Genomic DNA, 72,089 nt, shown 5'->3' with positions numbered 1-72,089 from the left:
ACTCAGCTCCAGACTGCAAGGTTCGTTTCTCATTTACTATTGCATAGTATATCTAGTGTACACTTATGTATAACATTACACGTGAATGCACACTTGGCACAACAGTATGAACCCTTATGTTACCAACCCCTGTTATGTGAGTTGTTAATGTGACACTACCGTTCGACTATTGTGATTTTGATCATGTAAAACCTTTCGTTGATATTTGAATGTGGGGAACCTTTTAGCGCAAGTTAATAGGCACTGAGGTAAGCATGCAAATCGCCTTATTATTATGGGTGCACACATAATAATAACGTGAGGTGCATGTGAGTCCCAGTGAGGCTTAACGAGTGTGAAAAGGGTTCCTCTCGGCTAATTGGTGTTATGTTAGAACTCAGTAGTCTATAGAGGTCATAGATATACTTGACTCCTACTTGAACTTGCATTTTAAATTCTTCCTCTTCTTGTATAGAAACATGAGCGGACGAGGCCATGGACGTGGCCACATTGCTATGACGCAGGCCGAATTGACCAACTTGATCAACACTCGGGTGGCTGAAGCCCTAGCGGCTTACCGGGCTAGTACGATATGTGCCAATTACTTTCTATCCTTGTATCGTATACTCAAATCTTACCTGTGCGTTGTACGTTCTTACGTTTAGGTCAACCTGCGAATCAAAACAATCCACCTGCTCCAACTTCTTCTACGTACAAGATGTTCATGGATTGTAAGCCACAGACCTTCAGTGGGACTGAAGGGGCCGTAGGACTCCTGCGATGGTTCGAGAAGGCAGAATCGGTATTTGCAATGTGTAACTGTCCTACTGGGGACATAGTGAAGTATGCTACGGGCACACTCGAGGATGGTGCCCTGACGTGGTGGAATTCCCAGGTTCAGATGTTGGGTCTTGAGATGGCGAATGCTACTACTTGGGATGATTTCAAGGAGTTGATGAGGGAGGAGTATTGTCCTCGTGATGAGGTTCAGAAACTGGAGAACGAGTACTACAATCTGAAAATGGAGGGATCTGAGATTGAAGCATTCACTAGGAGGTCTAATGATTTAGCAACTTTGTGCCCTAACATGTCTCGACCCCCACATCGGCGAATTGAGTTGTATCTCAAGGGCTTAGCACCAGCTGTTAAGGGGTACGTTACTGCTGCAAACCTAGACAATCTGCCCCGTATCGTTCATTTGGCACATAAGATTACTGACCAAGAGGTCGAACGTGGCAACTTGCCGCCACGTGTTTCTGCTACTACCTCAACTGCTACAGCTGCCACACCTGCTAGTGATCACAAGCAAAAATGGAACGATACTGACAAAACAACCAGTGCTAGCCAATCTCAGAAAAGGGCAGACAACAGCTTCCGCCGTAGTTTCAGCCAGTCGTCTTCTGTGAACCAGAATCAGAGCAACAATTCAAATCAGGGTTCTTACGCGGGAAAGCTACCAAAGTGTGATAAGTGTATGCTTCACCATCGTGGGCAATGCACCCGGGTATGTCATAGGTGCAACAAGGTGGGTCATATGGCCAAAGATTGTAGGGTCTGGCTCCCAAAGCAGCCGCAGCAGCAGCCACAGCAACAGGAGAGGCAACAGCCTCAACAGAATCGGGAAAATCAAAAGGGGTGCTTTCAGTGTGGTGATGAGGGTCATTTTAAGAGGGATTGCCCTCAGCTTAATCAGAATGCTGGCAACAACAACAATACTGGGAATAACAACAATCGGAACCATGGTGGGAACGGGGCAAGTGGAAGAGTATTTACTATTGGCGCTGGGGAAGCACGCAATGAAGGCTAATGCTGAGACCGGTACGTCTTCTTTGAACGATCTTTTTGCTTCTGTTTTATTCGACTTTGGTGCCGATTTGAGTTTTGTGTCTTTGGAGTTCAGTCGTCAGTTAGGATTGACTCCCACCCCTCTTGTAAAATAAGCATGTAGTAGAATTAGCTTATAGTAAAGCGATAGAAGTTTCTCATGTTCTTTTTGGTTGCAAACTTGATCCCATGGGTCAAGTGTTCGACATGACCTACTTTCTGATACTCTTGTAAGTTCTGACGTGGTCGTTGACATGGATTTGTTTATCCATGCATCAAGCGGAAATCCTCTGTAAAGAGGAAATAATGCGTATCCCTCTCCCCAGTGGGGAATTCTTATCAGATCAAGATTATCGTAGTGGTGCCATTGTTGGCATCGTCTCAATCATGAAAGCCCAGAAGTGTCTACAAAAGGGCTACCCTGCTATACTAGCTCTTGTCACCGATTCGCAACCTTAAGAAAGGAAGATCGAGTACCTTCCAGTTATTTATGAATTTTCTGACGTGTCTTCTGAAGAGTTACCTGGTTTACTTCCATATCGTTAGGTGGAATTTCAGATTGACCCTATGCAAATCCTGAATTCCTTCTGGCATACAGCAATCCCTTGGCTTCGCTGGACACTATCGCAGATTCATCGTGGGATTTTCGAAGATTGCGTAACTTCAACCTCCTTAGCACAGCGGGGAGCTGTGAATTCATGGGAAATAAAACAGGGGAACGTTTCTTCAGCTTTTGAAACTCAACCCTGCAACGCACTGAGCATCACTTCTATCCGAGGGTACTGATGATCTAGTGGTATACTATGATGGTTGGAATCAGAGTCCCAGTTACGCATCGATGCAACATGAGAAAGAGATGGCTCACGTGGTGGACTTACAGGAAAAACTGCACGAGTCACGACCTACGAGGGAAGCCGTAGTCTTTGAATTTAAGTTGAAGGCATTACTTGGACGGTACCAAATACACTACCTACAGCGATCACAAGGGCCTCCCGTATACCCTTGTTTCGAAGGAGGTAAACATGTAAGAACATCGCTGGATGGAGCTATTGGACGAATACGATCGTGAAACCTGGACGTACACGAGCTTTGCAGCCTGCTATCGACTCTAACATACCTGATCCGACCCGCCTTGCCCAAACTGAAGAACTGAAGGAAGAGAGCTCCCAAGATTAACCTATGCGGGGCATGAGGAAGCAACCTTTGGCAGGTCGGACGATATTTGCTACTTCATGGAACGAATGGGGATCTCACTATACATCAACATTAGGGAACTGATGCAGGCGAAGCACACGAATCTTGATATCCTAATCATCTGAGTTTTGATAGGACGTAATGAAACCCGAAGACCATGTACGAATGATCGGGCCTGGAGGCCCACAAAGCAACGCATGAAAACGATGTTTGACTTGTGGGAAGGTCAGGGTGGGATATTAGCAACCAGAAACACATATATGGAACTTACCACTCGAAACGGAACCATTATCACCTGGATGATCATTGATGGACTCAAGTTACCAGCACACTTTCATGCAATCAAGAAAACTGACGAGTCTTCACAGCTATGAATACTCCTCGGAGAGGGGGGGTTTTAGGTACAAGGTGCCAACCCCTGTTACCTCTGAATTTGATCGATGCATGAATTATGTCAGGCAATACACAACACCCTTGGCTCACCCTGGGAGGGTGTGGGATGCTTGGGAAGCATGGCGAGCTTAACTGACGTCATGATGGACCGTTCAACAGTCTGGGAGGAATCGGTAGCGTAACCTACCAACTTGAGTTACCCGACGAATCAGGTAACGTACGCGATGTCAATTATGTTTCGGATCTAAGGCAGTGGTTGTCTCATGAAACACCTACGATACCTTTACTGGAGGAATTTATCGAGCACATGGACCAGGAAGTCAAGGGTCGTTAACTTAGTCGAATTCCAATCATGAGTGTTCGTTGGAACTCAAGATGTGGACCGGAGTTCACGTGGGAGCATGAAGATCGGATGAAGTTTAAGTATCCTCAACTTTTTTTTTCCTGATGACAAGTCTAAATCTGGTAAAGCTGGTGAATTTCGGGACGAAATTCCTCTTCAAGTTGGGGATGATGTGGCACCTTGGCACCTGAGAAAAATCCGCAGCAGTCTTGATTTATCACTTCACTTCACTGTGCTTACTTGTCAAATTTCGTGACGAAATTTCTTTCAACTTGGGATGATGTGACAACCCAGACTTTCAAGTCAGTGTCCTTTTGTTCGTAACCTTAACTTCTCATTACTTCTCTTCAACGCTTCCTTTGGTATTAAACTTGTTAAACATTTTATTTTATGTTAAACATAAACAAAACTGGATTGGTTCGGCCTTGTTGCCACTATTTAAACACACGCACAAGACATCCAATTACAAATGTGATTTATGTGCAGCCCAAGTAAGGGTATGGATATTGGGCCGGTCACCCTAGGACCTTGTACGCATGCACCCTAAGCCCAACTTAGGGGATTTATATTCATGTACGTATACCTTAGTTTAGTTGTTTCTGTATCTTATAAACTTTATAGCAAAACCCTAGCAAAAAGTGGTGAACGACAACAAGGAGAGCATCTCGCTGATTCCCTTACTTGCATGATTGATCCTCTAGATCGTCTAAACTCGTTGTCGGGTTAGTGTCTATTCAACTATCTTATATGTATGCATGTGCTAGCGTATGGTTGTTGTGAGAATGCGATTTAATATATGGCCGATAAGGGTTGTTCCTATTAATCCTACTCAGTCGATTCCGTCTATGTGGATGATAATGATTGCATAATGATGTTAAGGCTTGAAACTACATGATTTTGGTATGTTTTTAACGTGCAATTAAGGATGTTAGGTGATGTTATAATCTTTGGTTCGATGTAGGTAACCTAGGGGTAGGTATCAACTAATTAAGCATATTGCTCTACATGTAAGCTATTACCTGTTTCATGATAATTGTGATGAGATGATGACCGATCTGATGTGCCATGCATATGGAATTGATGTAAGTGATTAATGTTATATTATGGTCCAATTGAAAGCAAGTTGATAGTAATCAATTGTCACCCATTATGTAAGAGAGGTCCACTTAAAATTCCTTGACTATTGAGCTCCATGTGAAGTCTTGATCTAATCAAATAAAGATGTCATTGATAATCATGTTGAGTATTATATAATGTTATGGTAGTTGGTGAATTTCATTGGAAATCGGATTGCACTAAATAGATAGTGAACAATGATGAGGATGTCAACTGCTTGCATATCGATTAGGTTTCTTGTTATATTCATATTATTAAATGCAATATTCGTTCCAGTTGTAACCAAGTTTCATGGTATATCATAATTATATGTATCATAATTATATGTTTCACATGTGGGTTCACTAAAAATGGTGACCCAATAGGAATTAAGCAAACAGTCCCAAACAAATATAATTTAGAACTCACACTTGGATAATGGGCCGGTTACATTGGTTTGGGTTATTTAAATCTGGTTGGGACATGTGTTGCTAACCGGGCTGTGAAGAAAATAAAAATAAAAATAAAGGATCCATTCAACTTCATACTGGGCCGCATGTTAAGAATGAAGTGCATGATATAAGCATAACAAGTTTGGGTCGAGAACTCCAGATCAGCCGCATAACCAGAGTGGGCTGTTGGGCTATTTGGGCCGGGCCACATCCTTGTGGGCCTGATTGGGATGCGCCGCAACGAGTAATGCCGGTATGGGCTTTGATGTGTATGTGGGTACTATACGTATGTGTGTGTTATGTTTTGGGCCGTTACTAGTCTATTTGGTAAATTAGAATTGGTATTTGAGCTATGTTATAGATAGATTCGGTGATCTAGTATAACTGTAATGTGTGGGCCGAAGCTTTAGTGGGCCGTACGTGCTAAGTGATTACGTGATGTTACTGGATTAATTGCTACGACTTGAACTAAATGGGTGTTACTTGAATATTAGAAATGTGCGATGTGTGATTAAGTAATATGTGAGTCAATCATATGCAAGGCATGTATTATGTATGCACATGAAACTAATTGCTATCTGTACCCATGTTAGGACGTGTTCTATCACTGTTAAACAAGTAAACTAATCTTACCGAGCAAAACTAAGGTGAGTTCATCTCTCTTGAGCATGCGTCCCGGTGGTTTGGGACAGTCAGTGGGTATCCCGGGGAGGGATAAGTCTTTTGGGTAGAAACGGGAATGTTGGATAATATACTCTTCCTATCACCTTTAAAGTCCCTCCGTGTTGTTTGGTTACCGGGGAGGTAACATGGTATTAGTTAGTAGCGCTACTTAGGTTTGGCAACCTCACCCCGTTCCTGGGAGGACGGGTGTTGAACTAATGACCTAGTCATGACCAATGCTTTGATAGGAGCATTGGAGAATGGGCAAAATAATCAGAAGCCGTCTTGTATTGGGGTATTATCAACATTGTTTTCAACATTACTTTCGGATTTAAATTCAATGGATTAACTAAACACTTGGTAATCAACGTTTTCTTAAAACTATGAACTCACCAGCGTTGTCTGATACACTTGTTGCATGCTCGCAGGTTGTTAGATTATATGGATTGGAACTTGCTGTCTGAAGTAGCTAGAGTGGTCATGGGTCGTGCTGATTGGATACGAATGATGGGTTTATTGGTTACGTACATTTAATTTGAAACAGTTAAACTATGATTTCTTTTATTTGCTTCCGCTGAACATGTTGGTTTTCATTTAAACTTATTGACGGTACTTTTCAGTAATAATTGATGATTTTATTTAACAACTTATGATTGGTTCAATATGATTAGTGGCTCGTTATTGGTTTGTCACACGCATAATAGGGTTTCCCATGGGTGGTATTTTGGGGGTGTGACAAGGCCGCTGGTACTTCCTATATACAAGTGCTTTTATCACATTACATGTCGTGGTGTTATCTATATCACTTGGATGAATGTTTTCAAAACGATGTCACACTACGAGGTTTACTTAAAGATATAAACCATACAATGTTTACTTTCAAAGACGATTTACTACTTGGTTTTACAAAGACAAATGTTTTCAGTCAAGATTCATGGCTGCAATGGTTTTGGTTTATTTAGATCATCTTGTAAAGATGATAAAACATATTGCAATATCAAACATTTTTTGATTTTAAGTTACATATTCGACAACTCACGTAGTTGGACGAGGTATTGCAATATGGATTCAAATCCATGAATTTGACATACAAAACCTATGTACTCACCGGCATTTTTATGCTGACTGTTTTCACATATGTTTTAGGTTCTTTGATGTGATGATTGTTGATTACTTGCTTCACATAGGATGGACGCGGGCTTTAGTGACTTAAAACTTGAAAGACAATTGTTGTAATTATTTGATTTATATCAAAACAATGAGTCAATTAACGAAATAAAACAAAACTTCAATTATTATGTGTTGTGAAACTATGATTTTGTTACGACACTCCCCGACGTTTCCGCCGCGGTTTGTTGTATTACGCGGTCGGGGTGTGACATTTTATATAATAAGTTATAATATTTTAAAAATTATGGTTTTACTTGGTGACATGTCTCATTATAACGCAACAATAGCGACACGGTTAACAACTTGCTACGCGCATTCAAACATCAATGCACTTCGCAAGATGTTTTGATACTTTGTGACATAAATCATTCCTTCGGTGACAAAATTTGATGGTTTCAATATAACAACACAGTTGCAATGTGTTTTAACACGTCACAAAATTAGTTCTACAACATCATTAAGTAGCGGCATAAGTAGTAGCAATTTGAAGATTTCAAGACACAAAATGAGGCATCTATTGACAACCAAGAACGTCATGCATAAGGCCGACAAACAAAAGACTTGTGAGCGTTGTATTGTGCGCCCATGTTCGTGGACGTTTGTGGCTCTGGAGTAACCTAATTATCTCTCTCTATTTGTCTACCTTTAGTGGTTTCCACTTTTTAGTAACTTTTCCAATAAAAAGATAAGCTATATATATATAGAGAGAGAGAAAGTATAACGTACTTCACGCCTTAACGTACATTAACGTACTTCACGAAATATATAACATGCGTAATTATTTTTTTGACCAAAATAACGTGCGTGATTTTGGATCCCATGCGTGATTATGTGGTCCCATGCGTGATTATGTGGTCCCGTGCGTGATTATATGTTTCATGCGTGATTATACCCCTGATCTAACGGTTACCATTGTCTCCTACGTGAAGTATGTAAGCCGTGAAGTATGTTATAATTATACTTTTATAAGATGATAAAAATTTGATTATAACGTACTATTCTCAACCAAAGAATATAGTCCTTACAAACAGAACTATAGAAGGCATATCACATCCACCTTTGAATATCTATCACATTCCAATGCTTTACAAAAAGAGGCAAATGTTTGTCCTTTCAAAGGAGTTGTTTTTCACTTCATGACTTTATGTCACGTTTGATTTTTCAAATAATTGTGTCTAAAAGCATTTCTTTTATGCAAGTTGGATATTTTTCAAAAAGGACTTGTGATAGAATTATGAAGGGGTTGCTACCATGAAAAATAACCGAGTTTTCTAAAAAAAATAAAACAATATGCGCCAAATAACCGAGTTTTCTAAAAAAAAATAAAACAATATGCAAGAAATAATTGGAGGTGATTACGAAGGGGTTGCTATCATGGAAAGTGTTTGTATCAATCAGCATAATTGTATATCAACTAGTTGGATGCCTCGCCCACGTTGCGAGACTCTAAGCCAAATATTTCTTAGTTTCATAATATGTACACATGTATTTTAGTTACTTGTACATACTACTTATAACACGATCTCAACAAAAAATACATTGAGTCAACCAATTAAACCAAAACACTACCATAGTTTTGCTAAAAGGAAAAGAAAGTAAAGCGATGACAAGCCTATAATTTTGAGTTGGGGGGCAAAATAGTAATTTTTCAGAAACAATGATCGAGTGTTAGATACCTGCTTAACACAAAAGTTAAATTGAATCAACCAAGTAAAATAAAAACTACTATAGTTTTGCCAAAAAAACCTAAAACGATGACAAGAATACAAATTTGAACTAAGGGCAAAATCGTAATTTTTAGCTGTGGACAAAGCATAATTTTGTTTTGAACAGAGGGCAAAAACGTAATTTTGAACTCAGAGCAAAATCGTAATTTTTGAAAAGGGGGTAAAACCATATTTTTGTACTGATAGCAAATTCGTAATTTTTTGAGATAGGAAAAAAAACTAAAACGATGGCAAAACTAAAAACTTTAAATGGGGCAAATTCGTAATTTTTTAAATGAGGGCAAAATCATAATTTTAAACTGGGTGCAAATTCGTAATTTTAAGCTTGGGGGCAAAACTTTAATTTTATTTTGAACAGAGGCAAAAGCATAATTTTGAAATGAAGGCAAAATCGTAATTTTTGGCTGGGGGCAAAAACAAAATTTTATTTTGAACTACAAAATTTTATTTTGAACTGAGGACAAAATCGTAATTTTGAACACATGGAGAAATCATAATTTTTTAAAAGGAGGCAAAATCATATTTTTTTTAACTAAGGGCAAATCATAATTTTAAGCTAGGGGAAAAACATAATTTTATTTTGAACTGGGGCAAGATCGTAATTTTAAACTGGGGATAAAAGCGTAAATTGGTTAGACCAACGGATATACGTACATCAAAATCACTAAACCACGTATACTATTGATGATCCTCAATTATAGTTATATATTAAGCATAAAAAAAAATTGGGGCAGCCGCCCTTTTTAACAAATAGGGTGGCAGAACTATTGCCTCCTATCTGTTTTGTATATGTAGGATAATTATTTTTCGTCTTATGAATTTACCTCGAGATAGTTGGTAAACGGGCAATAAGCTGCGCCGCTACCTTTTTTTGAATAGCAAAATTAAGTCTTTTAAAAACTACGTCAATTAAAAGAAGATCATATCAATAGATTTGTCAAGCGGAAAAGAAGACATTTTCATGAAACAAAGATACCCATCGAGCTAAAGCTACATCGAAGTTGTTGTCCTTGACATAAAGAGGGACGTCGACCCACCAAAGCCGTCCACTTCAACAATAGCAACAATACGGAAAGCCAAGTTTATATGTAATATGTGATAAAATTTATCATATCCATTGGTTGTGATTGTCTGATTGAGTTTTGGATATATAATGGATTACAGGATAAAGAGATTTATGTGGAATAGCAAACTAATCTAAACACTTTTTTACACTAAACAAAGTTTTTTCTGGATGTGAAATAGTATCCTTTATCTTGAACTTTTAGGCTTATCTTCAAATATACCTTTCAAGTGAATAGGGGGTGGACCAATACGAAGCTTGTCGTCGAAATGTTCAAACATAGGACACGGAAGGGTTTTAGTGAAGATGTAATCCCTGAGTAATCTCCGCCTAGGCCGAGTACTTTCCGAGTACTCTCAAATCCGACTAGGGAGCGCCTAGCGACTTTTGAGGCCATAGTTAATATCAATGTCTTTAGCCCGTCTATGAGAAACGAGATATTGGGTTATCTACTAGCAAGGCGTCAAGTTCTCGAAGAAGATGGGTGATCCAAACAATCTTAGCACCACCAAAGGCTCCGCCTAATGGATCGGAAATGAGTTGTAGTACAGTAGGGGTATGTAAGAACTAACTTGCTTGATAGAGATTTAGAATAGTGACTATCATATACTATAGGGCCCCAACAAGTGATCGATACAAGGTGTGATCAGGAAAAAGCAAACCAACATTGTTGCCAAGGGAGTAACCGCAGGTTTGAAATCGAGTAACTTTGCTCGAGTGAGAATGTCATGGGTGAACTCAACTTGACTTACAAATAGACCATTTTCAGTGTAAGCCAACTGATTAATAGTATATATAGCAACAAAATATTACATTATAGCGACAGCTATATGGGGATACAATAGATATCTACCCATAGATCACAATTAATTAAAGCTTGATCATTTAAGTTATTTTCATATTTAAATAAGATGGTAATTAATTTGTATCCTTTGGAAAGTTGACAAGAAGAAAAAAATACTTGGTTTTGGTAAAGGATAAGTAACCGATAAATGCCATAATCTATTTGCAAATAAAATGTCAAAAACGACATGATCTAATCGACTACGCCAAAGCTACAGTAGGAAGCAAGACACTGTAATGTGGAGGGAGCTACAAACACATGTGGACCATGTTTGACAATATAAAGTCCTATTCACATTGCATCTTGCCATGATTTAATCATGAACAATAAAGACATGCTAAAAAATAAAACATTAAAAGAGTGATACGAAATTAGCTTGCTTATAGAAAAAAAAAGGGTTCTATACGAGATGTCCTTAGAAATTGTAGATTTACCGATACGAGAAATGTGTAAAACATTATCATTGCCAAAAGTAATTTGTTCTCAAGGGATTCTATTGGCACACCGGGATATCTATCTGCACACTTAATTTGACAATTCAATACGGATCGTATAGAACTATACGATCCGTATTGGATAAAGTTAAGACATGGCAAACTGACAGGGTGCAGTGGATGTCTGGCGGCTGGCTTATACGCATCGTATAGGCCTATACGATGCGTATTAAGGCCTGATTTTTTGAGGTTTGAATTTTGGTGTGTTGTGTTTGGTTTTTGGTGTTTTGAGTTTGGTTATTGGTGTTTAGAGTTTGGTTATTGGTGTTTATTGTTGGTTATTTTTGTTTTAATGAGATTTAACATCTTAATTTTTTTAATCGTTACTTATCGTATTATAGTGTCTCGTGGCGTATCGTATCACATTTTTAACTTTTTAATATTTCATCCAATGACGTGTCATATGATATCGTATCATCCTTGTACCGTATCGTAGTTGTATAAACAACCTTTTACTAATACGCATCGTATAGGCCTATACGATGCGTATTAGTTCGGCACGTGAAGACAATATCAGCCTTTGACTGACCTTGAAAATTGAATTTACCCAAATACGCATCGTATAAGCCTATACGATGCGTATTGATGGTGTCGATTTAATTTTGAAAAGTCTGCCAATAATACAACCCTTACTTTAACCGGAAGTGACGTCATGTGAACATTAGAAACATACCAATATGAGAGCCATCATTCACATGACATTTGACATGAAAGACTTGAGTCAAGTTTACATGTCGGGAAGGGCAATAGCAAATAGTTTTTTTTTTTTAAAGGTGTGGATTAATCGTTAATGTCGGGAGGTCTAGCATACATTGTCTTAACCAAGTCTGCGCTAGAGAGCCCCCTCGCACAATAGATCCCCAATTTAAAACCCCCAAGGAGAAACCACTATCATCCAGACTCGAACCTGAGACCTGTAGGGGAAAACTCACTCGAACCCACCATAGGTCTGTGACCACCACTAGAGCACTAGTGATGGTTAATAGCAAATAGTTAAGTCACAAAAAGTCTTGAACATTCAGCCATATTCTTACACACATGAAATACATTTGAAGTTCCCTTAATGACATAAAGATTCTACACATGTGCCCCGGAATAATGGATGTAAGCAACCCCGAAAGCACAACATACTTGACAAGAGGATGTGAGGTCGAGGATCTCGGCATTTGCTTCTTTTTAGAGAGAAGCAATATAAAGATCCTTTGATATGCTTCATTTTTGTAGTAGTTCGATCCATTTTCCATTAGTGGTTTTGATGATGGTTCAATCGTCCATCGACTTAGCTTAGGAGATTTTGATAAGAGAGAGGGGGAATAACATGATTTCGTCATAAAAGATAATGAAATGGACAAGGTAATAGTGTTTGGGATTTGTATATATAATGAATTAAATGCTAAGAATATATACATCGAATACCAACTAATAACAAACTAATATAAAGTTCTAAACACTCTTACACTAAACAAAACTTATTTTATTAATCTGAATCATCGTTATTTATCTTTACACTGACCTTTAGGGTTATCTTTTTAATAATATACACCAAATGATGTACATTTCATTTTAAATTAGTTCTTGTTAACACCGTGGGGTGTGGGGCGGAGGAAGCCAAGCAACGCCGGTTCAACCACACCGGGCCAGCGTGGGTTGCGACGTTTCTCGCTGACGTGGCTATGAAGCCTGGCGTGGGGCGGGAGGGGGGGGGATGACGTGGATGGCTGGGACTGGTTGGACATATTTGACCCAAAAAAAGCCACGTCACCCTACACCCAAAAAAAAGCCACGTCCAGCCAAGCCACACCATGTGAAGCCCACCTCTCTTACATGTTAACCTAAACCCCCAACCTAAGCCCCCATACCCATAGTCTAAAGATAGAGATCTACCGTTCTAATCAACATTACATCATGTGACTTGTTGCAATAGTGACCAATGTTGGTGTAGATAAGGATAGTGACGGTGGTGCTACAAAGAATGATTATGTTTGATGAGTCAAAAGTATACAATGGTGAATTATTTTGTCAATGAGTTAAAAGCATAAAATAGTGACTAAAATATGTACTTCAAAACCCGGCCAATCATGATAACTTGTATGAAAGAATCTAAAAAGCAAGAGATGGGAACAAATGATGGTAAAGGGCACAACACCCACTAGATGAGTGAAGAAAAAAATAAAATAATCAAATCTTTTTTTTTCTTTTAAACTACAAATTTCTTTTTATTCCTGTCGTCCGGACTTGAACCTAAGATTTCCTTCTTCCAAAGTGTTTAAAGTTTTTATTTTTTTTTATTTTTTTATTTTTTTTATTTTTTTTTTTTGTGTGTCAAGAGACCACCACCCCATTGATAAATAATCAAATCGTCATCCAACAAATGTATACTTACTTGTAATCATATTGAAGGGGTATGGTCCTAAAAAGCCGCGCAGACCTTCTCCGGGTCGCGCGTGGAACCATACTCCTTAATCAACAAGATGCTCAATTCCAACCTCGCGCGGGTTAGTTCAGTAAGGACTGACCTCGCGCGAGGTCTAAACAAGAAAGAGCATTGATTTCGACACTTAGCATTCTGGATGAGTCTCCAACACCTATAATCTTGCGCGGGCCAATAACGTGCTTAGCAAAGGTCGCGCAAGATCTATAGCGCATAACCACTTCAGAAGGTACGAAGGTACAAGTGGCAGATGAAAAAAGCCAATCCGCATCCTCCAGGCTCTGCTCAATCGTGCTCCACGATCATCTGACGTGGAGGAGACAAAAAGTACGTAAGGACATCTACGTGGCACCAATCACAGGGCAGAGACACATGCCCCACGATCTCCACTTACCTGCTGAGGGCAGAGGGACAACGAGGCCGACAACAGTGACACATGGCTCCAATCATGGTGCGTCAGCACCGGAAAACTACTAGAAGTCACTAACGGTCGACACCAGTGAGACAAGGAGCATATCCGCTACGTTGTCGCCTTCCGGCCCAAGGCCCATCAGCCCACATCCTCTACACCTCTCCGGCTATAAGTAGAGACCTTAGTTCACAGGTTGATTTCTTCTATTCCCTCTACTCTCACTCTTAATACTTAATTATCTCCTCAAAGCAGTCGCTTATTCTCACGCCGGAGTCTGGTTAAGAGGGAAACCCCCATATTCCACTCTTAACGAGCTAACGGTGTTCTATTTTGCAGGATTAGCCGATCATTATGGAGCTCAGAAACCCAAAGAAGATTAACCCTTATGATAGAAACATAAACCAAACTAATCCACACCAAAATTAGTTCCGTGTTTCTTCATTGGCGCCCACCGGTTTTTTGCAAATCACTATCATCTTCTTTTTCTGAGTTGTCTTAACTTGTTTTTCCTTCGATCATGGCTGGTCAAGGAATCGTTCCTGATTTTGGCTTTGGAACAAAGTCTAACGCAGTGTTGGGGGAGGACAATCAAAACGTCCAAGTCCAACATGTATAAGAAATCGGTGAAATCGACGTAACCAACACCGGGGGACCCCGCGCGAGCATCACTTGCATCACCCAGACGGTAACCCCGGGAAACAATGGTGCTGGACCCTCAAATCCAGCTCAACCTCAGAACATTTCGGCGCTATTAGGGCTACCTGAAGGCGAAACTCCAGCCTCTTGGTACGCCAAACAAATTGCAACCATCAATGTCGCGTATCAATCTTTGAGCGCACAACAAGCAGTCTTACAAGCGGAGCCATCTTTGGTTACACCCACTGGTCCGAGTCAGGGGGCGTGCCATGTTAGGATCTGAGTTTGGATTGATTGTGATTTGTGTTTGAATTAAGATGGATTTATGAATGAGTTGTGCAGCGGAAATTAAATGGAAGCAAACTTTTCACAGTCAAACAAAAGAAATGCTTTCAATCATACATTTTCAACACATAATCAAATGATTAAATTTATTTTAAACTCTGATTACAATGCATGTATGATTCGAAAACTCCCCCTCAGCCCGAGCTCAGTATTTGTTCGTGCACGAAGAAGATGGTGAAAGAGCTAAACATAACAGTACAGAGCACTGTTCTATTTATAGGCACTAGCAAACTACTGAGCATCAAAGCTGACGTCACCATGAAAGTGACATCTAACCTCCTAACAAACTCTTAACAACTGACCTATACAAACACTGCTATACTAACTACTGATGTTACAGTTCATTACATAGAGTAAACATAAACAGCTGCTGCATCCTTCCACTGCTGTGAACCCAGCAGTACTTGTCATGATCAGCAGTGCCTGAAACAAGGCAGTAGATTGAGCAGCAGAGCTTTAGTTCTTCAAAAGTCTTTGACTTGATCAGCAGTTGTAGGTCAGCAGTTTGCATGATCAGCAGATAGGAGGTCAGCAGATGTTGAAACCACTTTCAAGGGGAGAGATTTGCATGCATAACATCTGCTTATTCTGGATCCTCTGCTCTGATCCAGTTTTGGCTTTTATTATCTGTTCCCTTGGCAGGGTTCAATCCCAACAATCTCCCCCTGGAACAAATAATGCCAAAACTCTCCATTATTAAAAGATCTTTATTGCCTCATTAGCAGTTCCCTTATTTGCCCTTTGAGTTGTAATTAAAAGGTTAAGGCATCTGTATCATCATCATCATCCCTGCTAAGTGGAAGATCAAGGAGATCCTACAAATCTTCAAGACTCAGGCCAAGAGCTTGTTCCCTTGTTAGTTTCTTCACTTCGCCACTAGACTTGAACATTGTCAGTACGTGGGTCTGTTTGTCAGTTTTCCACTTTAGTACTTTTGAGCCTGGTGGGTTTCTTGGGAGATTTTTATTTGATGAGGTATTTGGTGACGCTGGCCTATTCATGACTTGCTGAGCAGTGCTTGCAGATTGTTCCAGTTCAGATTTTTCTTTCATCATTAACATAATGCCCTCTTTTACAAGGTCATTTCCAGCAATTAGATCTTGAACTGTTTCAGCACTCAACTGGTTTTGACTCCTTCTTTTGTAGATGGCAGCACCAGCAGGAGCAGTGGTTCTTTTGACTTGCAGATTTGGTGGTCGTTTTGAGACCTCTGCTTTGGAGTAGTCAGGTTTTTGTGGAGCTGTTGGATCTTTCTTCCTAAGTTCCTCCAACCTTTTATAGGTGGCCCTGACCCTAGCTTCTCCCCACTTTGACACAAAATTCCTTGACCCATAATCAGCTGTGATAAGCTCCTCTTTCATTCTCTTCAACTCTAATGTTGTTTCAGCTTTAAACTGTTTGAATTTTTCAGGAGGAGTCTGCTGGACATTATCTTTGATCATCTCTTGGATCCTGGCTGCTTCATTTTCAAGCTTAGGAATGGTCCAGTTTTGTACATGTGTTTCTCCCCCTTGTATTTCTTGTAGGTCATGATATTTTCAATGTAGTCTTTTCTCAGGGTCTCATCTGCCCTTTCTGAAATTTTTTGACTAACATTTTTGGCAAATTGTTCCATTGATCTGACCTGTGTGAGAAGAAACTGATAGTTTTGCTGAAATTCCCTATCAAATTTCCCTTGTTTATTTTTGTTAGCAATATCCTTTGCTAGCTTGGCTTTGATTTCTAAATATTCTTCAATGTTGTTTGGCCTAGGATATCCTTTAACTGAAGGCAAGCTCCTTTTGGCAGGGTTATCCTCATAGTAGAAAGATTTGATTTCATCTCTAACTGCTATGAGTTCTAAAGGAAACACAACACCTGCAGGAGGTAATAGCTTTTGAATTTGAGTTGAAGAGAGAGGAATGGGTTTTGAAATTGTGACAAGTGCTTGGGATTTTGTAGATGTTGGTGGTGGTGATGGAGAATCATCATCTGGTATGATAATCCTTCTCCTTTTAATTTTAGGAGAGGCAGATGATGTTTTGGGTGGAACAGTAGAGGTGATTTGAGTGGCAATGGTTTATGACTGACTAACAGTTGTTGAAACAACTGGTGTCTCAACCACTGTTGTCATTACAACAGATGTTTTAACATCTGCTGTCTTCTGCTTTATGGCAGGAAGTAATGGTGGAGATGTTGTTTTTGGTGGTGATAAGGCAGTGGTAGTGGTGTGTGTTGAAGTGGTGTGTGTTGAAGTGCGAGCAGTTGTTGATACAACAGAGGTTTCAGCAACTGTTTGGGTGGAGGTTTGATGTTGGTGGCTTTTGGATGGTGGTTTTGAAATATGCTTAGGAAGACTGGATGGTGTGGATTTGGGTTTCCTTACTTTTCTAGTAAGATTTCTTTTTGGAACAGGATTTTGATCATCCTTTTCACCAGAACAACCCTGCGCATTCAGCTTCATGAAAGCTCTCTTCTCCTCATTCCACCTTGACAAATCCTTTGCCGCTCTATCCCTTTTTACACTTATGACACCATCATCTAGTGCATTCTGGGTAACATCAACCTTCTTGCTACCGTCTGGCAAGGGAATGTTTCTAAGCATTGCATCCTTTTTTGGATCAAGATATACCCCATTATCAATCCCTTTCTTTATCCACTCCTTAATTTTCTCCCCCTTTTTGGCATTATCTGAGGGGATTTCATCAATAAACAGAACTGTGGGAGGAGCAGTGCCAGTGGTTGCCAACAGATGTGTTTTTAGAGCCTTGATGTCTGCTTGTGTGGTTTTGAAACTAGACTCCATTGCTTCTCTGAGCTCTTGAACATGTTTTTCATGCTGCTGCTCAGCCATCTGTTGTTGTTGTTGGAGAAATGGTTGAAAAAGATTCCAGAGCTTATTTGTAACATCTGCTGGTGGTAGAGCAGGTGCTTGAGGTGGTAGAGCAGGTGCTTGAGGTGGAACAGCAGTGGATGGTACCATTTGAAGTGTTAACAACTGTTGCAGCATTTCTTTGATTTCTACAACAGATGTATCCAGTTTTTCAACTCTTTCCGTTAATTCATGGTACTTTAAACCATCACCCAATTTAATGGGATCATCTGATTTCCCACTATTAGTGGTTTTATCAGAGGTTGAGGTAGGGAGTGTACTCCAAACATCAACAACTGATGCCCCTTTTTCTTGGTACTGGGGTCTTCTTCCTTCAACACTTGATAATCTTTTGATGGAACCAGTGGTTAAAACAAACTTACTAGCAGATAACAGAGGTGTTATGGAAGGAATTGCCTCCAAGGAAGTCTTATTAATGTAACCACTGTCCAAGCGTAAACCTGTAGGTTCAACACTTGTAGTGGCTGCTTCACTTGGATTACCACCAAGAGTTACTTGTAACTCACGGGGTGTAACCTCCTCAGGTTGTGTTGGTGGGTTAGCAATGATTGATGCATCAGGCCCAGTCTGTTGTTGAGTTATATTCTCATGAACAAGTGATTCAGAAGGACTGGTTTGTGCCAGGTTCAGATCAATTGCATCCAACAGTAGTTTGGTATTTGGTGGAATTGGGGATGTGAATGTAGGTTTAGAAAGCGAAATTGCCCCGGGCATTGGGCTGTGGATGATGGAAACGAGTGCTTCCAGAGCATCATGATGTGGTGACCCTATTTGTACAACCTGTTCTTTTTGTGAAGAGACAAGAGGAGTTTCAGGTAAGGTTTGAGATATTTTTACCAACTGCTATGAGGAAGTAGCAGCAGTGGTTTCTTGTGACTTTAGTATTGTCACAGGCAGTTGCTCTGGTATCTCATCCTCCAGAGTTGCCTTTTTGGTAGGTTTTGGGGGTTTTTGATTTTTCTTTTTCTGTGGCTTTTTGGTGATTTTAGGTGTGGGTTTCAAGGCAGTTGTTTTGCTACCTTGATCACCTTGAGCAGTGGGCTCAGCAGCAGATGCCTGAGGAGCAGTGTTTGCTGCTAAAGTCTGCTCAGGCACCTCTGCTTGTGTTTTGCAAGGTGTTGACATTCTCGTAAAAGTTTCAGCAGTTAAGCTGTGCATTTGTAAAGATTCACCTTGGTTTATTATAGCAATATCATCCTTACTGAATTTTTTCTCAAAATAATAACTTAAAAATCTTGGAAACAGTAAGAATGATTTTGTTTCAACATTTTTAACCAAATCATTGAAAATTACCTTGGAATAGTTAAAATTTTCTTCTTGTAAAATAGCATATCCCAAGTTTTGAATCTTCATTGGTATTTCATTAAAAGAAGTGGTTTTATTTGAAACACACATGAGGAGGGTATGGAATAAAAATCTTGTTGCAGGAGGGAAGAAACCTTTTTGTAAGGTATCGCTCTTCATCATTGGGTCTGCATACCCTCTCTCAATGAAGTCAATTTTTAACTCGTTTCTAGGGAAAGAATCTTTACCTTCCTGATCATCGAGCTGAAAGACTTCTGATATGGATTGAGGTGTTATTTGAACTGCCTTTTTCTGTAGAGTAGAGTGAATGGCTATGACATCTTCACCTTGTTTGTCAAGGGTACAATTTTTCTAAAACTCTCTCTGGGTTTGCAGGTAGATGGGAGCATCTGCTGTAAGCAAAGTTTTGTACTTTGACGTAGTGAGCATGTCGAGGATGGAATCAAATGTATCGATGGTGCCGGGTTTCGTGAGAAGACCCAGAAGATTATGAGACAGTTTGTGTGGGATTTCTGTGGAGGTAGCCTTTTGAGAGGCCCCTTTGGAAGATTTTGCGGACGATTTCGATTTTGTCATTTTGAAGATGAGAATCGAAGATGAGTTTGTGAAGAAATTTGATGGAATGGGATGAAAACTGCTTTGAGAAGAGAATTTTTAAGAATTCAATTCGACAGTGAAACCCTGTTTGGGGTTTGAAAGGGGGGTTTTATAGAGGAAAAGTGAATGCTGACGTGGCAGCGGTTACAAAAGGTCTGATCACTATATATTGTCCGCATGCCATCCCCTGGAGAAATGAAGGACAGTACTTTTGAACAGTACTTTTTGTGAAAACAACTAGTGAAGACAGTAGTTGTAACGGTAATGGAGAGCAGTGGATGATTTTCACTATCAGTGGATACAACACTGATTTTGAACATCAGTGCTTATCAGAGGAAAATGAGAACAGGGGATGACTTTCAGCAGTGGACAGACTTTTGAAGTTGAGCAGACTTTTGAACCCATCAGTGGTTATGGCAGGCCTTTAGGATTTTTAATGAAAAATTCATTTTTAGCTATTTTTAAGGATGGATTTTTGATTTTCTGAAAACATTTTAATGCTTTTATTCATAAAACAACAGGATTTTGCCTGTTATTCCATGTTTAGCATGCCAATCCTAGAGATCAAGCTTTCAAAGGTGGATGTGTCTAATGCTTTGGTTAGCACATCTGCCAGCTGATCCTTAGTTGGAACATGATGCAGAGCAATCAAACCTTTTTCATAGCAATCCCTCACAAAGTGATGTCTGATGTCGATGTGTTTGGTGGTTGAGTGGGAAACTGGATTTTTGATGATATTTTCTACTGCCTGGCTGTCCAACATGAGTGGTGTCTTCAAGGCAGTGATACCAAAATCCAGTAACTGATTTTAAAGCCAGAGCAGTTGGGCTATACAGCTTGCAGCAGCTATATATTCTGCCTCAGCAGTGGATGTGGAAACAACTGCTTGCTTTTTTGCTTTGCCAAGACACTAAGCAATTGCTTAGGAATTGGCACCCTCCTGAAGTGGACTTCCTTGTTTTATCACATCCAGCAAAGTCCCTATCTAAGAAGCCTGAAAGCTCAATTTTACCATCAGCTGGATACCAGATACCAAGTGTGGGAGCACCTTTGAGGTATCTGAATATCCTTTTTACAGCAATAAGGTTTGACTTTCTAGGGGCTGATTGGGATCTTGCACAGACACATGTTGCAAACATGATATCTGGTCTAGATGCAGTTAGGTACAATAAAGACCCAATCATGCTTCTATATAAGGTCTGATCAACCAAATCATCCTTTTCATAACACATGACCAGTTTATTGGTTGCAATGGGTGTACTGCATGGCTTACAATCATCCATATCAAATTTCTTTAAAAGTTCTTTGGCATATTTGCCTTGATGGATGAAGGTGCCATTTTGCAGCTGCTTTACTTGGAGACCAAGAAAGCACTGGAGTTCACCCATTGCAATCATTTCAAACTCAGCTGTCATGAGTTGCCTGAACTCTTCACACATTTTATTACATGTGCTTCCAAAAATGATGTCATCCACATAAATTTGGACAATCATCAAATCCTTCCCTCTCCATTTTAAAAACAATGTTTTATCAATCCTGCCTCTGGTGAAACCAATGGAAAGTAAACAGGTGGACAGAGTTTCATACCAGGCCCTTGGTGCTTGCTTCAAGCCATACAAAGCTTTATTCAGCTTGTAGACATGATCTGGATTAAATGGATCCTCAAAACCTGGGGGTTGACAAACATAAACCTCCTCTTGAATCATACCATAGAGGAATGCACATTTGATATCCATTTGATACACCTTGATGTTGTGGTTGACAGCAAAGGCCAGAAAGAGTCTGATAGCTTCAAGTCTTGCTATAGGGGCAAATGTTTCATCATAGTCAATGCCCTCTTCTTGTCTGAAACCTTGAACCACAAGCCTGGCTTTATTCTTGACAACAATACCCCTTTCATCAGTTTTATTTTTGAAGACCCATTTTGTGCCAATAGGACTCACACCCTCTGGCAATGGAACAAGCTCCCATACTTGTTGTCTTCTAAACTGTTGGAGCTCCTCTTGCATGGCTTCTACCCAGTTGTTGTCTTTCAGTGCCTCTTGGTACTTGACTGGCTGATGGAGTGATAGAAAACCTGCAAAAAGACAAATGTTTTGGGATTGCCTTCTTGTGAGCACCCCTTCATTGATGTTGCCAATGATTTGATCTGGTGGATGAGATTTCAAGAAGATGAGCTCTCCTTGGTATGGAACAATGGAATTGAGTGATGAGGGCTGCAGATGTGTATCATCTGAGCTAACCACTGCCGGTGACTTTGATGACCCAAAAGTGGCTTCAAAAGGTGGTGGTATAGGAGGTAAAGGAGTGGACACATGCTGACTGTGATCCACTGTTTGAGGACTTTTTTCAGCAGTGTTTGATGAGGTGGAAGCAGTGGTTAAAAGGCTACTTTGGTCAACAACTATTGAGGTAGCAGTGGTTGAGCTTTGACAGCTGTTTTGGACATCTGCTGCTCTTCCCATTGTAGCAGACTTTTGTTGAGGAATGATGATCTCATACCCATAGTCTGGTGATGAATCCTCTGATGGACCTGCACTGTTAGTCTTGACAGCAGTATTTTCAAAAGTGAATTTTTCAAGATCAAACAATTCTGCAAGATTTGCAGGGATTTTCATTGATGAAAGTTCATTGAACTTTACATTCAAAGTCTCTTCCACTGCTTTGGTCCGTGTGTTGAACACTTTGTAGGCCTTAGCAGTGGTTGAGTATCCCAGGTGGTATCCCATATCAATTTTGGCTGCAAACTTTGAGATAGAATCTTTTAAGTTTAAAATGAAATATGGGCAACCAAAAACCTTGAAATATGAGATTAATGGCTTTATGCAGAATTTCATAAGCAGTCTTTTTGTGCCTAGGGTTGATTAAAACTCTGTTTTGGACACAGCAAGCAGTATTTACAGCCTCTGCCCAAAAAGTTAATGGCAAACCTGAATCTGCAAGCATGGTTCTGGCAGCCTCAATCAATGTTCTGTTCTTCCTTTCAACAACCCCATTTTGCTCTGGTGTTCTAGGGATGCTGTACTGCCTTACAATCCCTTTCTTCACACAGAAGGCATCCAACTCCTTATTTTTGAATTCTGTGCCATTGTCACTCCTGAAGACTTTCACTAGAAGGTCAAATTGCTTTTCAACCTGTGTCACAAAGTCTTGCAAAATGCCTGCAGTCTCATCTTTTGAGTGTAAAAAGAAGGTCCATGTAAACCTAGAGAAGTCATCAACAATAACCAAACAATATCTCTTCTTTTTGAGACTCATGACTTGCACTGGGCCAAACAAATCCATGTGCAGCATTCGCAAACAGTGGGTTGTTTTGGACTCTTCAATGGGCTTGAAAGAGCTTTTATGCTGTTTTCCTTTTAAACAGGAAACACAATGCTCAGGACATGAAAACACTTTTTGTGGTAAGCCTCTCACTAAGCCATTTTTTGAAATTTCATTGATTGTCTTGAGATTTGTGTGCCCCAGTCTTTTGTGCCATAGCTCTGTCTCTTTGTTAGAGACAACTGAGAACAGACAGGCATCAGCTCTGGGACACTCTCTTGACAAATCAACAACATAAACATTTCCACTTCTTTGAGCAACAAGTTTTGTTTTTCCTTATTTTATTATTGCTTCAATCCTTTCAACCATTTCTGGTCCAACAATCTTACAACACTCCTTTGTGAAGAATGTCCCATACCCCTTGTCACTCATTTGGGAGACACTCAGGAGGTTGAATTTCAGATTGTCTATTAGATTGACATTTTCAAATTTTATATTTCCAGACTGAACTGTATCAGACCCCAGAACTTTCCCTTTACTATTATTCCCAAAGGATATAACCCCCTCCATGGATTTTGAAATCTTTGAGTAGGGCTTTACATCCTGTCATGTGCCTGGAGCCTCCACTGTCTACATACCAAAGACTATCTAAGCATGCAGAAGCTCCCTGCACATGAAGTAAAAGGATTAGTTCATTAAGGTTTCCAAAGCCAATAAGGCTTTGGATGGAGTCTCAACAGTGTCTGGGCTGATGACATATGCATGGACAATGGTTAGCTCAGGGGTTTGAACATTTTTGGGAATGTTTTTCTCTAACCACTGTTGGGGGTCTTGGCCAATCATCTGTTGATAACCAAAAGGATACCTGTTCACTTTGGGTTTAGAGGGCTTTTTGTAAGTCTCATAAATATGTGGGATCCTATGGTATGATGGTTGTCCCTTACCTCTCTTGAATTGATTGGCAGGGGGTGCATCAGTCACCTGAACATCTCTTTGAACAGATGTTTGGTTCAGCTGTTTTGTGACAGCTGTTTGGACTGGCACAAACAGTGGTTGTTTCTTTGTGAATTTGACAGATGATGTTGATGGACTCAAAGATGTTTTTGCAGTGTACTCATTCTTTTTTATGTTAAAGTTCTTGAGATACACACATTCTTGAGTTTTGTGATATCTTTACCACAGATGGTGCAGCTTTCAGCAGGTACAATGATGCTTGTTTTGTTTATATCATATGCTTTTAGATGAAAACCGTCTTTTGTTAGATGATTCTTCTTTTCACAGAATTCACAAAACAAGTTTTTGATCTTTTCTCTTTTCTTCCTTTTCTCATATTCCTTTGCAACATAGTTTTGAACCACTGTTGGAATATCTTTGATAGGAATGACCTTTGCTTTTGGAGCTTTTACACCATCAGTGGTTGTGAAATCCATTGGTTTGAAATTTTCCAGGATATCACACTCATCAGACCATGTGGGTTTAAATTGGTATTTCTCAATTTCCTCAAAAGTTGAGGATCCCACAGGTCTTTCCAGAGTAATTTTGTTACCAAGTTTGTCAGTTATTTTAACCTCTTGGCCATCTTTGTTGGTTGGAATTATCTCAGTTGAACCAGCTTGTTTTCCAGCAGTGTTTTCAAGATCATCATATTTTCTATGTCCAATACCAAACTTAACATTGCTTTCAAGCTGTTTTGCAAGCATAACCTCATACCCTTTACAAGACTCCACCCATCTTTCACAGGTGATCTGGGTAGACTCCAACTCCTTTTTGCAAACTTGGTATTTTTCTACCATAGTTTGGAGTTGAGTTTTGGTTATGCTCTGCTCCTCTTTTAAACTGCTGATTTCTTTATCTTTTTCAACCAATTTGTTTCTAAGTTCTTTTAATGACTTTTCAAATTTGACTTCATCAGACAAGACTTTATCCCTAAGGTTTTCATTTACCTCTTTGATGTTAGCAAATGCAATAATACATTTGTCTGAACACAGTTTTTCAAGAACTTGAGGGGTTACCTTAGCAGCAGCCATCATGGCATAGTCACATTGATGATCACCTTCTTCATCAGCTCTAACTTGTTCCTCACTAGCTTTCTTCTTTTCTTCTTCCTTTTTGTCTTCTTTGGACCAGGGGTCAGACAGTGGTTCAAGCAGGGTTTCTGAATTTTCTTCCAGCAGTAGTTCACCAGCAACTGCAGTAACCACTGCTTCAGCAACTTAATCCACTGTTTCAGCACTTAGCTGTTCACCTTCAGTTTCAACCCCTTCTGGTATTGACTCTAATGCCATCAAACAAAATTCATCATCAAAAGTATCATTAGTAGCATAGAGAGCAAAATTTTCATCACCAAGTTCATCAGGCATGTTGCTCCAATCAACAAAGCCTTGTGTGAAAAAGCTTTGCTGATCTGGTTGTGTCACTGTTGGAGCAGCTTGTTGAGGTGCAACAGGTTGCACTTATGCCTGAGGAACTGGGGTCTGAACTTACTGAATTTGTGGAACAGTGGTTTGAACAAAATGCACGGGCACGGGGTTGCAGCATAACGAGCAGTGTTAACATGTGCTGCAGGGGCATATTGGGTATAGTGTACAGTGTTTTGTTGTTGTGGTCTAGGGTTTGAGCCAGGGTGAGTGATTATGGGACCAGTGGTTTGACTCCTACATTCCCTAGCAAAATGACCTAGCCTATTACACTTGTAACACTTGATTTTTGACTTATCCAACCCCACCCTTAAATTCCCATGAAGCCCTGGGAATTTTCTCCCTGTTCTTTTGTAGAATTTGCTTGTTCTAACACTAAGCAAAGCCAATTGATGCAAAATGTCCATCTCTTCTAAGTCAGTGGGATCAAAATGTTGCAAATCATTTAGTTCAAAGCATAAGTTATCTGACATCTGGTTTTCAGTATTTGCAGTGAAAGCATAATTTGCAGAGTGAGAATCAAAGTTGTTAAAATTACCACCAGCAGTTATGTCAATAAAATGATCATAACTCTGATCCTTACTACTGCTACTAGATTCTTCCTGACCAAATAGAGCTGTCCTGCCAAATGAATAGTCATCAGCAACTTTTCCAGACTCTTGCAACCTCCTTTTCTGGTTTAACTCCCTTTCATAGGTCAGGAGTCTACCATGGAGTTGGGTCAGGGTCAGATCTTTGAACTCAGCTGAACTCCTGGTGACAAAAGCAATTGTGTCCCATTTTTCGGGCAACGGTCTAAGGAACCTGCTATTTTGAGTTGCATTTGGAAATGTAACTTTAACAAGCCTTAGTTCACTGATGAGACAACTGAAACGTTCAAATTGTTGGGTTAGTGACCCCCTTTGATGTGACAAAATGTTTCATACAGCTGATTCAGAATTTCCCTGTTGTTTTCAGTAACCTCTTCCGTTCCCCCAAATTGTTCCTTCAATGCATCCCATAATTCTTTGGCACTGTTACAATGTAACAGCCCAGCATAGATTTCATTGGGTAGTGAAGAAGCTATGATGCTAAATGCTTTGGCATCAAGTTCGAACTTCTGAAAATCAGATTCACTATAATTTTCAGTTGGTTTAGGAACGAACTTCTTGGTGTCCTCAGCACTTGGCACCATAGGAACATGAGGACCGAAAACAACAGACCTCCAACATCCAGTGTTCTGTTGAGCAAGGATGTGACATAACCTTCTCTCCCAGATATTGTATTCATTTCTTTTAAGCATAGGAGGTTTAAAAAACGAGCCAATGTTATTCTTATCATCTTGAGACTGTGACGACATCCTGGTTGTTTTACAGGCACTGATTAATCAACTTTATCGCTGATTAAACCTTGCTATGTTTTTCAACAAGACGAACAAACTATCAGTATCAACGATTTCGAGCTGAACTATTTACGTCAAAATGATTGTAGGATCGTGTGATGACCCAAATGAGTCGTTCAGAGGCTTTCTCCTTGATTTCAGGTGCGGAATAACAAGAAACTAAGGTAGAAACAGCAGGCAAATCACTTTTAACTACTTGTTTATTGATTTCAAACGTTTACAGATCAAATCTCGCACCGGCAGGACTTCGGTACGATTTCCACCCCACGTTCTAACTGAGATCGCCTTTTGGACTATATATAGAGTGCTGGGACCGCTTATTGGACATGGTCCAATGAGCGGTCCATGTTGTTGACACTAAAGCGGTCCAACACACAAGCCATATTAGCGGTCCAAGCTGGTTTGCCGTTCGAGCGGTCCAAACATGTCCGCTCGAGCGGTCCAAACTCTTAATGGTCCAATGAGCGATCCATGAACCTAAATTTGACTCTAAGAGCGACCCAACTATCTAAAACCTATACAATCTCACTATTTCTCGTATTTCGAGCCCAGATCTAACGTTCTAAGACAATGACTCGATACAAGACGTAATCAGCAGATGTAGTGCACCAACAGACTCCCCCTCAGATGTTGATGGAGTCGACTATCGAGTCACAACAATGCTATCTTCAGTTCTTCAGTCTTGATCAGTCTTCGGGCTTCTCTCTCTCTATCATTCTATCAATCTTCAGGAACTCAGCCTGGAATAATATCTTCTACAGGAATTCCTTCCTGGAATCATATGCCTGGATCATTCTCTGGCTCTAACTTTCATCAGACTCCCCCTAACATAATGCTGAGATCTCTGTCTGGAAATCGTTATCACCATTGAAATCAACTCCTGGCTTTCTCTGTTTAAGCTCTCCTCTGGTTCTGATATGTCTCCTGGCTTTCCGTAGCGACAGGATCAGAAACCTGCAATACTCAAATATACTATCACAAACCAATACAATTTGTAATTCAACCTAATGAATCAGCAAATCATATAAGAAAATTATGAAGATCAAACTGTAGGTTACCATTCAACTTATTCATCAAGTTAATGAACCAAATTTGCATTTCAAATCTTCACAATTTAACATACTCTCTCAAACCACAAGTTCAACATGTTTAGCACTTGAAATGACAAAAATCAGTTCTTCACACTCTGTTGTCGAAAATCTTTTTGTAGTTTTCAAATATCAAACAAAAATACAATATTTTTGGATTTTTGAATTTTGAACAATACAGAAATGAACACTATTTTTGAGAGATTGTGCAAGAGGATCATATCGGTTTTTGAGACATATCACCAACACCGTTGATCTAGATTAATCAGCAAATGTTAAAAACAAATTTACTTCTGATTGTCAGTATTGTTGTCCACTTAAACCTCTACACAAATTTTCAATTGATTCAAGATACGTATTTAATGTTTTAGAACTTAGACTTATTTGAGTGTCCCACCTCTTGAATATACTCCCGTATCCAGATCCCAATATTCTGATCTACAGGTAAGTATAACTACAAATGATATCTGTATATAAATTAGGGGAAAAATGCGAGAACTGAGGGATCTCAGGTCAGAACTTCCGTTCAGCAGAGAGATATCAGCTTCGACTTAGCAGTGGGTCCCCTTTAGAGGATCTTTTCAGCTACAACAACTGATCATCAATTTTATTGTCTAATCAGCTGAGGGCTTTATGCTATGTTTCAAGCATATGAAGAAAGTATTAGCCAGGGACTAGGTCAGAACTACCGTTCAGCAGAAGTCCCGGAATAATACCCCAGACATCAATTGAGTACAAGAACCTAGTATTCCAGAATAAGAAACCTTTCAAACGAGATTTCAGGGGTTACCTATATATCCAAGTAGTGTTCCCCACAAAATAAGTAAGTTTTGATTTTATGTTTATATCTCGAATACAATTTACTAACTGTGTGAAGCCTACTGACACATCATTAGTAAGACTTGTTTAAAAACAATTTTGTCTTTACAAATCTCTAGCATGCTGTGATAGTCCACCGATGTACTATCATCTCCTCTTTTTGCAACAAAACTCATTTTCATTTTTCAATTTTTTTAAATTTTTCAAAATTTTATTACTCCCCCTAAAATCAAAATATGTTTCAATTTTGATTTTCTGAGGAAAAATTGAAAAGCAAACTATACAAAAATTTGACAACATTATGTGAATTACCTCAATTCACCATTCTCGTGCAAAAACAATCAGAACTCCCCCTCACAACAAACTATTTTCCCATTGTGATTTCAAAACACTTAAGTTTGTTTCAATCAAAATGGTTTTTCCGGAAAAATTAGTTTGTGTTCAAACCATTTGTAGATTCGGGGTTATCTCATCATCTTGTTTTCTTCAAACATTTTAAAGATTTAACATTTCCAGTTTGATCATAATCCATCAGTAGAAAATCAAGTACAAATTAATGTCCCTGATTTACCACGTACGAGGCGAAAAATCACCAAAGTGAAATTTCTCAAGAAATGTGCCGATTCATGATCCACGATACCCTCTTGGGATCTCCGGCAAGTCAGGTTTTTCTATTTAAACAATTTCACCCAAGCCTGACTGACCTTGGGTGATTTTGAATTCTTGCTCAACAATGGTGGAAAATTTGCATCATCCATTGCTAAACTAGAATTCTCAACTTTTACCTCAACCAATGGCTCCTCTGGTTTTACCATACCAGAATCATTGCCTGCAGGTGGCTTGTCCGACTTTGATCTGTCAGATTCATCGCCGACCTTTTCCTTTTTCTTCTTTTCCTCTTTAGTCCTCAGATTTGTATCTGATGAATCTGTCTTGCTAGACTTTGCAATCGAGGAAATTGATTCATCAGAACTTTTACTCTTTCTATTTGGTGAATCCGAGGACAAAATCTTCTCGAGATATTCTCTCGCTTTCTTCCTCTTCTTCCTCAGTCGGTCTTTCTGCCCATGTGAAAGTTTAACTTTCGTCTCTAGAACTTTCGGTTGTTGAACTTTTGGTTCTCGAACTTTTAGTTCTTCGGGCTTGACCTTGACTGGAATTCCTGCCACTTTCTGAGACCTAACCCTTGATCTTCCCATTGATCTTCTCGGGCAATCTCGGGCAATATGACCTTTGATGTTGCAGTTATAGCACCTCCTGGTCTCATATCTCCAATATCGGCAGTTAACAGCAATGTGTCCGTGATATCCACAACTATAACACATTCTGTTATCGTACCTATCACCATTTTTAGTCCAAATGCTCAGATCAAAGCATTGTTTGGCTTGGTGATATTCCTTCCTCACCTTTGCTGTATTTGACTTTGAAGCACTATGATCTGTCCTGCACCCAGCAATTTTTGAATTTTTAAGTTTTAAATCTTTTGATTTTTGATTGTGATTGGATGATTGAACTGATGAGATTTTTTCTCCATTTTTAATCTTTTGTTTCTGTTTTACAATCTTCTTCACAGGTTTCTGCTTAGAGCATTCTCCCTTTTCAGTCGAGTGTAAAACAGTTTTCTGAAATTTTTCTTTTAACTTCAAAAATTTCTCCTTTTTCTTAATTTCAGCATCAGATTTTGTCTCAGATTCATCTGCTGAATAAAATTCCTCATTTTCATCATCAGTTTTCTCATCACAATCTTCAATCTTTTCACTTATCGGCATAGAATTGAGTGGTTTTGGACAGGGAAAACTCAAACTGTCAGATTTAGTCACAAAACCTTTCAATTTCTTCTCAAGTTCATCAATTTTGTTCCTCGAATTCTCAGCTTCACTTTCAAGCTGAGATATTCTCCCAAAATGAGACTTGATAGTTTTCTCATTCTCAATCTTCAAATTTTCAAGAACAGATTTTTCATTCATCAAAACTTTCATCTGTTCCTGAAATTTTGATTCATTCGCTTTTAGGTTTTTGTTTTCCAATTTTATCCAGAAATCTTCATTTTCAGATGATTTCTGTTTGTTTTCAAAAACCTTTTCATTTTCTTTCAAACCTTTGTTCTCTAATGTCAAACTGTTCACACTATCCAACAGTATAACATTTTCAGCTTTCAGCTTCTCACAAATACTCTGAACTATAAGAATCTGTTTTTCAGCAGTATGCTTCTCGTGTTTCAACTTTTTGACTTCAGATGTCAAACTTTCTGCATCCTTCACAAGTTTGTCATTGACTGTCTTGAAGTTATGACACTTTGAACATACTGAAGCAGACCTTGACGATTCATTCTTCCCAGATTCTTTGACTTTTACAATCTTTTCTTTCCTTTTCTTATCTTTGATCTCCATCTGTTCTTCAATCCTTTTAATGAGTGGAGTAATTGTCAGTTGAGAAAATTCTCTAGAACTTTTCAAGTTCAGGACATAATCTTCCCATTCTTCTTTCGGTAACGCACTGATAAATTTTTCAACCCACTCCTTTGGTTCTTTTGTAAGATTCAGATCAGACATTGAACGAACAAGATGTTTGTATCTCTCAATGACACTTCTTGTACTTTCTCCTGGAAAACCTGAAAATGAATCAAAATCATTCTTTAATATTATTATTCTATCAAGTGTTTCTTGAGTCCTGTTAACGAGATTTAAATCCATGATTCGATAACACGTTTTTTAAACACTGTGACGAATAAGCGAACCAAGTTCGTCCAGATGAGCGGTTCGAGAAGTTGTCCGGATGAGCGATGCAATCGACCAAATAAGCGACCCTGAATACGTACAAATAAGCGGTTCAGGATTGATCCAAAAAGCGATCCAGAACAATGTCTAATAAGCGGTTCAAGTGGTCCGAATAAGCGATCTAAATACGTCAAATAAGCGGTCCGACCAGAAGAGCGATCCTTGATTTGGTCCGGATAAGCGATTTCAGAGTAGTCCGATCGAGCGGTCCATAATTAAATCCACATTTCACCCAGTTAAACTTTTAATTTTGATCCGAAACTTTCCAGGATTTGTCACGGTACTATTTTGCACAATCCCTGAGATTTTGAACGAATTTCGACCGTGAAATCTTCCCGAATCAGAAAAAGAAGGTGTAGAAGTAAGAAAAAGTGACGAAAACCAGCTGATTTCTGCAGAGAACCTCCTCCTGAGCTCTGATACCAATTGTAGGATCGTGTGATGACCCAAATGAGTCGTTCAGAGGCTTTCTCCTTGATTTCAGGTGCGGAATAACAAGAAACTAAGGTAGAAACAGCAGGCAAATCACTTTTAACTACTTGTTTATTGATTTCAAACGTTTACAGCTCAAACGTCACACCGGCAGGACTTCGGTACGATTTCCACCCCACGTTCTAACTGAGATCGCCTTTTGGACTATATATAGAGTGCTGGGACCGCTTATTGGACATGGTCCAATGAGCGGTCCATGTTGTTGACACTAAAGCGGTCCAACACACAAGCCATATTAGCGGTCCAAGCTGGTTTGCCGTTCGAGCGGTCCAAACATGTCCGCTCGAGCGGTCCAAACTCTTAATGGTCCAATGAGCGATCCATGAACCTAAATTTGACTCTAAGAGCGACCCAACTATCTAAAACCTATACAATCTCACTATTTCTCGTATTTCGAGCCCAGATCTAACGTTCTAAGACAATGACTCGATACAAGACGTAATCAGCAGATGTAGTGCACCAACAATGATTGTTAAATCAAATTTGACTGTCCAAGCTCTGATACCAATTGTTAGGATCTGAGTTTGGATTGATTGTGATTTGTGTTTGAATTAAGATGGATTTATGAATGAGTTGTGCAGCGGAAATTAAATGGAAGCAAACTTTTCACAATCAAACAGAAGAAATGCTTTCAATCATACATTTTCAACACAGATACAAATGATTAAATTTATTTTAAACTCTGATTACAATGCATGTATGATTCACAAACTCCCCCTCAGCCCGAGCTCAGTATTTGTTCGTGTAGGAAGAAGATGGAGCTAAACAGAACAGTACAGAGCACTGTTCTATTTATAGGCACTAGCAAACTACTGAGCATCAAAGCTGACATCACCATGAAAGTGACATCTAACCTCCTAACAAACTCTTAACAACTGACCTATACAAACACTGCTATACTAACTACTAATGTTACAGTTCATTACATAGAGTAAACATAAACAGCTGCTGCATCCTTCCACTGCGGTGAACCCAGCAGTACTTGTCATGATCAGCAGTGCCTGAAACAATGCAGTAGATTGAGCAGCAGAGCTTTAGTTCTTCAACAGTCTTTGACTTGATCAGCAGTTGTAGGTCAGCAGTTTGCATGATCGGCAGATAGGAGGTCAGCAGATGTTGAAACCACTTTCAAGGGGAGAGATTTGCATGCATAACATCTGCTTATTCTGGATCCTCTGCTCTCTGATCTAGTTTTGGCTTTTATTATCTGTTCCTTTGGCAGGGTTCAATCCCAACACGCCAGATACCCCCGCAGCAAATCCTATAGGGAAGAATGACCAGGCCTCCTCCCCTACGAAGACCAAGCGTGCATGACACACGCGATACACGGGGAGAGACAGAAAGCTATTATGACTACCCGTCAAACGTCCAAAGAGGACCAGTTCACACCAGACTTGGAGCGCGCAACCTGAACAATTAATGGGACGATACAGACCCCAACGACCCAACATGGCAAGACGACGAAGTTTCCTCAGTTTTCAATTTCTTGCAGAGGAATTATGAGTATTACAAGTCAAGACAGCGCATCGCATATAGCGAAGAAGCAGAACGAGACTTCAGCCTTTCCTACAGGCCGGCTGAAGCTGCAGAACACTCAAAGTTGATTCCGAAGATTTCTTTAGCCCCATTGACAAAAGAAAAATTGCCTCCGACAGTCGGGAAATTCAACGGCCTAACTGATCCAGACGATCATGTTAGAGTATTCACAAGTGTTGGCATTATGGGAGGTTGGAATATGCCAATGTGGTGTCACTTGTTTATCCAGACGTTTACGGGGGCTGCTCGCGCCTGGTTCGACAGCCTTCCGCCTGGAAAAATTAGCTCATGGGTTGATTTCAGAACACAGTTTGTCAACCATTTCAGCCAACAAAGACGTTACCAGCGCGACACAGCCGAGGTAACAGACATCTGGCGAAGAGAGAACGAGGGATTAGAAGACTTCATCACTCGCTTTAACAAAGAATGTTTGGAGATTGGCGGTGTAAGCGAGCAACTCATGTGCGCTCATTTTTAAGAAGGCCATTCGCTATGATAGCCTCATCAAAACTATCACCGGAAAAGATGGAATGCCCAAAGAATGGGATAAGCTCATGGAAGCTGCGAAAAAAGTTGCGCAAACTGAAGAGTCGTTGGCCGGTAATAAGAACTCTTATACTGAAGATCGCTTCTCCAAAGGAAGCTCGCAAGACAACAACAAGCGCAACAAAAAAAAGTCAAGACTGGAAATCCGGAAAAGCGAGAGGTTACGACGATAGACCGCGCTACAGAGAAGACGCGCGAGAGACAATTGACAGAATTGGGTATCGAAAAGCAGTCAGGGATGATAACCAAGAAAAACACTAGACTCCGCTCATAAAAACACCAAAAGAGGTGCTAATGACAGAGAACCATGACTTCAAGGCTCCAAGGCCTATGACGAACAAGAAAGGGCAAGACCCGAACCTGTACTGTGATTTCCACAAGGATACAGGCCATCTCACAGATGATTGTATCAGCTTACGTCAAGAGATCGAGAAAGAGCTAAAGAGCGGAAAGTTAGGCCACCTGGTGAAAAACGTGCGCAAAGAAACGCGCTAGATCCAGCGCCATGACGACGGGAATCACAAGAAAGTCCGGTGCCTGGAGACACATATGGTCAACGGACCGAGATACAGCGCAAGAGAAAAAGGCAAGTGCCCGTATGAGCCATCTTTGCAAGAACAACAAGTCATTTTCCCGGTAGTACGCGGGGGCCCTCGCGCAACTCGCCCCGTTGTTATTACCGGTATTGTTGGTCATTAGGAAACAGAGTACATCTTTATTGACCCAGGAAGTACATTAGACATCATCTATGAGCAATGCTTTAACCAGTTCGACGATGAAGATAAAGCGAGACTCGAGCCAGTCTACTACCCTCTGTCAGGCTTCTGTAACGAAATGGTATTCCCACTAGGCCAAATTAACTTTCCCGTCACATTCTCTGACGGAAAGCATTCAAGAACAACAAATGTGAATTTCATGGTAATGCCTGTCAAATCAAGGCATGATGTGTTGATTGGGAGAGAAACCCAAGGCGAATTAAACATGGTAACTTCCACACCCCACTCAGCCATCGGGTTTCCAACTGAGACGGAGGTGGCAATTATCTATGGAAAGAAGGCAGTAATGTCAACAGAAGAGATGCGCCCAACCAAAGCGGCGAAGGTTTAAACAACTGAACCAGAAAAGTGGGTTTTAAGCCGAAAGTACCCAGAGCAAATGGTGACGATAGGCCACGCAATCTCACCAAACATCAGAACGCACCTCAAACAACTCTTGTTCAGGAACATGGACATTTTCGCCTGGACTCCGGCAGACATGACCGGTGTCCCGCGCGATGTCACTGAACATTGTCTGAACACTTATCCCTCCGTCGAACCAAAAGTGAAAAGAAGACGCAGCTTAGGGGCGGATAAGACTAAAGCGATGAATGAGCAAGTGTGTGAACTGCTAAAAGCAGGAATCTTGAGAGAGGTGCGCTATCAGAGTTGGGTGGCAAACCCCGTAATGGTGGAGAAGTCAAATGGAGGATGGAGAATGTGCGTCGATTATACCAACCTCAACAAGGCATGCCCCAAAGACTGCTACTCCTTGCTGAGATCGACAAAAAGATAGACTCTCTCGCACCATACAGATGGAAATGCTTCTTGGATTGTTACAAGGGGTATCATCAGGTTCAAATGAAGCTTGAGGACGAAGACAAGACAGCTTTTCGCACTGATCTTGGGATTTTCTGCTATACAAAGATGCCGTTCGGCCTCAAGAATGCCGGCGCAACATATCAGCGCCTGATGGATAAAATCTTCGCTGAAGATATCAGAAAACACATCGAGGTTTACATCGATGATCTGGTAATCAAGAGTCCCGAAGAGGACCAAATGTTAAAAGACATTGAGAAAACCTTCAACTCATTGAGAAGTGTGAACATGAAGTTGAATCCTGCCAAATGTTCTTTTGGTATGGAAGAAGGGAAATTCTTGGGCTTCATAGTCACAAATGGCGGCTTTAAGGTTAATCCAGAAAAAGTTCAAGCCATAGAACGGATGTCGTCGCCTCGAACAATCAAAAAAATGCAACGATTGGCCGGCTGTTTAGCCACGCTCAACCGTTTTCTATCAAACCACGCTGCAAAGTCATATCCTTTTATCAGCACCTTGCGCAACTGCGTAAAGAAACAAGAGTTCAAATGGACGCCCGAAGCTGAAACCGCATTTCAGCAGATGAAAGAATGTTTGATAAAGCTCCGTACTCTGACCGCGTCGTTCGAAAAAGAACCACTCATACTGTACTTATCTTCTTCGGATAAGGCGGTATGGTCGGTATTACTTGTGGAGAGAAACAGAGTACAGACTCCAATTTATTATGTCAGTAGGGTGCTTACCGATCCAGAAACGAGATATTCAACAATGGAAAAATTGGTACTTGCGTTGCTACACGCCTTTAGAAGACTGCGCAAATACTTTACAGGGCATGTGATAATAATACTCACCAACTTTCACATCGGCACTATTTTACAAAAGCCAGAAACATCAGGGCGGTTAGCGAAGTGGGCGATCGAGCTGGGGGTTCACAACATCTTGTACAGGCCGCGCCCAGCCATCAAGGGTCAAGTCCTTGCGGAATTTATTACAGAAGTCCCAGTAGAAAAAATCAAGGATTGCAAGATTGTTGAGACTCCCGTGAAGGACACGTCTAATGAGTTATGGTTGTTGTACACTGATGGGGCCTCAAATGAGGATGGCGCAGGAGCTGGGTTGCGCCTTGTGAGGCCCGAAAAGCATGAATTTACATACGCCATCAAGTTGGATTTCAAGAACACCAACAATGAGGCAAAATACGAGGCATTCTTGGCAGGCTTGCGTCTCGCCATAAAAATGGGAGCTAAAAATCTGCAAGTGCGTGTTGATTCACTCTTGATCGCCAGCCAAATCAACGGTCTATACGATGCAAAGGGTGAAGTTATGGCCCTGTATTTAGATCAAGCAAAAGAGTTGCTTAAACAGTTCAAATCTTACAAGGTAGTTCACATCAACCGCTCCGAGAACAAACCAGCAGACGCTTTAAGCAAGCTCGCTTCAACTTCCTTTCAACATCTCGCCAAAGATGTAAGGATTGAAGTACTCAAAAATCCATCCGTTCTGTTACGCCAGGTAAATGTGATCGAAGTAGGGCAGCCATCTTGGATGACCCCTATAATTCAATATCTGCAAGAAGGAATACTCCCGGAAAGCAAAGCAGAAGCAAGGAAGATTCAAAACAAGGCCCTGCATTATGAAATGAATGGTGGTATCTTATACCGAAAGTCCTTCCTCGGGCCACTGTTGCGTTGCGTGGATCCCCAAAACGCGAACTATCTGATTAGGGAGATCCACGAAGGAATCTGTGGCATCCATGTAGGCCCACGCATGGTTGTCGTGAAGATTATGAACGATGGATACTATTGGCCAGGGATGCACGTCGACGCCCTGAAGGAGCTGCGCAAATGTGACTCCTGTCAGCGACATTCTCCAAAAACCTTGCGCCCAAGAAACGATCTTATACCGGTATCCACTGCCTGGCCTTTCCAGCAGTGGGGAATTGATATGATGGGACCCTTCCCGGATGCTCCTGGCGCTGTTAAGTTTATAATCGTTGCCGTCGATTACTTCACAAAATGGGTGGAGGCCAAAGCACTAGCCTCAACTACTGCAATGATCGTGCGCAAGTTCATTTGGGAGCACATCATTTGCAGGTTTGGCCTCCCACTTAAAATTGTAACAGACAAAGACACCAACTTTGCTTCTGAAGACCTCCAAAAGTGGTTGAAAGAGATAAGCATCGAACACACTTTCTCATCTGTTGCACATCCTCAGGGCAACGGACAAGTCGAAAGTGTGAACAAGAGCATCGTTGAACGGATAAAAGCCCGACTGGGCACGAAGAGAAGAGGCTGGGTAGATAAGCTCCCAAGCATCCCGTGGGCTCATCGAACCATGCCGAAAACAAGCACTGGCGAAACTCCTTTCAGCCTAGTCTATGGCTCGGAGGCGGTTATCTCAGCTGAAATCGGCCTGCCCTCGCCGCGCCTGACAGCAGTCAACACTATCGATAATGAGGCGGAGCGTCGTCTTGACTTGGGTTTGCTTAAGGCGCGATTATTGCGCGAATTAAAGAAGCCAAGTATAAGACACAACTGGAAAGGTACTACAATGCGAGAGTGCGCATCTGTACCTTCATTCCAGGAGAATATGTCTTTAGGGACAATGAAGCTTCAAATGCTGAACGGCCAGGAAAGCTAGCACCTAAATGGGAAGGCCCATACCTAATACACGAGGTGCTAGGGAAAGGGGCTTACAAGTTGCGCACTCTGGATGGATACATCATCCCGCGCACGTGGAACGCGCAACAACTGCGCAAGTGTTATATTTAATGACTCTCAGCCTTGCGCCCTAACTCTCTCATGTTGGCCATGCGCCTGTGTAATTTCCTATGTTTGCTAAACGCCCTACTTGTTTGCGATGTATGTTGGCCTAAGCACCTGTTTCTTATTGAATGAAAGCATATGCCTTATGTTTTCTTTTATCGTGATGACTTCTACGTTACAAATGCATGTTAAACTTTTAATTAGCATGAAAACACTACAGTAAATTACGATCTCTTGAGTTACGCATCCAAGATCCTCCGCGAACACAGCGCGAGACCGGGCAGTTACACTCGCACAAGAGCCACACTTACATTTATTCGTGCTAACTTAACCAAAGTTTCTAATAACAGTGCAATAATTGTAATTGGACAAAGGAAAAGCAAACATAAAGATTATATTAAACAAGCGCAACCGCGCAACGATTACATGGCAAAATTAACATAACATCATCAGTCCAAGACAAAACAAGTGCAACCGCGCAAACAGCTACATGTAACATCCAAAAATAAAGTTACAAGGCACAAAGCCTACCAACCCTATCTATTCATGGTCATCACCATCTCCTTCACCATCATCACCATCATGTTGGCCATCACCATCACCATCATTGCCCGCCGCCTCCTCTTCATCAGATAATTCAACAGTTTCTGGGGGGTCAAGAATGGCCTTTAGACGCTGGCACCAGTGGTCACGCTCTAGAGCCTTTGCGACCAGGTCCATCACAGGCAATGATAGATGATTAAGCATTCTCAGCGCAAGCCAACTCGGCATCAGCTTCATTAGTCACTGAACAGTGACTAGTGTCAAACTCCTGACCAAACACCTCTTCGACATGCTGCGCACACTCCATATAACCTCCACGGTGACCAACCGCGCGAGAAGCATCTATTAGAGCAGTAACAGCTCCGTCCAGTTCACCAGCATTTAGGATGGAGTTGGCCATCTAAAGCAAAAGAAACAGATGAGAAATTGGTTCTAGCAAAAAAGAAGCCTAAGTTAAGAAAAGAGAACAATACCATGACTACTCCTCTGCCCCGCATCCATTCAGCTTCGGAGACCAGCGTGTCAACAATACCCTGAGCCTCAGCAGAGTTATTTTGCGCCACGTTAAGAGCAGATGAACTTATGGCGCGTGCTCTTCCCTTCTCGGCCTCAAGGTCGATTTCCAAGGACTCACTTTTGTCAACCTGCTCTCGCAGGCGACGTTTTAACTCGACAATCTCAACGTCCTTGGCCGCTAGGTCCTTATCCTTGCTAACTACCTGCGCCTTCACCTCAGCCAGCTCAACCTAGAAAGGATAAGGGATTTAGATAAATTCTGTAAACAAAAATACAAGGAAAGAGGTCAACACTTGACAAACCTCAACATGCTCCTTCGCAGCCTGCATATCCTCGACCTTCCCGGTCAGCTCAGCAACGTTACCCTCAAGCTCAGTAATTTTGGCATGAGCCGCATACATGCGGTCGTTATCCTTCGCACGAATCTTCTTCCAATCGGCACGTTCCTTCGCTAGGAGGTCTTCAGCAGAGCGAAGTTTGCCCCTAAGGCCCTCGCGGCCCCACTCTTCTGATTTCCTATCAGTCTCGAACTTAGCCTTTTCCTTAGCAAAGGCAGCAATATCTTTCTCGAACTCCTTAGCTTGCCTCACAAGGCGCTCTCGATACTTCTCCCATTCCGCCTGCTCCTTAACCATCGTGCGCCATTCCCGCACAATCTGGTAATTAGCGGCGCGAGTGTTGGCCTCCCCAACAACATAAGCTTGGTACAGCCCATCATGGGTTCGCGCTCTTTGGCGGTTCACTTCACCAGGAGGGCAGGAATTTAAGAACCAATCACGACACGGTGCAAACTCATTAAACGTGTCCTTTTGCTTTAGACCCCAGGGAGCTTGGTATGGAGCGTTGCCGCGCGACTCCTCGGTATAGGTTTTGTAATAAAGGTCACCGACAGTATCTTTGGGACCGATGGGAGATCGCGGTATAAACCCTCCAGCACCACTAGAACTCGCGCCACCAGTAGCAGCGGTTTTCTCCTTTTGAGGAGCAGAACCCGACCCCCCAGTGTTAGAAGTTAATTGAGCAGTATGAACGGGGGTATCGGCTGGCGCAGGATCAGTTGGTCTTTCAACCTCAGGTTCTTTTCTCTTCTCATGATGGGGCTGGTCAAGCCCCGTAATACGAGTAATTTCCGGATCATGCGCCTTCTCGCTCGCAGTTGTAGCAGCGGTCCCAGTATCCTTCGGGTCAGCTCCGACGGGCTTTTCAACAATTGTTTCCTTGGTTTTCTCCTTCTCTTTCTCTTCCTCAGCAGTTTTCTTCTCCTCCTTCTCGGCCTCTACCCCAGCGACCTTGAAGGGTTTGATGGTGACTTTGGGCCTTTTCTGCTCCGGCTCCGTGGGTTCTGTGATGACGACACCCTTCTTTTCAGGGGTTTTCTTTTTTGCCTCTGCAAAAACAAGGTGTTAAATAGACAGAACAGCGAAGAAAGCAAGGTAGCAAAGAAACTAACCAGTAGAAAATTTATACAGAGAGCGCAAGTTGCTCTGCTTCCCGATCAAGGGAACCCCTCCAACCTTCGAAGGAATACACACACCAGCTGTGGTCTCAGTCCTACTTCTTTTCCAGCTTATCAACTTGGCGGCAGGTTCCTCTTCATCTTCTTCCTCCTCTTCATCACGCGCGGCGGAGGATGGAGTAGCTCCAGCATCTGGGTTGTGAAAAATCGCGCTCCCTGAGCTCTTGCAACCAGTAGCTCCTATCTTTTTCTCGCCTACGCGTGACAAACCTTCAAGTGAGTCACTGATAATCACATAATCTTCCAAGTTACTCTGGCGAAAGCGTAGAGATAAAAGGAAGACTCAAGTATCTACCTTCGTCAATTTCATTCACCAAAAGGATGCATATATTGCTATGAATGTTACACTCACTGGGAAGGGTTTGTTCAAGTCAATAAGAGGTAAGGTCTCGCTTAAGCGTAGTATCTCCCTCTCAATAGTTGTAGAAATAAATTGGAAAGAAGAAAGAAGGCGCAACACTTTCAGTGCCTTTTCCCTAGTAAGATCCATACAAAAAAGTGCGTCTCACTGTCACGGGAATAGACAGAGAGCGATTGGAAGAGAGCCGGGAAGGGGCCTAGAAGTGCCTACTACTACACCACACTTTTTCAGCAGCTCCAAGCGCCGTACGGCTACTTCCACCCTTCTTGCTCGTCACATCAGCATCGATGGTGATAACCTTCTTCTTTTTGGTCTTCTTCTTCTTCTCTTCGAGGTCAATACCCAAGTCGCGCTGCACACCTGCAAAGATGGTAGACCAGGAACTTAACTCTCCATTGGAAGATCCGACAGACTCCTCGCTGGAAAGATAGACAATCTCTTTCCCAGCAGAAGTCAAAGAGCGCAGAGGTCGAGGGTTAGGTATATGCGCACCTTCGATTGCAGTTGGTGGATCGGCGAAAGCATCAGCAATTGGATACATGAAATGACCTTTAATCTGGTCATACCAATATTCTTCCCCTGCTCTAAGCGGGCGCACGCCCATGGACCCACAAAAGGTGGGGAAGGCAGCTTGCCACAGATGCGCCTCTACATGTGAAATCATCTAGTTAAGCACAGGCTACAAAACAAGAAATTAAAGAGATTAAGGACGTAACTAACCTCTATCTTCAAATTTCAAAATCGGAACGTCCTTGCTATCTGCCGGCCACTGGTCACTCATCCGCGCCGCTAACAAGACGTTCTCACCAAACACTCGGTTTGGGGTGCTGGTAAGCTTCAGATACCAAGCCTCCTTCTTGGGAATCGCCAAATCCTCCTTCAAGATCGGTTCGGACCATGCGCGGAAGGTCATGGCAATCGGTATCACCTCCTCGCGAATGAAAAAGAATTTTGGTTTCCAGTCATGAAAACTCTTAGGAGGGTTCAGAAGTATCTTCTTCGCAGCTCCTCGACTGGCAAATGAGTAGAAGCCTATGTTTCTGATCAGTTGGTAAAGGACTCTGAATCTTTCCACAGTCGGCTCAATATCATGAGATCGACAAAGAAACTCGAAGTGTCGAACCGTGACCATTCCAGGAGGACTCATTTGTGAAATATGGAACCCATAGAACTGAAGAATGTGGGCCATGAAGTTCGTCGCCGGCAACCAGAAGTTGCCCTGATGAAAGAAATCTTCAAACAACGTAACATACCCCGGCGGTGCATCGGCGGCCGTTTGATTCTGATCGGGGTATCTGGCATCCCATTCCGGTGGAAACCGGAAACTCCGTGTAATTTGCTCGAACAGCCCTAAGTCCCACTTAAGGACGGGAACGAGACCTTCTTCACCAGGATTCTCTTCCTGATGTTCTTCAGCCATGAATGCGAGTTTAAACTTCGAATATTCCGGAAAAAGCTTGAAGATGTGGTGAAGAACCTTGAAGATCTGCTACCGTGTTCTTCACGGATTTGAAGGTTCAAAGAATTCGAAAGCAAGAAGGGAGGAAAGATGATAACAGAAGAGGAAAGATGATCTGCTCTCGTCTCTCATTAGATATATATACCCATCGCATTTAATGCGATGGGTAAACGTGCCGAGATCACCGCGCACGTGACCAATCAGAAAACGCCACGTAAGGCGGGATTCTCGGAGTGACGATTACCATGCGCGCGTGAGCCTCACTCGCCTGACGAAAAGCTGAACCGTCAGGGACAACTTGATGGCAGCCGTGTCAGCAGTCAACTCGAACGTCGCCATCAACGACATTTGCACCAACTCGTCAGAATTCAAATTTCGAGAGTTTTCCCGCCCAAAGTTACTACAAACTTCATACAGAAGCTATTGAGGCCGCGCATCATCAACAATTAATCAAGAGCCAAACCTGGTAGTCGCGCCGTAATAACTGACAAGCAATTAAACGCGCGCCGTCAACCAGGATCAACCAAGCATTTTTAAGCATTAACACTTCTTTTTTCTAAGTCCAGAGCTCCAACCACTTACTTCGCGCACGGTGCAGCACTGGACTGGGGGACTTGAAGGGGTATGGTCCTAAAAAGCCGCGTAGACCTTCTCCTGGTCGCGCGTGGAACCATACTCCTTAATCAACAAGATGCTCAATCCCAACCTCGCGCGGGTTACTTCAGTAAGGACTGACCTCGTGCGAGGCCTAAACAAGAAAGAGCATTGATTTTGACACTTAGCATTCTGGATGAGTCTCCAACACCTATAATCTTGCGCGGGCCAATAACGTGCTTAGCAAAGGTCGCGCAAGATCTATAGCGCATGACCACTTCAGAAGGTACGAAGGTACAAGTGGCAGATGAAAAGAGCCAATCCGCATCCTCCAGGCTCTGCTCAATCGTGCTCCACGATCGTCTGACGTGCAGGAGGCAAAAAGTACGTAAGGACACCTACGTGGCACCAATCACAGGGCAGAGACACCTGCCCCACGATCTCCACTTACCTGCTGAAGGCAGAGGGACAATGAGGCCGACAACAGTGACACGTGGCTCCAATCACGGTGCGCCAGCACCAGAAAACTTCTAGAAGCCACTAACGGTCGACACCAGTAAGACAAGGAGCATATCCGCTACGTTGTCGCCTTCCGGCCCAAGGCCCATCAGCCCACATCCTCTACACCTCTCCGGCTATAAATAGAGACCTTAGTTCACAGGTTGATTTCTTCTATTCCCTCTACTCTCACTCTTAATACTTAATTATCTACTCAAAGCAGTCGCTTATTCTCACGCCGGAGTCTGGTTAAGAGGGAAACCCCCATATTCCACTCTTAACGAGCTAACGGTGTTCTGTTTTACAGGACTAACCGATCATTAAGGAGCTCAGAAACCCAAAGAAGATTAACCCTTATGATAGAAACATAAACCAAACTAATCCACACCAAAATTAGTTCCGTATTTCTTCGCATATGATTTATCTTATCTTCTTTTGCAACAAGTTAATTAACATGGTGATCCATTCGATATTAATAAAATAATGAAATAAGTTAATATCGGCTGTGGTCTCTATTTATAACATTGGTTAGTAGAAAAATCAAATAAATAAGCAAATTAATTTTATCTATTAAAAATTCAATGGTTTGCTTTTTTATAACAAATTTATATAGTTTTGTTATGCTTTGTATATATACCTATATATTAAAAATTGGACGTAATGAGCAGTAACAACCTATATTATATTGTATTTACCTACAAGATTGGAGGGTATGGAGAGTCCCATCCTTACGAGGATGGGCCGCCACATAGACGCCACATCACCATCCCATGGAGGATGGCCCTCCTTGCATTTTGAAGGGGGTGAAGGATGGGCCTACCCCATACAATTATTTTATAATTTTCTAACTTTTTTTTGTTAACTTAATTAGAACTTCTTAAAAATTAAATAAAATTAAAACATAAGACAACATAATTAAATTCATTTCATAACATAAAAAAAATTACATTTCCTAAAAATTAAAATTACTAATCCTAGAAACGGAAAACATAAAAGCGAAAAAAAATAACGATACAACTAAAAAAATAAACAACCTACGACGTCCATTTTTCTTAACCTCCTCTTTCATCCTCCGGTAAACCTCGCATTCATCCTCCGGAACCGAGTTGAGATCCAATCTCATAATCCTAAAATCCTCCGCTCGAGCATAGTCGGCCGACAAGTTTTTCTTATAACTATATTTTTCCGTCGTGAGCTCTTTGTACGAACGGAATTCGGATATCAACTCGTCCATTTTCGAACCCGCCCCGGAAGACGTTTGGCTCGAGCCGCCCCCTTTTCTCTTTCCGGCCCCTCTTTTTTTGTTTTGTCCCTTCCGGGGGGACGTTCCTACTCGTGAACGGGCAATACCTCCTCGTCAAATTCCAGGTCGTCGTTTATGTCGATTTGACAACGAGCGGTGGAGCCTCCCGCACTATAACTTCTGGACTCGGAAGTTTTACTCCGTTTGACGGTTGCGACCTCATTTGGAACCCATTTTAATATATTATTATTCAGGATTTTTAATTTTACTTCTTTTTTACTTTTTGCGCCTTTTTTTTCTTGTAAGAAAATGGGTTTGCCACAAAATGGAGAGTTATTGCGGGAATTTTAAGCCCACTTATCATTAAAAAAGGCATGAAATGGGCCTGCTTACTTCAAGAGTAAGGCCAACCCAGTCCATTAAGAGAGAATATAAAATATACAAATTTAAAAGTAAAAACTTACCATAACCAAGTTTTATACGTTAAAGTTACTCAAAAAAATTATAAAAAAATCACTCAATTTAATGTGTTATAATATTATGAAGTTTCTTCATAAATGTTAATCCTTTTAATGTTAAGTGACTTTTTCTAATGGAAAAACTTACTCTCATACTCTACTTTACAACAATTATCCTAAATTACTTCTCCTGACTTTTGCTCAGGTTTCTTTCTGAGACTTCACCTCTAAAAGAAAAGTGGCTCTAACAAGTAGGCTAGCTCCACATTGATGATAAAACTTCAAGAAATTTATATGAAATTTGATTTAGATTTGAAAAAGGAAGAGATGAAGAAGAAAAAAATCACCAAAATAATAATAAAATTTCATAATTGTCAAACTAAGTTAATCTGTAAATAAAAATAATCATAACTGGATAATAACCAAACTTCATATATGCTCGTTTATGTCATTTAATTAAAAAAATACACATGTCATAAAATCAATGTTTTAAAAAACGGAAACGAGTATTGAAGCGTTTTCCCTTCGCCTCACGAGGCGTAAGTATTGAGGCGGAACGAGGCGTAATGCTGAGGCGGTATTAATAAATAAATATTAAAATTATATATATCATTAAATAATAAATACTTAACATAAAAAAATGACTTTTCTCATCAAATTTCATTAGATTCAGCAGTTAAGAACATAAAAAAAGATTCAAATTTCATCAAATACTTAACATAAAAAAAACACAAGTAGTTTCTAATTACACTCAAATAGCATAACAAACATCATCTTCATCATCCTCACAATCTTCCTCAACCCAATCCTCATCATCGTCATCCTCGTCAATCAAATGAAGGGCTTTCCTTTTCTTAGATGAGGAACTTCCACCGCCTCGCTCAATTATCCCACCACCTCTACGTGTTTTAGTTGCCCCACTACCTCTTGTTGTTCTAATGACCTCGTCACTTTCCTCCACATTTGTCGCGTCATCTTCAATTGCATCTTCATCATCATCATCTCTTGGGTCGGCTATCCACTCATCATCAGACATGACGTTTTCAACAAGTAAAGGATCTTCATCTTCTTTTAAATTAGACCTTTTTACAAAATTTTGCTTCAGCTTTCTATTGTACATGAACACCAAATTGTCCATCCTCTCGGTGGTCAACCGGTTTCGTCTCTCTGTATGGACCTGATTGAACGTACACCAGTTACGTTCACAAGCTGAAGCCGAACACGTAAGACCCAAAATCTTCATTGCAAAGGCCTTGAGTTCAGGGGTATCATCTCCATATTCGTCCCACCATAAAACTATATATGTTAAGAAATTAGTTAGTTAATTATTTAATTTATACAAACTATAAGTCTATAAACATAACTAGCAAATATTTTACTTGGTGGATGTAAGACCCATATACTTATCTTATCGTTTATGTAATAATTAATACATTTATAAGTATCATTAATATTAAAACATCGAATTAACGACATTTGGATAAGTTTCAAAACTTTACAACCACACTTCCAACGTTTCCTAAAACATGTTGTTTCAAACCCAACTTACTTAACTTTTAAAGACAAGCAAATACATATTTACAAGAGTTAACAACACTATAGTGTGTTGTGTGACAAAAGTGTTAGTTTTCATTTGCGGAAGCTCCTTTATAATGTGTGTTCGGTTCTTTAACAAGGCTTGATCGTCATCCGCAAGTCTATCCCTTTACCTATAACCAAAATTTATCAAAACATTAGTTATTTGAGCTTAATATATGTTTTAACAAGTTCATAACGTCAAAACACAGCAAATAAACAAGTTTTCAAGGTCTAGGTCTTGGTCGCGGGGCGCGACAGCTGAAGGTATAGCCTTCGCGGGCCGCGAGGGCCGTCGCGTAGCGCGACACCTTCCCTGATTCACCGTCGCGTGACGCGACGTCTTTATTTCTCCAGCAGGTTTGGTTTTCAGACCTGCATTTTCCCAGCTAGTTAGATTTCAAATCGAACCACACCATTGTTAAAATCATATGTTATATTTTGTTAATAAAAAATGGTATGGGTAAAAAAAAACTTAGCTACAATACTCATAAATTATAATATAACTTGCCAGTTTCCACCCATTATTAGGGTATAGGGAGTGGTTAAACACTTGAAAGTGGCAAACTTCAAAATCAATCAATCAGATGGTGCCATGTCATTTTACCTATTTTGTTTAAACTATGCTCAAAATCGTTGGCGGTGGTTAGACACTTTGAAATAGGTAAACTATTAAAAAAAAGGAAAAAGGTGTGATCGTTGCCTTTTTTTGGCTTAAAATCTAATTGAAAATATTAACTAAAATAACCTTGAATTAAGCGAAGTCTCGATTCTTCGAATCCCCATTCCACTAACAGAATTAACGGCTGGTTACTAAAACAACCGGTTACAAAAATGTTAAAAACTAAACGTTTGTTAAAGATTGGTTTTTACGATGAGAGAACCCTTACACTCATACTTAGCCTTAATTTATATATTAGTTAGGGGTGCACTCGAGCCGGGCCCGAGCTCGATCAACTTATGAGAGCTCGACGAGCTCGATTCAAGCCTTTTTTTCAAAGCTCGAGCTCGGCTCGTTTGTATTTTCTAAAGCTCGAGCTCGGCTCGGGCTAGGCTCATTTATTATCTATTAATTAGTATATTAAATAAAAATAATATAAATAATAGACTTTTTAGGCTCGCGAGCTCGATAAGTGAAGCTTGGGCTCGGGCTCGTTTACTAAATAAGCTTATTTTTAGGTTTGAGGTCGGCTTGTAAACAAGTTTAAATAAGTTCGGCTCGATTCGGCTCCTTTACACTAAGCCTCGGTAAGGCTCGACGAGCCTAACTAGCTTCACATGCGAGGCTCAAGCTCGGGCTTGATAAACAAACAAGCTTTGTTTTAGGCTCAAGCTCGGCTTGGGCTCGATAAGGCTGGGCTCATTTCGAGCTTTTTCTCAAGCCGATCTCGAGTAGCTCGCGATTGTAAAATAATGGCCTACTAGTAACATGTGATATGTATAGGATAATAGAAATAATATAGAGAGAATGAGAAGTACAGGAAATAAGAGAATTCTTATTCCTTGAGTATGTCTTGTGTATATAATAAGGCCCGTAAACATAGGGTGTTTAGTGGTTGATCGGATTATCGTGGTCCGGTCAAAGATAAATTTATAGAGACCTAATTACCTCAAGCTAATAGAAAGTGGCAATAAGGTGTCGAATCCACGAAGAGTCTATGGTCTGTGTAAAAAATTGGTTGATTATGAATTTAAACTTACGAAGCTTGCTAAAATGATTCTTTTGTATTTTGGTTTGAAAAGGAGTTGGAATTATCCAACGGTTTTTAACTAATTATGAAAACGATATTAACTACGAATGCAAAATTGAAATTTTGGTTTAAAACACTGGTTTGAGTTAAGGTTCACACCCGGTTCAAAGTCATAAGACCTAGGGTTCCTACACAGTTAGGTTGTAATCAAAATCGTAATTTGGTGTTAACGAGTTTAGTGTTTCGAGGCTTAGGCACCAATAACTATCAACGTCACAAGACGAGCAACAATGCGCTTCGTTACTCAAGAAAATGTAAACCCTAATCTCATATCAAAACACAACCAAACGAAATCATTTCACAAAGTCAAAGGTGTGAGTATATTTTGGCAATTCGTGAATTCAAAATGAGATCAATACAATTAACATGAATATTCAAACATCCAAATACGATAAACAATAATTAATCAATTAAACACAATGTTAAGAACCCTAAAAATTTTACAGGATCTACACAAAAGGTGGAAGTCGGATGATAATTGTGAAGAAAAACCCATGACTCTTGGTTATTTCGGTATTCGAATTAGGGGTGTTCAAAACCGAATATCCGATTGAATAGTTTGTCACACCGAAACATAGTAAATCAAATATCCGAATATCCAATTTTTATTTTAATTTGAAAATTTTTAAAATCACTATCCGAAACTGGGTCCGAAAATTCTGATATCCGTATCTTCGGATACAAATATTTTTTAACACCCCTAATTTGAATAGTGATGGTATGGTGTATTGAGAGTGATTTTGGTGATGAATCTTGATTAGAGAATGATTGGGCATACGGTGTAACTCACAAAATCCTGAATAATAGGCATCTCATTCAAAAATTCTGATTTCCAGCGATTTCGACCACCCAGCATTAACTTTGACTGATAGTCGCATCGGGGATGCCATGTGACGGCGTCGCCGACAGGAAATTTCCCGAAGACGCGTTTACTTGTTGTGTACGCCAATCCCGACGCTAGGGCTGTAAATGAACCGAATGTTCAGCGAACAGTTCGGGAACCGTTCGGCGGGAAGTTCGTTTATTTAATAAACGAACGGACATGAACACGAAATTCCGTTCGATTAGTTAAATGAACGAACATGAATAGAGGTCCCGTTTGTTCAATTGTGTTCGTTAACGTTCGGTAACGTGTTCGTGAACATTCGTTCATTTGCATTCGTTTATGTTCGTATGTTTATGTTTTAATTAAATTTTTTTGTAATTTCATATATTTATCTGTACTTTTTATATTATTAAACTTATATTTATTTTATTACCCTAACAATTAAACTAGAAAACCTTATTTAACCTTTTTATGCACCATTTCCCTTTCATTTCTCAATATTTACATCAATGAATACGATCGACCTCTGTTCCACAATAAGGGATTCAAGTTCCAGTGCTACTATCAGGGTCATCCACCTTTATCCTTTGTCGCGTTTGACAAATTTATTTGTTTTCGTTTGTGTTCGTGAACCGTTTGTGAACACACTCATTTCCTTACTAAACGAATACGAATATTGTGGCAACTGTGTTCTTTAATCGATGAACAATGCAAAACAATGTTAATTATCAATAATACAATGTGTTTTGGTGTTATTATATGTGTTTTATGTGTTTGATCATTTCACAATTCGATTCGATTCGACTTCAAGCTCTAAATCGCTTTCTAGAAAGTTATACGCAAACTGGTGCGTAAATGCAGTCAGTTTAACGCGACAAACACTCCGGGATAGTGAAATAGGCTTAACATACCTTAAATAACCTTCACATAACTTAGAAATAAGTTTTGGATGGTTTGGTTTCTCGAAAACAAGTTTGTTCGATCGCAGGGACTATTTGTGTCAAACTGTGAAACTATACCGATTTGTATAGTAACGAACATTCCGGAACTTGATCATAAGTTAAACATACCATAAATATCCTTTACATAGCTTAGAAATAGGCTTTGAGGGGTTCGGTATGCTAAAATAAACTTATTGGTCATTCAGGGACTAAAAGCGTCAAAAATGCACAAGTTTGCATTTTCGCGCATATCTTACGTTCTGAATATATCCGGACATCCAAAATTTTATGTAATCATTAAAATATTTTATTTTAGTGATTGACATGATAAAATTCCATTCGTCGCTTAATTTGGATCGTTTTTGCGTTCGCTACGACTTCCGTCGTAATGATCGGAACAACGCGATCGTACGACCAAACGAACCGACATCCGAGATATTTTTGAGCATGTTTTGAGTTCCCAATACTTTAACATCATTTTAGAGCCTTGAAATGAGGTTAACGGGGCTTAAACGTGTCAAAAATGGGCCGAAATGCATGTTTTGCAAGTTCAGGGACTAAAACTGATAATCTGCCAAAGATGGTCAGGCGGGGCGCGTAAGACTAAGTGAAGTCTTACGCGGGGCGCGAGAGCATGTCAGACAGAAACATTGAATTTGGTCATTTAGCTCGGTTTTGCTGGTTTTGATCTCTAGTTTTCAATGCTAGGGGCTGGTTTGTGTGGAGAACAAGTCCCCCAATCAGTCCTTAACACTTGTATGGCTTGGATCATGCCCTCTTCTCCAAGAAACGATCCTAACGGTTTGCGAAAAACTATATATAGCCCATCCATTTCACTTGTTCTTTGCTCATTCATTCTTCTCTTCTCTACAATCTGCTTTGGGAGCATTCTCATCTGATTTGGGAGTTTGTTTTCTTGTAGAAAAGATAGCAAGGACCCTTAGTGAGCATTCTTTCATTCTTTTTATTCTTTCTTAGTTTGAAAGTCAAATATAGTTTGACTTTCAGCTTTGACCACGAGATGGTCAACGAGAAGTTCGTTCGAACTTCGCAACCTGAGCGTAATCACGTTGGTTATAGTCCTTAGTGACTATACCCACTGATTACCACGTTAATTAGGTGTAGTGACGAGTCGAAGTTTCGGTCAAAATGCGTTTTAGCACGCATTTTTGCAACAGAACTACTGTTAGGTATCAAAACACTTTTTTTTGATACCAAATCAGTAGGTTAAACATGTTTTGACATGTTTAACTCGTCACTAATAGTTAGTGCTTGTTTAGACTCGTAAGTCGAGCGGTCTAAACCACCGCTTAGACTTTCGAACTCGACCCGATTGGTCGATCTTTAGGATCCGACCAAGTATGTTTAGTGACAATAGTTGCATAGGGAATAACCTTCCGAGGTTATACCTTATGGTCACCGAGTTTAAGTTGTTGTATGATAGGAAGATTATATGCCTTAGGTAAATTACCAAAACGCCCTTTTCATGCATAATTGGACTTTAAGCATATGTAACCTAACTTTTGTCACCTAAACTGATTATGCAACCTATTTAAACATGTTTAGGCATATAATACTTGTCATAGGACTAGTTAGACGTCTCGAACGCGCGTTTGCGCGCACGGCGCGTTAAAGTAGCGTAAGCTACCTTAATGGGTCGCGATGGGTCGAAAGCACTTAGGTTAGGTTCCGATTTAGAATGTAGGCTTTGTTAAATCATATCACATGAGTTCCTACACTCATTTGGTTTACAAGACCTCATTCTTTCCGATCTTCCGATTTAGGCGTCTATTGTTTGACTAGCGATCCGATTATTAGGTGCTGCTTGAGTTTCCTTGGTTTGATTGAGCTTATTGAGTTCTCTAGATTGAGGATACTTTGCACTTCAATGTGAGTACATAGTTCCCCTATTTTACTGTTTTCAATTGTTTTGGGTGATTCATATGTACAAAACGATATCAAGGTTTAAACGATGATTTCAAAAACGATTAAAGATGGATTATACTAAACTAACAACGATTTCAATAAGGTGAACAAGACTTGTTGGTTGTAATTACATAACGAATGACATTCATTAGCTTTGGCCGAGCCGACCAGTATTAGGTTATGGTACCATAGGATCTGACAAATCCTGTTATCAGACTACACCCAAGGTTATGTGTGGGGGTTATGTAGGTAACGACCAAATCTGATGATTGTTAACTTACCCTTTGGTGGTTTGTTAATACGAGAAACGAGTTAGACGAGTCATGAAGGTTTGAATGTTGTTAGCGAGATGACCAAAAGTAGTTTCACTATTAAAACGAATACGATTTTGAGACGAGTTAAACGATTTGAGATGACTTCAACGAGATAAACGATTTGGATAAACGATTGGTTTTGGGTAGTGATTAGATAATGGGACGGGTGTAGTATGATAGAATCATGGTAGATACGCCGCTGGTACATCTTATATATAAGTGCTTCTATCATATTACATTGCGTGTCAGTATTTAGTTCACTAGGGAAACGATTTTGAAACGATGTCACACTACGAGGTTTTTGAAACAATAATAGCCATACGAGTTTTATTAACGAGTTTTACGAGATGTTTACAAGTTGTTACTAAAACAAATGTTTTTGGGTTAAGAGTCATGGCTACGAGATTTTATAATCTATAACCATCTTGATTTGAGTTGGTTAATTATGTTGCAATACACTTTTCAAAACGAGGTTTGTATTTTGACTCTTGTAGTCTAACGGGGTACTGCAACATATAAACGAGCCATGAATCTGATACTCCCATAAAACCTATGTACTCGCCAGCATTTCTTTGCTGACTTTATTTTTACATATGTTTCAGGTGGTATTGCTTGATGTTGCTTGCTAGGGAGCTTGTGTTACTTAGGACTCGGACGAGGCTTTAGTGACTTAAAAACAATTATAAACAATGTGTAGTTTGTTTGTTTTGGTTTAAAGACAATGTACAATGCATAATATTTCAATAAAACGAAACTTTTAACTACCATGGTTGTGGAACAATAATTCTGTTGCAACACTCCCCGACGTTTCCACCACGGTTTGTTGTTTTAACGTGGTTAGGGTGTGACAGAAGAAGTTGGTATCAGAGCCAATGGTTATTGGGAATTAGGTTATTAGTAATGCTTTAACCTAGACTATAACTTTCTAGGACCCCAACGCAAGTTTACTTGTGTTTAGATTTTAAAACAATATCGTCACCTATCCTTAGGTGATAACCACAACGAGAACACAATAACGAATCCGCTTCGAAAATTAATCATCTATCCTTGAATGATTGATTACTAGGTTTTGAACCCTCTATTATATGGTTTTGAACCCTTCTAGTTTGATTCATCTTTGGCTTAAGTGCCTTTTGAGTTTTCAAAATCTCGTCAAAGTTTGGGTCTAAATAATGTGAACACGTGCAAACTGGAAGAGTGAATGCCTATACCCTGAGTTTTCTGTCTAAGGCTAGAGTGTTCGTACAAATCCGCATTATCAGACCAGTCACTCTTACCTGGGAACTCTTGGGGTGAGTGTTCACTTATAGGCGAGCATGTCTTCGCGATACATTATTATGACCCATTTACTTTGATTTGTCACTGTGTGTCGTTTGTTTGTTCGAGGTAACGATTGAATGATCGCGTTCTGTTGGACCGTTCTTTGACCCGAAAAGTCAGTCAGAGTAGCTCATCCTCACATATAAAGGCAGAATCAGAATATGCAAGGTTACAACAGCTTGTCCTATTAATCTCCTTTGCTTTTATTGCTTTCTGATGAAATTTTGACAGAGTTTCGCTCCAGCATACAAACATCCGTATCTGGTCCGCTCAGACGACTCTCCTATATATAGACATGTGGGTTCGCTCATATGACATGCCATATGAGCGGACCTACATCACTGCACTATAAGCGGACCACAAATAAACCCTATGAGCGGACCACTATGTTCAATGACATAAAAGCGAACCAAACTCTATTTTACATAATATTTACAGTTTGACCCCCTGTTGACCAATCTTGACTTCAGACTTTTTGTAGACGCAGTCAACAGACATTTCGTGCATCAACACCTTCCTTGTGTTTTGTCGATGTTTTCAATACCTCTTTTGTTTTTCCAACTGTCGACCTCACTCGTTTCTCATGTTTCCTTTTTAGACAATGCCTCCTCGACGTGATGCTCAAACTTTTACCGTTGAGGAAGTCGCAGCCCTTGTCTCTCAGCAAATGGCTGATGTGCTTCCAGGCATTGTGACCCAAATCCACGAATTATACAACAACAACAATAATAACAACAATAATGCTAAGTGTAATTTCAAGAATTTCAATTCTGCGAAGCCGCTTAAGTTTTCTGGGTCACAAGGAGCAACCGCGCTCCTGCAGTGGTTTGAGAGTATCGAGAGCACATTCAGACGTGTGCAGTGTCCGAATGCGCGCAAAGCTGAGTTTGCATCTAGTGTGTTCGAGAAGCGAGCTCTTACATGGTGGAACGGAGTGATGCGTGATAGGGGTGCCGAAGTGGCATTAGCACAAACTTGGGAAGAGCTCCGAGCTCTCATGATGAGAGAGTTCTGTCCCCGTCACGAGATTCGAGTTTTGAAACGAGAATTTGACGATTTGAAACAAGTCGGGGGAGAACACCGTGCTTATACGGATCGATTTGAGGAGCTCAATTTGTTGTGTCCCATGATGGTTACCCCGTTGGATAAGGCAATTGAGAGGTATATCGTTGGTTTACACGATTCCATTCAGGATATTGTGACCGGTGTTAATCCTACTACCGTCCGTCACGCAATCGAGTTGTCTGCTACCCTGACTGAGTCTCAAGTCAGGAAGGGTAAACTCACCCGCAAGGGTGATAAAAAGAAGTCAACCGATTCTGACAAGGAAAAGGGTAAGGGTAAGCAGGGTGAGTCTTCGAAGAAGTCAAGGAAGCGCAAGGCTTCCCAAAACTTTGATGTCACCAACCAGACTGCTCAGAACCCTCAGAACCCACCGACTCAACCTCCTGCAAAGAAAACATATGCTGGTACTGCACATCATTGTGCTCAATGTAATGGTCACCATGTTGCCCAACAGGCCGGTAAACAGAGTGCTACGTGTGGTACACTTGGGCATTTGGCCAACATTTGTCGTTTTGGTCAAAATCAGGCTGCTCAGGTTCCAGCACAAGCTCAAGGGAATGCTGCGAGATTCCCACCTAGTTCGTGTTTTAATTGCGGAGAAATTGGTCATTTCCGCAACAATTGCCCGAGATTGGGAAATGCAAATGCGAATCCGAATGGTAACGCGAACGTGAATGTGAATCCCGCTCGTGGACGAGCATTCAATCTGAACACGAACGAGGCAAGGGCAGACAACAAGGTTGTTAATGGTACGTTTCTTGTTAACAATCAACGTGCGTCTGTTCTTTTCGATTCTGGTGTCGATAGGAGTTTTGTTTCCTTATCCTTTGAGCCTTTACTTGCGATGCCTAGAACTAAACTAAGGAAGCCCTTATCTGTCGAAGTTGCTACTGGTAAACCACTTGTACTCGATTCTGTTCTTCGTGGTTGTCAATTGAACCTCGATAACCATCTTTTCCCTGTCGACCTCACACCGATGCAACTTGGGAGTTTTGACATAATCGTAGGGATGGATTGGTTAACCAAACACCATGCTGAGGTGGTTTGTTTCGATAAGATCGTCCGTATTCCTTTTTCGTCTAGTGATGTCCTAGAAGTTCGTGGTGAGAAACCGTCTGCTGGTTTGAAACTCATGTCGTGTACGAAAGCTCAAAGCTATCTACGAAAAGGATATGTTGCTTTCCTAGCACATGTCACCGAGGAGAAAGGCAAGAACAAGAGTATTCAGGATATTCCGATTGTTCGGGATTATCCAGAGGTATTTCCTGATGAACTGCGTGGTTTGCCTCCAGTTCATCAAGTCGAGTTTCATATTGACCTTGTACCCAATGCCAACCCGATTGCGAAAGCACCTTATCGTCTTGCACCTTCCGAGATGCAAGAGTTATCGATACAGCTTCAAGAGTTATCTGATAAAGGATTCATCCGTCCGAGTTATTCACCTTGGGGAGCTCCTGTCCTCTTCTGTGAAAAAGAAAGATGGATCTTTTCGAATGTGTATCGATTATCGTGAGCTTAACAAGCTTACCATCAAGAATCGATATCCCCTACCTCGAATTGATGATCTCTTTGATCAGCTGCAAGGTGCTACCTGTTTTTCCAAGATCGACCTGCGTTCTGGGTATCATCAGCTTCATGTATTTGAAGAAGATATTCCCAAAACTGCTTTCTGCACGAGATATGGACACTACGAGTTCACTATCATACCCTTTGGTTTGACAAATGCTCCAGCTATTTTCATGGATTTAATGAATAGGGTCTGTAAACCTTATTTAGACAAGTTCATCATTGTGTTCATCGATGATATTCTTATTTATTCAAAGTCTCGAGCCGATCACGAGCAACACCTTCGTTTGACTCTCGAACTCCTAAAGAAGGAACAACTTTTTGCTAAATTCTCCAAGTGTGAATTCTGGCTTAACGAAGTTCAGTTCTTAGGACATATAGTCAACGAGCAGGGTATTCATGTGGATCCATCCAAAATAGTTGCTATTAAGGATTGGAATACACCTACGACACCGACGGAGATTCGATCATTTCTTGGTCTCGCTGGATATTATCGTCGTTTCATTGCGAACTTCTCTATGATTGCGGTTCCACTCACTGCTTTGACTAAGAAAAATAAGCCTTTTGAGTGGGGACCCAAGCAAGAAGAAGCGTTCCAAACACTGAAACAAAAGCTATGTGATGCTCCTGTTCTATCTCTGCCTGAGGGAAACGATGATTTAGTTGTCTACTGCGACGCATCCAACTTAGGCCTTGGTTGTGTTCTTATGCAACGAGGTAAAGTCATTGCATATGCGTCTAGACAATTGAAACTTCACGAGAAGAACTACACAACTCATGATCTTGAGTTCGGTGTTGTGGTCTTTGCTCTCAAAATCTGGAGACACTATCTTTATGGCACGAAGTGTGTGGTTTTCACAGACCACAAATGTCTCCAGCATATTCTTAATCAGAAGGAGCTGAACATGAGGCAACGACGTTGGGTTGAACTCTTGAGCGATTACGATTGCGAGATTCGTTACCATCCTGGTAAAGCGAATGTCGTAGCCGATGCGCTTAGTCGAAAGGAGCGAGTCAAGCTTCATTCTGTTCGAACTCTCTCTGATCTTCAAACTCGTGTTCTTCAAGCTCAGCAATTTTGTGTTTCACAAAATTTGATGGGTACGGAATTACCACATTAGCTTGAGCTTAAACTCGAAGCTAAGGACGATGGTTTACTCTATTTCAAGGATCGTTTGTGGGTTCCGAAACAAGACGATCTTCGCACTTTAGTGATGGACGAATCTCACAAGTCTCGATATTCCATCCATCCTGGTGCTGATAAAATGTACAAGGATCTTCGTACTAAGTTCTGGTGGCCTGGTATGAAGAAAGATGTTGCCTTGTATGTATCAAAATGCCTAACTTGTCTCAAAGTCAAGGCTGAACATCAACGACCTTCTGGTTTGCTTGTACAACCAGAGATACCGGTTTGGAAGTGGGAGAACATTGCTATGGATCTCATCACTAAATTACTGCGTACTTTTAATGGTCACGATGCTATTTGGGTTGTCATCGATCGATTAATGAAGTCAGCTCATTTTATTGCGATTCGCGAGGATCTATCTGCTGATAAACTTGCAAAGATTTATGTTGATGAGATTGTATCACGACATGGTGTTCCTTTGGATATCATTTCTGATCGTGATGCTCGATTTTCATCTCATTTTTGGAAGACCATGTAATCTGCTATGGGAACCCAACTAAATCTAAGCATTGCTTATCATCCCCAAACAGATGGACAATCCGAGAGGACAATTAAAACTTTGGAGGATATGCTTAGAGCATGCGTGATAGACTTTGGTGGTAATTGGGATTCTCATCTGCCATTGATCGAGTTCTCTTACAACAATAGCTATCATGCTAGCATCAATATGGCACCATTCGAAGCTCTTTACGGTCGAAAATGTCGTTCACCTGTCTGTTGGAATGAGGTCGGTGAAGCTCAGCTTACTGGACCTGAGCTCATTCTTGAAACAACAGACAAAATCAAGAAAATTCGTGATAATCTTGTGACAGCTAGAAGCCGTCAAAAGAGTTATGCGGATTTACGACGCAAGCCCTTAGAATTTCAAGTTGGAGACCATGTCCTACTCAAGGTGTCACCTTGGAAGGGAGTGGTGAGATTTGGAAGGAAAGGAAAACTTGCACCACGATACGTTGGACCATTTAAGATTGTTGAAAGAGTTGGAAAGGTTGCCTATCGACTAGAGCTACCTCCAGAGCTTGGTAATATTCATCCGACTTTTCACGTGTCCAATTTGCGAAAGTGTTTAGCTGACGCTGATCTTCACATTCCTCTCGACAAGATCCGAATCGATGAAACGATGCACTTTGTCGAGAAACCTGTGGAGATAGTGGACCGTACATTCAAACAGTTGAAGAACAAACGGATTAAATTAGTCAAAGTTCGTTGGGAATCCAAACGTGGCCCAGAGTTTACTTGGGAACGTGAGGACCAAATGAAGGCGAAATATCCGCAATTGTTCTCACAAGTTTCCTCTAGTTAAAATTTCGGGACGAAATGTCCTAAAGTAGGGGAGACTGTGACAACTGTGCTCTTTAATCGATGAACAATGCAAAACAATGTTAATTATCAATAATACAATGTGTTTTGGTGTTATTATATGTGTTTTATGTGTTTGATGATTTCACAATTCGATTCGATTCGACTTCAAGCTCTAAATCGCTTTCTAGAAAGTTATACGCAAACTGGTGCGTAAATGCAGTCAGTTTAACGCGACAAACACTCCGGGATAGTGAAATAGGCTTAACATACCTTAAATAACCTTTACATAACTAAGAAATAAGTTTTGGATGGTTTGGTGTGTCGAAAACAAGTTTGTTCGATCGCAGGGACTATTTGTGTCAAACTGTGAAACTATACCGATTTGTATAGTAACGAACATTCCGGGACTTGATCATAAGTTAAACATACCATAAATATCCTTTACATAGCTTAGAAATAGGCTTTGAGGGATTCGGTATGCTAAAATAAACTTATTGGTCATTCAGGGACTAAAAGCGACATCCAAAAAATTATGTAATCATTAAAATATTTTATTTTTGTGATTGACATGATAAAATTCCATTCTCGTTTAATTTGGATCGTTCTTGCGTTCGCTACGACTTCCGTCGTAATGAACGGAACAACGCGATCGTACGACCAAACGAACCAACATCCGAGATATGTTTTAGCATGTTTTGAGTTCCCAATACTTTAACATCATGTTAGAGCCTTGAAATGAGGTTAACGGGGCTTAAACGTGTCAAAAATGGGCCGAAATGCATGTTTTGCAAGTTCAGGGACTAAAACTGACAATCTGCAAAGATGGTCAGGCGGGGCGCGTAAGACTAAGTGAAGTCTTACGCGGGGCGCGAGGGCATGTCAGACAGAAACATTGATATTGGTCATTTAGCTCGTTTTTGCTGGTTTTGATCTTTAGTTTTCAATGCTAGGGGCTGGTTTGTGTGGGGAAGAAGTCCCCCAATCAGTCCTTAACACTTGTATGGCTTGGATCATGCCCTCTTCTCCAAGAAACAATCCTAATGGTTTGCGAAAAACTATATATAGCCCATCCATTTCACTTGTTCTTTGCTAATTCATTCTTCTCTTCTCTACAATCTGCTTTGGGAGCATTCTCATCTGATTTGGGAGTTTGTTTTCTTGTAGAAAAGATAGCAAGGACCCTTAGTGAGCATTCTTTCATTCTTTTTATTGCTTTCTTAGTTTGAAAGTCAAATATAGTTTGACTTTCAGCTTTGACCACGAGATGGTCAACGAGAAGTTCGTTCAAACTTCGCAACCTGAGCGTAATCACGTTGGTTATAGTCCTTAGTGACTATACCCACTGATTACCACGTTAACTAGGTGTAGTGACGAGTCGAAGTTTCGGTCAAAATGTGTTTTAGCACGCATTTTGCAATGGAACTACTATTAGGTATCAAAACACTTTGTTTTGATACCAAATCAGTAGGTTAAACATGTTTTGACATGTTTAACTCGTCACTAATAGTTAGTGCTTGTTTAGAGTCGTAAGTCGAGCGGTCTAAACCACCGCTTAGACTTTCGAACTCGACCCGTTTGGTCGATCTTTAGGATCCGACCAAGCATGTTTAGTGACAATAGTTGCATAGGGAATAACCTTCCGAGGTTATACCTTATGGTCACCGAGTTTAAGTAGTTGTATGATAGGAAGATTATACGCCTTAGGTAAATTAGCAAAACGCCCTTTTCATGCATAATTGGACTTTAAGCATATGTAACCTAACTTTTGTCACCTAAACTGATTATGCAACCTATTTAAACATGTTTAGGCATATAATACTTGTCATAGGACTAGTTAGACGTCTCGAACACGCGTTTGCGCGCACGACGCGTTAAAGTAGCGTAAGCTACCTTAATGGGTCGCGATGGGTCGAAAGCACTTAGGTTAGGTTCCGATTTAGAATGTAGGCTTTGTTAAACCATATCACATGAGTTCCTACACTCATTTGGTTTACAAGACCTCATTCTTTCTGATCTTCCGATTTAGCCATCTATTGTTTGACTAGCGATCCGATTATTAGGTGCTGCTTGAGTTTCCTTGGTTTGATTGAGCTTATTGAGTTCTCTAGATTGAGGATACTTTGCACTTCAATGTGAGTACATAGTTCCCCTATTTTACTGTTTTCAATTGTTTTGGGGTGATTCATATGTACAAAACGATATCAAGGTTTAAACGATGATTTCAAAAACGATTAAAGATGGTTTATACTAAACTAATAACGATTTCAATAAGGTGAATAAGACTTGTTGGTTGTAATTACATAACGAATGACATTCATTAGCTTTGGCCGAGCCGACCAGTATTAGGTTATGGTACCATAGGATCTGACAAATCCCGTTATCAGACTACACCCATGGTTATGTGTGGGGGTTATGTAGGTAACAACTGAATCTGATGATTGTTAACTTACCCTTTGGTGGTTTGTTAATATGAGAAACGAGTTAGACGAGTCACGAAGGTTTGAATGTTGTTAGCGAGATGACCAATAGTAGTTTCACTATTAAAACGAATACGATTTTGAGACGAGTTAAACGATTTGAGATGACTTCAACGAGATAAACGATTTTGATAAACGATTGGTTTTGGGTAGTGATTAGATAATGGGATGGGTGTAGTATGATAGAACCATGGTAGATACGCCGCTGGTACATCTTATATATAAGTGCTTCTATCATATTACGTTGCGTGTCATTATTTAGTTCACTGGGGAAAGGATTTTGAAACGATGTCACACTACGAGGTTTTTGAAACGATATAAACCATACGAGTTTTATTTATGAGTTTTTACGAGATGTTTACAAGTTGTTATACTAAAACAGATGTTTTTGGGTTAAGAGTCATGGCTACGAGATTTTATAATCTATAACCATCTTGATTTGAGTTGGTTAATTATGTTGCAATACACTTTTCAAAACGAGGTTTGTATTTTGACTCTTGTAGTCTAACAGGGTACTGCAACATATAAACGAGCCATGAATCCGATACTCCCATAAACCTATGTACTCGCCAGCATTTCTTTGCTGACTTTATTTTTACATATGTTTCAGGTGGTATTGCTTGATGTTGCTTGCTAGGGAGCTTGTGTCACTTAGGACTCGGACGAGGCTTTAGTGACTTAAAAACAATTATAAACAATGTGTAGTTTGTTTGTTTTGGTTTAAAGACAATGTACAATGCATAATATTTCAATAAAACGAAACTTTTAACTACCATGGTTGTGGAACAATAATTCTGTTGCAACACTCCCCGACGTTTCCCCCACGGGTTGTTGTTTTAACGTGGTCGGGGTGTGACAAATATAAAATCTCGTTCGGTAAGTGTTCATGAACTGTTCATGAACACATTTATTACCTTATCGAACGAACACGAACAAGACCTTGTCTGTGTTCGTTCGGTTCGTTTACAGCCCAACCCAATGCAGTATTGGCATTGGTGATGCGACTAAGTAGTAATCTCTCTGTTTCCTTCGTTTCTTCCACCCGGTTCCTCCTAGCTCCGATCCAAAACTCCGTTAAGCTTTCGAAATACACCTTAACTCATCTAGACTTGTAAAACATAAACCATATCAAAGTAGAGCATCCGGAAACTTAAATTAACATAAAAACACACACAAGAAATTAAGGACTTTTGACCACCTATCAGTAACCACTTACAATATAATAAATAACATTGATAACCACTTATATAAGTAACCACTTACAATATAATAAATAACATTGATAACCACAACTGAATAATATATATAAAAGTCCTCCTTGGTTATCAACTTAATACGTATGGAGATACTGTCTCGTTCAAAACCTTGCTAGGAAAACTCACTGGGACAAAACCATAGCTAAGGGAACAAAAGTGCAGTGTGTATTTTCTCGCCATGGTTCTTCTGAATCAAGTATGTTGCCTCATTAAAATCCCTATTAAGAAAAATTGGTGGGACAAGGTTCGCAAGCTTAGTTAAGCTTGTTTATTGAATGATCTTTAATTTAGGCTCGAGCTCTTTGAAGCTCGGTTCGAGTCAGCTTTTACTGAGTCAATCATGATGTATGACGACTTGTTGGAAGGATTTGGATCTACTACAAGAATGCATGTCGGGATTTCTAGATACACTATTTTGTTTTTAGCCTCGATTATGATTCTACTCAATTTAATGTGTTATAATATTATGAAGTTTCTTCATAAATGTTAATCCTTTTAGTGTTAAGTGACTTTTTCTAATGGAAAAACTTACTCTCATACTCTACTTTACAACAATTATCCTAAATTACTTCTCTTGGCTTTTGCTCAGGTTTCTGAGACTTCACATCTAAAAGACAAGTGGCTCTAACAAGTAGGCTAGCTCCACATTGATGATAAAACTTCAAGAAATTTATATGAAATTTGGTTTAGATTTGAAAAAGGAAGAGATGAAGAAGAAAAAAATCATCAAAATAATAATAAAATTTCATAATTGTCAAACTAAGTTAATCTGTAAATAAAAATAATCATAACTGGATAATAACCAAACTTCATATATGCTCGTTTATGTCATTTAATTAAAAAAATACACATGTCATAAAATCAATGTTTTAAAAAACGGAAACGAGTATTGAAGCGTTTTCCCTTCGCCTCACGAGGCGTAAGTATTGAGGCGGAACGAGGCGTAATGCTGAGGCGGTATTAATAAATAAATATTAAAATTATATATATCATAAAATAATAAATACTTAACATAAAAAATGACTTTTCTCATCAAATTTCATTAGATTCAGCAGTTAAGAACATAAAAAAAGATTCAAATTTCATCAAATACTTAACATAAAAAAACACAAGTAGTTTCTAATTAAACTCAAATAGCATAACAAACATCATCTTCATCATCCTCACAATCTTCCTCAACCCAATCCTCATCATCGTCATCCTCGTCAATCAAATGAAGGGCTTTCCTTTTCTTAGATGAGGAACTTCCACCGCCTCGCTCAATTATCCCACCACCTCTACGTGTTTTAGTTGCCCCACTACCTCTTGTTGTTCTAATGACCTCGTCACTTTCCTCCACATTTGCCGCGTCATCTTCAATTGCATCTTCATCATCATCATCTCTTGGGTCGGCAATCCACTCATCATCAGACATGACGTTTTCTACAAGTAAAGGATCTTCATCTTCTTTTAAATTAGACCTTTTTACAAAATTTTGCTTCAGCTTTCTATTGTACATGATGAACACCAAATCGTCCATCCTCTCGGTGGTCAACCGGTTTCGTCTCTCTGTATGGACCTGATTGAACGTACACCAGTTACGTTCACAAGCTGAAGCCGAACACGTAAGACCCAAAATCTTCATTGCAAAGGCCTTGAGTTCAGGGGTATCATCTCCATATTCGTCCCACCATAAAACTATATATGTTAAGAAATTAGTTAGTTAATTATTTAATTTATACAAACTATAAGTCTATAAACATAACTAGCAAATATTTTACTTGGTGGATGTAAGACCCATATACTTATCTTATCGTTTATGTAATAATTAATACATTTATAAGTATCATTAATATTAAAACATCGAATTAACGACATTTGGATAAGTTTCAAAACTTTACAACCACACTTCCAACGTTTCCTAAAACATGTTGTTTCAAACCCAACTTACTTAACTTTTAAAGACAAGCAAATACATATTTACAAGAGTTAACAACACTATAGTGTGTTGTGTGACAAAAGTGTTGGTTTTCATTTGCGGAAGCTCCTTTATAATGTGTGTTCGGTTCTTTAACAAGGCTTGATCGTCATCCGCAAGTCTATCCCTTTACCTATAACCAAAATTTATCAAAACATTAGTTATTTGAGCTTAATATATGTTTTAACAAGTTCATAACGTCAAAACACAGCAAATAAACAAGTTTTCAAGGTCTAGGTCTTGGTCGCGGGGCGCGACGGCTGAAGGTATAGCCTTCGCGGGCCGCGAGGGCCGTCGCGTAGCGCGACACCTTCCCTGATTCACCGTCGCGTGACGCGACGCCTTTATTTCTCCAGCAGGTTTGGTTTTCAGACCTGCATTTTCCCAGCTAGTTAGATTTCAAATCGAACCACACCATTGTTAAAATCATATGTTATATTTTGTTAATAAAAAATGGTATGGGTAAAAAAAAACTTAGCTACAATACTCATAAATTATAATATAACTTGCCAGTTTCCACCCATTATTAGGGTATAGGGAGTGGTTAAACACTTGAAAGTGGCAAACTTCAAAATCAATCAATCAGATGGGGCCATGTCATTTTACCTATTTTGTTTAAACTATGCTCAAATCGTTGGCGGTGGTTAGACACTTTGAAATAGGTAAACTATTAAAAAAAGGAAAAAGGTGTGATCGTTGCCTTTTTTTGGCTTAAAATCTAATTGAAAATATTAACTAAAATAACCCTGAATTAAGCGAAGTCTCGATTCTTCGAATCCCCATTCCACTAAGAGAGTTAACGGCTGGTTACTAAAACAACCGGTTACAAAAATGTTAAAAACTAAACGTTTGTTAAAGATTGGTTTTTACGATGAGAGAACCCTTACACTCATACTTAGCCTTAATTTATATATTAGTTAGGGGTGCACTCGAGCCGGGCCCGAGCTCGATCAACTTATGAGAGCTCGGCGAGCTCGATTCAAGCCTTTTTTCAAAGCTCGAGCTTGGCTCGTTTGTATTTTCTAAAGCTCGAGCTTGGCTCGGGCTAGGCTCATTTATTATCTATTAATTAGTATAGTAAATAAAAATAATATAAATAATAGACTTTTCAGGCTCGCGAGCTCGATAAGTGAAGCTTGGGCTCGGGCTCGTTTACTAAATAAGCTTATTTTTAGGTTTGAGGTCGGCTTGTAAACAAGTTTAAATAAGTTCGGCTCGACTCGGCTCCTTTACACTAAGCCTCGGTAAGGCTCGACGAGCCTAACTAGCTTCACATGCGAGGCTCGAGCTCGGGCTCGATAAACAAACAAGCTTTGTTTTAGGCTCAAGCTCGGCTCGGGCTCGATAAGGCTGGGCTCGTTTCGAGCTTTTTCTCAAGCCGATCTCGAGTAGCTCGCCATTGTAAAATAATGGCCTACTAGTAACATGTGATATGTATAGGATAATAGAAATAATATAGTGAGAATGAGAAGTACAGGAAATAAGAGAATTCTTATTCATTGAGTATGTCTTGTGTGTATAATAAGGCCCATAAACATAGGGTGTTTAGTGGTTGATCGGATTATCGTGGTCCGGTCAAAGATAAATTTATAGAGACCTAATTACCTCAAGCTAATAGAAAGTGGCAATAAGGTGTCGAATCCACGAAGAGTCTGTGGTCTATGTAAAAAATTGGTTGATTATGAATTTAAACTTACGAAGCTTGCTAAAATGATTCTTTTGTATTTTGGTTTGAAAAGGAGTTAGAATTATCCAACGGTTTTTAACTAATTATGAAAACGATATTAACTACGAATGCAAAATTGAAATTTTGGTTTAAAACACTGGTTTGAGTTAAGGTTCACACCCGGTTCAAAGTCATAAGACCTAGGGTTCCTACACAGTTAGGTTGTAATCAAAATCGTAATTTGGTGTTAACGAGTTTAGTGTTTCGAGGCTTAGGCACCAATAACTATCAGCGTCACAAGACGAGCAACAATGCGCTTCGTTACTCAAGAAAATGTAAACCCTAATCTCATATCAAAACACAACCAAACGAAATCATTTCACAAAGTCAAAGGTGTGAGTATATTTCGGCAATTCGTGAATTCAAAACAAGATCAATACAATTAACATGAATATTCAAACATCCAAATACGATAAACAATAATTAATCAATTAAACACAATGTTAAGCACCCTAAAAATTTTACAGGATCTACACAAAAGGTGGAAGTCGGATGATAATTGTGAAGAAAAACCCATGACTCTTGATTATTTTGGTATTCGAATTAGGGGTGTTCAAAACCGAATATCCGATTGAATAGTTTTTCACACCGAAACATAGTAAATCAGATATCCGAATATCCAATTTTTATTTTAATTCGAAAATTTTTAAAATCACTATCCGAAACTGGGTCCGAAAATTCTGATATCCGTATCTTCGGATACAAATATTTTTTAACACCCCTAATTTGAATAGTGATGGTATGGTGTATTAAGAGTGATTTTGGTGATGAATCTTGATTCGAGAATGATTGGGCATACGGTGTAACTCCCAAAATCCTGAATAACAGGCATCTCATTCAAAAATTCTGATTTCCAGCGATTTCGACCACCCAGCATTAACTTTGACTGATAGTCGAATCGGGGATGCCATGTGACGGCGTCGCCGACAAGAAATTTCCCGGAGACGCGTTTACTTGTTGTGTACGCCAATCCCGACGCTAGGGTTGTAAATGAACCGAATGTTCAGCAAACAGTTCGGGAATCGTTCGGCGGGAAGTTCGTTTATTTAATAAACAAACGGACATGAACAAGAAATTCCGTTCGATTAGTTAAATGAACGAACATGAATAGAGGTCCCGTTTGTTCAATTGTGTTCGTGAACGTTCGGTAACGTGTTCGTGAACATTCGTTCATTTGCGTTCGTTTATGTTCGTATGTTTATGTTTTAATTAAATTTTTTTGTAATTTCATATATTTATCTGTACTTTTTATATTATTAAACTTATATTTATTTTATTACCCTAACAATTAAACTAGGAAACCCTGTTTAACCTTTTTATGTACCATTTCCCTTTCATTTCTCATTATTTACATCAATGAATACATTCGACCTCTGTTCCACAATAAGGGATTCAAGTTCCAGTGCTACTCTCAGGGCCATCCACCTTTATCCTTTGTCGCGTTTGACAAATTTATTTGTTTTCGTTTGTGTTCGTGAACCGTTTGTGAACACACTCATTCCTTAATAAACGAACACGAATATTGTGACAACTGTGCTCTTTAATCGATGAACAATGCAAAAAAATGTTAATTATCAATAATACAATGTGTTTTGGTGTTATTATATGTGTTTTATGTGTTTGATCATTTCACAATTCGATTCGATTCGACTTCAAGCTCTAAATCGCTTTCTAGAAAGTTATACGCAAACTGGTACGTAAATGCAGTCAGTTTAACGCGACAAACACTCCGGGATAGTGAAATAGGCTTAACATACCTTAAATAACCTTCACATAACTTAGAAATAAGTTTTGGATGGTTTGGTGTATCGAAAACAAGTTTGTTCGATCGCAGGGACTATTTGTGTCAAACTGTGAAACTATACCGATTTGTATAGTAAAGAACATTCCGGAACTTGATCATAAGTTAAACATACCACAAATATCCTTTACATAGCTTAGAAATAGGCTTTGAGGGGTTCGGTATGCTAAAATAAACTTATTGGTCATTCAGGGACTAAAAGCGTCAAAAATGCATAAGTTTGCATTTTCGCGCATATCTTACGTTCTGAATATATCCGGACATCCAAAAATTTATGTAATCATTAAAATATTTTATTTTAGTGATTGACATGATAAAATTCCATTCGTCGCTTAATTTGGATCGTTTTTGCGTTCGCTACGACTTCCGTCGTAATGAACGGAACAACGCGATCGTACGACCAAACGAACCGACATCCGAGATATTTTTGAGCATGTTTTGAGTTCCCAATACTTTAACATCATTTTAGAGCCTTGAAATGAGGTTAACGGGGCTTAAACGTGTCAAAAATGGGCCGAAATGCATGTTTTGCAAGTTCAGGGACTAAAACTGATAATCAGCCAAAGATGGTCAGGCGGGGCGCGTAAGACTAAGTGAAGTCTTACGCGGGGCGCGAGGGCATGTCAGACAGAAACATTGAATTTGGTCATTTAGCTCGGTTTTGCTGGTTTTGATCTCTAGTTTTCAATGCTAGGGGCTGGTTTATGTGGGGAACAAGTCCCCCAATCAGTCCTTAACACTTGTATGGCTTGGATCATGCCCTCTTCTCCAAGAAACGATCCTAACAGTTTGCGAAAAACTATATATAGCCCATCCATTTCACTTGTTCTTTGCTCATTCATTCTTCTCTTCTCTACAATCTGCTTTGGGAGCATTCTCATCTGATTTGGGAGTTTGTTTTCTTGTAGAAAAGATAGCAAGGACCCTTAGTGAGCATTCTTTCATTCTTTTTATTCTTTCTTAGTTTGAAAGTCAAATATAGTTTGACTTTCAGCTTTGACCACAAGATGGTCAACGAGAAGTTCGTTCGAACTTCGCAACCTGAGCGTAATCACGTTGGTTATAGTCCTTAGTGACTATGCCCACTGATTACCACGTTAACTAGGTGTAGTGACGAGTCGAAGTTTCGGTCAAAATGCGTTTTAGCACGCATTTTTGCAACGGAACTACTATTAGGTATCAAAACACTTTTTTTTGATACCAAATCAGTAGGTTAAACCTGTTTTGACATGTTTAACTCGTCACTAATAGTTAGTGCTTGTTTAGACTCGTAAGTCGAGCGGTCTAAACCACCGCTTAGACTTTCAAACTCGACCCGTTTGGTCGATCTTTAGGATCCGACCAAGCATGTTTAGTGACAATAGTTGCATAGGGAATAACCTTCCGAGGTTATACCTTATGGTTACCGAGTTTAAGTAGTTGTATGATAGGAAGATTATATACCTTAGGTAAATTACCAAAACGCCCTTTTCATGCATAATTGGACTTTAAGCATATGTAACCTAACTTTTGTTACCTAAACTGATTATGCAACCTATTTAAACATGTTTAGGCATATATTATACTTGTCATAGGACTAGTTAGACGTCTCGAACGCGCGTTTGTGCGCACGACGCGTTAAAGTAGCGTAAGCTACCTTAATGGGTCGTGATGGGTCGAAAGCACTTAGGTTAGGTTCCGATTTAGAATGTAGGCTTTGTTAAATCATATCACATGAGTTCCTACACTCATTTGGTTTACAAGACCTCATTCTTTCCGATCTTCCGATTTACGCGTCTATTGTTTGACTAGCGATCCGATTATTAGGTGCTGCTTGAGTTTCCTTGGTTTGATTGAGCTTATTGAGTTCTCTAGATTGAGGATACTTTGCACTTCAATGTGAGTACATAGTTCCCCTATTTTACTGTTTTCAATTGTTTTGGGTGATTCATATGTACAAAACGATATCAAGGTTTAAACGATGATTTCAAAAACGATTAAAGATGGTTTATACTAAACTAATAACGATTTCAATAAGGTGAACAAGACTTGTTGGTTGTAATTACATAACGAATGACATTCATTAGCTTTGGCCGAGCCGACCAGTATTAGGTTATGGTACCATAGGATCTGACAAATCCCGTTATCAGACTACACCCAAGGTTATGTGTGGGGGTTATGTAGGTAACGACCAAATCTGATGATTGTTAACTTACCCTTTGGTGGTTTGTTAATACGAGAAACGAGTTAGACGAGTCACGAAGGTTTGAATGTTGTTAGCGAGATGATCAATAGTAGTTTCACTATTAAAACGAATACGATTTTGAGACGAGTTAAACGATTTGAGATGACTTCAACGAGATAAACGATTTTGATAAACGATTGGTTTTGGGTAGTGATTAGATAATGGGACGGGTGTAGTATGATAGAATCATGGTAGATACGCCGCTGGTACATCTTATATATAAGTGCTTCTATCATATTACATTGCGTGTCATTATTTAGTTCACTGGGGAAACGATTTTGAAACGATGTCACACTACGAGGTTTTTGAAACGATATAAACCATACGAGTTTTATTTACGAGTTTTTACGAGATGTTTACAAGTTGTTATACTAAAACAAATGTTTTTGGGTTAAGAGTCATGGCTACGAGATTTTATAATCTATAACCATCTTGATTTGAGTTGGTTAATTATGTTGCAATACACTTTTCAAAACGAGGTTTGTATTTTGACTCTTGTAGTCTAACGGGGTACTGCAACATATAAACGAGCCATGAATCCGATACTCCCATAAAACCTATGTACTCGCCAGCATTTCTTTGCTGACTTTATTTTTACATATGTTTCAGGTGGTATTGCTTGATGTTGCTTGCTAGGGAGCTTGTGTCACTTAGGACTCGGACGAGGCTTTAGTGACTTAAAAACAATTATAAACAATGTGTAGTTTGTTTGTTTTGGTTTAAAGACAATGTACAATGCATAATATTTCAATAAAACGAAACTTTTAACTACCATGGTTGTGGAACAATAATTCTGTTGCAACACTCCCCGACGTTTCCCCCACGGTTTGTTGTTTTAACGTGGTCGGGGTGTGACAAATATAAAATCTCGTTCGGTAAGTGTTCATGAACACATTTATTTCCTTAACGAACGAACACGAACAAGACCTTGTCTGTGTTCGTTCGGTTCGTTTACAGCCCTACCCAATGCAGTATTGGCATTGGCGACGCGACTGAGTAGTAATCTCTCTGTTTCCTTCGTTTCTTCCACCCGGTTCCTCCTAGCTCCGATCCAAAACTCCGTTAAGCTTTCGAAATACACCTTAAACTCATCTAGACTTGCAAAACACAAACCATATCAAAGTAGAGCATTCGGAAACTTAAATTAACATAAAAACACACACAAGAAATTAAGGACTTTTGACCACCTA

General features: G+C 40.0%; 1 protein-coding gene across 1 annotated transcript; it reads left to right on the top strand.

The window, feature by feature from the left end:
• Window positions 1–35,625: 35,625 nt before the first annotated feature.
• Window positions 35,626–38,373, top strand: LOC110925001. Its single transcript, XM_022168974.1, has one exon. The coding sequence runs from the start codon at window positions 35,626–35,628 to the stop codon at window positions 38,371–38,373; it is 2,748 nt and encodes a 915-aa protein (XP_022024666.1).
• Window positions 38,374–72,089: the final 33,716 nt, after the last annotated feature.

Source organism: Helianthus annuus, chromosome 17, assembly GCF_002127325.2.
Source record: "Helianthus annuus cultivar XRQ/B chromosome 17, HanXRQr2.0-SUNRISE, whole genome shotgun sequence".
NCBI lineage: Eukaryota > Viridiplantae > Streptophyta > Magnoliopsida > Asterales > Asteraceae > Helianthus > Helianthus annuus.
Note: the sequence above shows the minus strand (reverse complement) of the source record. Positions and strands in the feature narration are given on the sequence as shown.

Excerpts from the sequence above, each read along its gene's own strand:
- LOC110925001 (XM_022168974.1), top strand. The coding sequence starts at position 35,626 with ATGGAGAATGTGCGTCGATTATACCAACCTCAACAAGGCATGCCCCAA.